The following is a 60,948-nucleotide window of genomic DNA, read 5'->3' on the forward strand; positions in this document are numbered from 1 at the left end:
TAGGGGAGAGAAATGGCACCTGCCAGCTCCTTTATTCCTGGAATGGTCTCCCTGTAATCCTTGTGTCTCTAGGCCATGCTCTGAGATGAGCAAATCACTCTGCCTCCTGTATGTCCTCATCTCTTTTTCAGACTCCTGGTTCTACAAGGTATCTGCACAGGATATTTGTTGTGCTATCTCTTTAAGGGTAGGGTCTCCACTTCTTTAAAGCTATTGGGTTCTCCCAGAGCCAAACCCTCTGATTTTTAAAATTCCAAGCTTTAAGTTCTGCTGGCTTTAAGAACTCATGAAAATCCAGCCCTTCTCACTTTCAAAGGCAAATATTAGAGAGATTCGTCCTCCCTGTTCCTGGGCTCCCTGGTATTAAAGTTTGTTTTCTGTCCATCTCTGTAACCACCAACTGCCCTCCTACCTTGTTTGGCCCCAGTCAGTTTTGCTCCCAGATCATGCTTTCACCCTTCCTGTGTTCTTCAATGTGGCCTCTTCCCTGCCTTTAGCTATGGGATTTGTTCCATAAGTCTTTGAGTCACTTCCCAGGTTCTTTATTCTGATATGGATGTTATCTAGTTGTAACCATGGGACAAGGTGAGCTTAGGATCTTCCTACTTTGCCATCTCTCTTCTACTCTTCTTGTATCTATTACCTCATTGTTCTGTTTTAGCATTTTTAATCTTATAGTAATTGTTAAATCAAATAACTATTAAAATGTATTTTAAATAAGTGTTGTGGTTTCTTATTTCCTGACTGGACATGATACACATACACTTTTTATTCTAATCACTTTCACAGTTTTCTCTTTTCTTTGGTTTTGGCAGCATCACTATGATGTACCTAGTTGTGGTTTTCCTGATATTTATTTAGCTTAGGGTTTGTATCTTTTCTTCAATCTGTGACTTTTTAAATTTTCATTACTCACAGAAAATTCTAGGCCATTGTATCCTCAGATGTTGCTTTTGTCCAATTCTTTCTTCCTTTTTATATTATAACTCCTGTTTCACATTTGTTGGCCGTCTTCACTGTGTCCCATACATCTCATTTGCTCTTTGTTGTTGTTTTTTTTTTTTTAGTTTTTTCTCTTCTTGATTTATCTCTATACATTCTACCCTGACTTAACTTCCAGTTCATTTATATTTCCTGTGTTTATTCCATGTTTTACCCACTTAAAAAGTTCTAAATTTTATTAACGTTTGCTTTTAGTTCTAGAATTCCATTTGGAATTTGAGAATAATCTCTGTAGTTCTATCAAATTCATTTTACAGATTTAAAACTTAGGTACATTAATGTTTCATAATGAATACTTTTGTTTTATCATAATGAAATATCTTTCCAAGTTCCTTGGAAGGCTAATCTCTTTGCAAATGTGCTATTTTCTGGTGTTAAATTAGCTAACACTTGATTTATTTTTGTTCTCAAATGACAATTTATCTTTATCTGTTATCATTGCTTTTTGAATATTTGTAATTATTTTGCGAGGTAATTGTAAATTTACATATAGTTATAAGAAATTACATAGTAAGATCCCTGTAACCTTTGCTCAATTTCCCTCAATGGTAACAATTTGCACAACTGTAAAATAACATCACAACCAGGAAATTAACATTGATGCAGTCTATTAATTTATTCAAAATTCAAAAGTTTTTCATATATACATTTGTGTGTATTTAGTTTAATACAGTATATCACAGGTGTGGATTGACATATCTACCATCACAGTCAAGATACAGAAAAGTTTCATCACCATAAGGATCCCTGAAGCAGTTCTCTTATGGCTACATCTACTACCTTCATACCCCACCATTACCCTTAACCACTGACAACCACTAATCAGCTCTCCATTTCTAGAATTCTGTCATTTTGGAAATGTTTTCTTTTTTCTTTTTTTAAGGATTTATTTATTTATTTTAGAGAGAGAGCGTGAGCAGGACTGGCAGAGGGAGAGAGAGAACCCCAAGCAGACTGTGCTGAGCAGGACATGGGGCTCAATCCCACAAGCGTGAGATCATCACCTGAGCTGATACCAAGAATTGGATGCTTAACCAACTATGACACCCAGGTGCTCCTAAAGAATGTTTTCTAAATAGAACTCTATGTGTGTAACTTTTTAGGATTGGCATAATTTTCTGGAGATTCATCTAGATTGTTGCACATATCAATAATTGTTGCTATTTATTACTGGATAGTATCAGTTCATTTAACCATTTACCCACCAACGGACATCTGGGTTGATTCCAGTTTGGGGCTATTACAAATAAAGCTATAATGAACATTGATATAAAGTTTTTGTTTGTGTAAACTTAGGTTTCCATTTCTATGAAACAAATGCTTAGGAGTGCAATTGCTGGGTCATATGGCAGTTGCATATTTAGTTTTATAAGAAACTGCCAAATTGTTTTTCAGAGTGGCTGGACTATTTAACATTCGCACTAGTAATGTCTGATGACATTTCTATGATGTCACTATTTTTAAAATTTTAGCTATACTGATAAATGAGTAGTGATATTCATCATGGTTTTAATTTACATTTTCTTAATGGCCAGCTATGTTCAACATCTTTCCAAGTGCTTATTTGCCATCTGTACATCCCTTTTAGTGAAATGTCTTTTCACATCTTTTGCCCATTTTCTAATTGTATTTTTGTGTATTTGCTGTTTTGAAGGTTTTTTATGTAGTCTTGATACAAGTCTTTTGTTGAATATGAGGTTGCAAATAATTTATCCCTGTCTGTAGCTTGTATTTCATCTTCTCAACAGGGTCTTTTGCAGAGCAATAGTTTTAAATTTGTATTAGGTCCTGCTAATTAATTTTTCCTTTGCTCTTGGCACCTTGCATAAGACCTATTTGCCCAGTCTATATCCCCAAAAAAACATTCTCCTGGGTTTTTTTTAAAGATTTTATTTATTCATTCATGAGAGACACACAGAGAGAAAGGCAGTGACACAGGCAGAGGGAGAAGCAGGCTCCATGCAGGGAGCCTGATGTGGGATTCCGGTATCATGACCTGAGTCAAAAGCAGACACTCAACCACTGAGCCACCCAGGCATCCCCATTCTCCTGTTTTTTAAAGGTTTTGTAGCTTTGCATTTTACATTGGGTTAATTTGTGTGTAAGCTATGAATTTTAGTTTTAGGGGTTTTGTTTTGTTGTTGCATATATATATGTCCAATTGCTCCAGCATCATTTGTTGAGAAGATATCCTTCCATTGAAATATTTTTGCACCTTTGTCAGCAATCAGTTGGCATATTTGTATAAGGTTATTTCCAGGTCCTCTATTCTGTTCCACAGATCTCTCCACCAATATCATATTGTCTAGATTGCTGTACCTATATATTAATCCTTAATATTGTTACACAAATTATTCAAGATTAGGCTATTGGGAGCTCTTTCAGTTGGCTCCTGTGTCCTTTGACATATCCTCATAGGTTTGTTTTTGAGCACTTTTTAATTTTTTGGCACTACAAGATATTCCAGGCTCATCTTTGCATTCCCTAACACATCCCCTCAACCAGCCATTTCTCTAAGGACTCTTGATGTTTTTATTAAAGAGTTTCATTAGAAGTAAAAATATGAATGTTGGACGTGCTTATATTACTGGAGTGTCATTGCATCTAGGCCTTCTCAGCAGTCAGGGCTTAGAAATCTGTGTGTATATGCTAACCCAAGTATACACACATATCTATAGTTATTTCTATATTTATCCATCTGTATATTTAGCTAACCATGAGTTTGTACTGATGTTTCCAACTCTGATACATAATCAGAGAAAAGAACAGAACAGAAAAGAACAGTTTTCTTTCTTTCCAGTCTGCATAATTTTAATTATTTATCTTATTTTACTAGGACTTCCAATATGATTTTGCATATGAGGGATAAGAGAAGACATTCTTGTCTTGTTCCCAATCTTTAGGGAAAAGACTTCCATCTTGTCCTGTTAAATATAACATTAGCTATTGGAGTTTTTCTTAACATTTATTTATTTTTTTTAAAGATTTTATTATTTATTCATGAGAGACACACACAGAGAGAGGCAGAGACACAGGCAGAGGGAGAAGCAGGCTCCATGCAGGGAGCCCGACGTGGGACTCGATCCCGAGTCTCCAGGATCACACCCTGGGCAGAAGGCGGAGCTAAACCGCTGAGACACCCGGGCTGCCCATATTTATTTATTTTAGAGAGACATACAGGAGCACAGTGGGGAGGAGCAGAGGGAGGGGGAGAGAGAGTCTTAAGAGAGTCCATGCTGAGGACAGAGCCTGACTCGGGGCTCAATCTCATGACCTTGAGATTATAATCTGAGCTGAAACAAAGAGCTGGATGCTTAAACTGAGCCACTCAGGTACCCCTAAAATTTTTATTTTTTAATGAAAGGTATATTTTTTTAAAACTCCAGTAGTGGGGCACCTGGGTGGTGCGGTTGGTAAGCATCCAACTCTTGGTTTCAGCTTAGGTCATAATCTCAGGGTCAAGATCAAGCCCAATATCCAGCCCTGTGCTCAGCATGGAGTCTGCTTAAGATTCTTTCTCCCTCTCCCTCTCCCTCTCCCTCTCTCCCTCTGCCTCTCTCTCTCTCTCTCTCTCTCTCTCTCTCAAAAGAAAAAAAATACACACACATACATATGTGTGTGTGTATATATAAATATCACTACTAACATGAAGAAATATATATATATATATTACTAACATGAGGACATTCCCTCCATTCCTGAGTTTTGGAGTGTTGTGTTTTGTCAAATGCCTTTTCAGCAGCTATTAAAATAATCATATCCTTTTTTTTCTCAATCTATTAATGCATCACATTGACTGACTTACAAATCTCAAAACTGCTTTGCATTCCTGGAATGAATCCCCCTTGGTTAGGCATATTATCTGTTTAATACATTGCTAGATTTAAGTACTAATCTGTTGTTAGTTATTTTTGTGTCTATCTCATGAGATACTGGTCTGTGGTATTTTTCTTTAAATATCTTTATTTTCGGGCAGCCCGGGTGGCTCAGCGGTTTAGCGCTGCCTTCAGCCCAGGGTGTGATCCTGGAGACCCAGGATCGAGTCCCACATCGGGCTCCCTGCATGGAGCCTGCTTCTCCCTCTGCTTCTCTCTCTTTCCTCTCTGTGTTTCTCATAAATAAATAAATAAATAAATAAATAAATAAATAAATAAATAAATAAAATCTAAAAAAAATCTTTATTTTTGGTATTAAGGTGAAACTCAACTCATAAGATATGTTGGAAAGTGTTCCTTCTTCTATTTTCTGGAATTGATTGAGAAAAATCAGTATTATTTCTTTCTTAAAGGTTTGGCAGAATTTCCCAGTAAAACCATCTGAGTTAAGAATGGTGATTTCTCTTTTTAAAATGTTTTTATCTAGTAATTCAATTTTAATAGTTACAAGGCTTTTAGGGTTATCCATTTATCTTTAAGTGAATTTTGGTAGTTTGTGTCTTTTAAAAGTATTGCTTTGATGGCAGGGCATTGGGGAAGGGAAGTATAATCTTCTGATAAAGTCTGATTCTCTAAGTGGGCCTGTGTCTCAGAGTCAGGGCTTTCAGAAATTTTTCTGTCTTTCCTCCAGGGGTATAGCTTTTTTTTCCCATTTGTTCCTACTATCTCCCTTGGCTCAGTGGCCCCGATCTATATCCTTAAAACCCTGTCTTCTATTGACTATATTTTTCTCCCTCTTAGGTGAAACACGAAGACAGGAAGCCTGAAGAGGGCCAGAGTGGAGAGTTCCCTTCCTCCGGGTAGGATAAGTTTTCAGTTCACTCTGGTGAGTCTTTCTTTTTTTTTTAAATCTTTTTATTGGAGTTCAATTTGCCAACATATGGCATAACATCCAGTGCTCATCCCAAGTGCCCCCCTCAGTGCCCACCACCCAGTCACCCCAACCCCCCACCCACCTCCTCTTCCACTACCCCTTGTTCATTTCCCAGAGTTAGGTGTCTCTCATGTTTTGTGGTGAGTCTTTCTGCTGGAAAATAGGCTTATGTTATGGAGAAGAGCCTGGGATGTTTTACAATTCTTACTTTTCCCTTCTGCCTGGTAGGGATAAGGCTCCACACATGAGAACATGATAGGAAACCTGGTAGGTTCCTGAAAGAAAAGTCCATGAAAATGTGTGGAATCTTCTATGAACGCAGCCTCATGGAGTTCCTTACTCTCACATTAACCCACATTCAGCCTCCAGCAATTCATTAAATTTGCTGGTAAATAAGTGGTTTTACTGCTTATGGCATCCAGCTACTTCTTCTCCAAGTAAGCATATCTCAGATGCTATATATCTCAGAATGTACCTTTCTCCCAGATCTCAGTGTGGTGTCTTGCCCTATGACACCAGTTATCTGATGAGTCAAGGAAAATGATTGATTTCAGTTTGTCCACTGTTTTCCTATTGTGAAAATGGGAGTGATGACTTCCAAGCTCTTTACTTGTTAGGGTTAAAAACAGAAGTCCTCTTATTATCCTTTTTATGGCTTCAGACTCCATAATTATATGCACAATTTCATTCCTGATATTGATGATTTGTATTTTTATCATCTCTTAAGAAATAACCTTTAATTTCATATATATAACATAAATGACTTATGAAAATTTGCAATATTATATAATAATAATGTTCCAGTTCACTGCTTTCATCCATTCTAGTCCTCAACTGCCTTTATTTGTAACTCTTTCATTAGATTTGTGCATACTCTTCTATACATGTATTTGCAGTTATATCTTAATATCATTTGCTACATAAAAGGGGATGTTAAATTATATTATTACAAAAATTTTGTAATTTTTCTTTAAAGATTATTTTTTCCCAATCTATTATAATACATTTGGATCTGACTCATTCTTTTTGATAGATGCATACTATTCTATTTTGGCAATAGACCATACATTTATTCATTTCCTTTCAATGGATTTCTTGTTTCTTTCTAGATTTTTTTAAATGACAAAAGATAATGGAAAAGTTCCCTGGAAACATGGGCAGTCCCTTGTTTTTGAGCACAATTGAGGGATCACTATAAGTGAAAAAACAATTGCCTAGTACCTTTACCTGAAATTTGATAATTATGAAAAATACTCACCATTTTAATCTGATACACCATTACTAAAATAATTACAGTGATATGGTCTTTATGGAAATCTCATCTTGAATTCTGGTTTTATGGATATTTAAGGGGTAAAGAAGCTTCTTTCAATAAAAGTTTACCTGCTGCAACTGTAGGCAGGAATATAAGTTCTGCTGAGGAAATGGTCTGTGAAAGGATGAGGATTCACATTGGAATTTTTAGAAATCCATCCAAATAAAAATTAGCGTATGAGGATTTTTATCAAGTACAAATGTTGTTTTGTACAACTTTTGTTATTTCTTGAGAAGTGCCCTGGAAAGTTTCTTTATGGATGCAAAAGTTCTGTAAATTATTTAATGTTCAGGGAAGAATTGAGAGATGGCCCTCCACATGGGAATAGGTTTTCATATTTTTGGACAAATAGTAAAATTGGACCAAGTAAAACAAGTCTAAAATTTTCCTTTTCCTTTAGAAACCTGTGGAAATTTCATGATTTAAAGGCACCCATTGCCATTTAATTATTATATATTTCTAACATTCCCAAAAGGCAAGACCTCTTTGAAGATAACGGTGTAATTTTGCTGAAGAACATAAGAGAAAACTTGTAGAGTTGTAAATTGCAAAATGTATAGTTATAAATTATATTATAAATTTGTATAGCTATAACTTGGATAGTTATAATTTAATCTGTAATTTAGTGTCATCTGAATAGATTTTGAAATATTTTTAAAAGATTTTATTCATTTATTTACACAGAAGAAAGAGAGCACAAGCAGGGGTATCAGCAGGCAGAGGCAGAGGGAGAAGCTGGCTCCCTACTGAGCAGGGATTCTGATGCAGGGCTTGATCCCAAGACCCTGGAGTCATGACCTGAGCTGAGGGCAGATGCTCAACCAGTTGAGGCACTCAGGTGAAATATTTTTAATCTAAGTTTAACAAAGCTGTTCATCCATCTAGAGAAGGAAAGTTGCAAAGTTATTATGTAGTTTTAAAAGAACATGAACTTAGACTTTCTTACAATATAGGTATTTGTTTATTCTTATTTTTATGAAATACTTGCCTTGAGGAAGACATTCCAAAGCTTATAGCTCACAAGAAGGTATGTTACTATTTAGCAAAAGATGATAAATACTGGTATCAATAGGGGCACCTGGGTGGCTCAGGGGTTGAGCATCTACCTTCGGTTCAGGTCGTGATCCCAGGGTCCTGTGATCGAGTTCCCACATCAGGCTTCCCACAGGGAGCCTGCTTCTCCCTCTGCCTGTCTCTGCCTCTCTCTGTCTCTCATGAATAAATAAATAAAATCTTTTAAAAATATATTGGTATCAATATCTGCTTATCTATCTATCTATCTATCTATCTATCTATCTATCTATCATCTATCTCTAGCATCTAAGTATCTATCCATAGTTTGAATAAAGAAAATGGTGTTCCTAGTGACATAGAATATAAGATGGAGGATATTTGGAAGACTGTAGGCAAATATGTGCTTCAAATGGAAGCAGTGATAGAGTGAGAAGACAGGATAATTCAGTCTTTTTATCTTACAGACATTTCTGATATTTTCTGCACATGTATTACTTTTGTAATCAGAAAAATAACTGAAATTAAAAATTTAAAATATGAACTAATTTACAAAGATTATTTAGACCCATATGAACAAGTGAAGATGTTTTAAAATGCTGTTTAGCTCACTAGAAGAACCATTTTTAAACAGTATGTGAATATGTATTTGAATAAAATAAAAATCTGCAAGTATATAAACCTGAATTTTAACACTGACCATCTCTCTGTCATGGAATTTTTAATGATACAGTGTATATTTCCTTGATAGTCTTCAATATCTTATTTGATTTTTAGTGAGCAATTGTACAATCAAAAAAAAGTTGAAGATAGCATGTCTTTTGTTAACCCACATATGCACTATGTAGCCATGTCTTTACATGAGGGTGAAATTTTTCATGGGCTGGAGAGTACTTCCTACTGTGACTGCTTTCCTGACCTACTGGGTTGTCAATACCTGGATGTTCAAGTCACAGAGCTACCTTCAATTAGGAGGTACCACTTATTCATATATCAATATTATCTCAGGAGAAAGAAAAAATAGAAAGGGGAATAGAGATAAATTTTTGTCAGTTTTCGAAGTGTAATTTATGTACAATAAACCATACAAATTCAAAGTATAGAGTTCATTGAGTTTTGAAAAATATATACCTCCATTTAACCACCACCAAATTTAAGATAGAGAACGTTTCCATCAACCTCAGAAGTTCCCTTTTGCCTCTATGCAGTCAATACTGCCTCTACACACCCTAGGCAAACAGTAATATGGTTTTGGTTATTATAGAGTAGTTTATATTTTCTAAAACTCTAAAAAAAGTCTAAAAATGTGGAATTAGTGAGTCATGTGGTAAAATTATGTTTACATTTCTAATGAAAAGCTCAAACATACAAACCACACCACTATATTTCATCCCTGGAAAACAATAGCAGCTAGAGAATGAACGTGTATATCTGCTTACTACTGATCCTTTTCTCAATTCAATTTGGCTACAGGTTTAATTCTAGTCTAGTCCAGACCTTCTCCTATGTATCACACTGGGTACAAGATAACTGCTTCTTCCTGTACATTTCCTGATTATAGATCCTGTTTCTACATCCTTTGCCTAATAACAGCAGAAGTTCCCACTGAAAGATAGACTATATTTTCTCATCCATTGATTATGAGTTTGTCCATTTTGTTGCATTGGCCAATGAGATGTGAGTGGTGGTGGCATGATCAGAGACCTGAAAAAGCACTTTGCATTTCAACCTTAATTCTTGCACTTTGGCATCACTGTGAGAATATGCCAAGACTAACATAACAGTGCATAAAAGACAAGTGCACCAGAGTCAGGCAATCCTAGGTTTCTGAAATGAGGCCTATCCAAATCAGCCAACAGCCAAACAACACACATCCATGCAAGTGAGCCCAGCCATAATTAGGAAAACTGCCCAGGTGAATCCAGACTAAAATGCACACCTGCAGACTCATATTCTAAATATTCTCATATTCTCATATTGATATATGTCACTGAGGTCTGTTGTTTTTTTTTAATATAGCATTATTATGGCAATAGATAAGGAATGTAATGCTAAAATTGATACACCCTAAAAAATGATACTAGAATTAGGTCTCTTAGGGTAATGTGAAGCTAAGATTAACAAAATGAATTTTAAATAAGGGAGATGAAGACCTCCCAACCACATCACTACATTCCATACTCAGATTAATAAAGTCAGAGAAAATTGGGCAGACCCGGTGGCCCAGCGGTTTAGCGCCGCCTTTGGCACAGGGTGTGATCCTGGGGACCCAGGATTGAGTCCCACGTCGGGCTCCCTGCATGGAGCCTACTTCTCCCTCTGCCTGTGTCTCTGCCTCTCTCTCTCCATGAATAAATAAATACAGTTTTTTTTACAATTTTTAATAATAATATAATAATAATAATAAAAGTCAGAGAAAATAGATGCAGTATAAAACACCTTATCTAGTGTTATGAGGAAACTAGTCTCATGACTGGGAAGTCCCAAAATGGGAACCCCGATTTTTCTGCATCCATAGCAGGTGAACGTATTCTATCAGTTATTACTCCTTTATGGACTAGGATTCTGGTCTTTCTTATAGAACACAGGTAGGAGGCCATAACCAGACTCAATATATTCCAATGAGAAGCATTTTAAACATTAAACCTCTCTCTCACAATTTAGCCCCCCAAAAAGTAGAAAATACAAACATGTGTTCAAGGCAGAACTGCAGCCAGCATTGCTAATTAGCAAGAAATTAGATCCTAGATCATCACTCAGCTACAACCACCATGCCTGTATGCAAACCTTCCTGAGTACACAGGAAGTTCCACCAGCCTTGGCTAAAGAGGAATATGTATTTAAGTTAAAGTATGATGTTGTTTTATGGTTGTGATTTTTGCCCAAAATATTTAATGTATATATTTCTGCAACTTAAAAAAATTTTACATAGGGGTACCTGGGTGGATAAGTGGTTGAGTGTCTGCCTTCAGCTCAGGTCATGATCCCAGGGTCCTGGGATCGAGTCTTGCATCAAGCTCCCCACAGGGAGTCTGCTTCTCCCTCTGCCTATGTCTCTGCATCTCTCTCTGTGTCTCTCATGAATAAATAAAATCTTTTAAAAAATTTTACAAGGACGCCTGGGTGGCTCAGTGGTTAAGCATCTGCTTTTGGCTCAGGGCATGATCCCGGATCCTGGGATCAAGTCCCACATCAGGCTCTCTGTGGAGAGCCTGCTTCTCCCTCTGCCTGTGTCTCTGACTCTCTGTGTCTCTCATGAATAAATAAATCCTAAACAAATAAAATAAATAAAAATAAATAAAAAATTTAACATAACATCACATGATTCTATATCACTTTATAGCATTCAACCTATATAGTTTTTATTATTCTTTTAATAGTTACTTGGTTATTATCATGTCACTACAATGCAGATCACCATAGAAAAATTATAAAATAGAGAACAGCTGGGGGGGAGGGGCAAGATGGCGGAAGAGCAGGGTCCCCAAATCGCCTGCCCCCACCAAATTACCTAGATAACCTTCAAACCATCCTGAAAATTTACGAATTCGGCCTGAGATGTAAAGAGAGACCAGCTGGAATGCTACAGTGAGAAGAGTTCGCGCTTCTATCAAGGTAGGAAGACGGGGAAAAGAAATAAAGGAACAAAAGGCCTCCAAGGGGGAGGGGCCCCGCGAGGAGCCGGGCTGAGGCCGGGGCGAGTGTCCCCAGGACAGGAGAGCCCCGTCCCGGAGGAGCAGGAGCTGCACCAACCTTCCCGGGGGAAAGGGGCCCGCAGGGAGTTGGAGCAGGACCCAGGAGGGCGGGGATGCCCTCGGGCTCCCGGGGACACTAACAGACACCTGCGAGCGCAGGGGAGTGCTCCGAGCTCCCTAAGGGCTGCAGCGCGCACGGCGGGACCCGGAGCAGCTCGGAGGGGCTCGGGCGGCGGCTCCGCGGAGGGGGCTGCGGGGCGGGAGCGCGAATCCAACAGCGCAGGCCCCGGAGCACAGGGCGCCGGGACACAGCCCAGGATCCGGGCTCCCCCTGGGACAGGCAGAGGCCGGGAGGGCCCAGGACAGCAAGGACGCTCCTGCCCCGAGCTGAGCACATCAGCGGCCCCGCCCCGGAGCCTCCAGGCCCTGCGGACAGAGAACCGAGAGCCCGAGCCCCGTAGTTCCTGCGGAGGCTGAATCCAGGCTTCCAGAGTTGCCATAGCAACTGCGGCTGATCCTCCTGGGGCCTCACGGGGTAAACAACCCCCGCTGAGCCCTGCAGCAGGCAGGGGCAGAGCAGCTCCCCCAAGTGCTAACACCTGAAAACCAGCACAGCAGGCCCCTCCCCCAGAAGACCAGCTAGACGGACCAGTGATACTCCCCCGTGTTCCAATACAACTTGTTTTTGGCCACTCTGCACTGAGCAAAATGACTAGAAGGAAAACCTCACCTCAAAAGAAAGAATCAGAAACAGCCCTCTCTCCCACACAGTTACAAAATCTGGATTACACTTCAATGTCAGAAAGCCAATTCAGAAGCACTATTCTACAGCTACTGGTGGCTCTAGAAAAAAGCATTAAGGACTCACGAGACTTCATGACTGCAGAATTTAGATCCAATCAGGCAGAAATTAAAAATCAATTGAATGAGATGCAATCCAAACTAGAAGTCCTAACGACGAGGGTTAACGAGGTGGAAGAACGAGTGAGTGACATAGAAGACAAGTTAATGGCAAAGAGGGAAACTGAGGAAAAAAGAGACAATCAATTAAGGGACCATGAAGACACATTAAGGCAAATAAATGACAGTCTAAGGAAGAAAAACCTACGTTTAATTGGGGTTCCCGAGGGCGCCGAAAGGGACAGAGGGCCAGAATATGTATTTGAACAAATCCTAGCTGAAAACTTTCCCAATCTGGGAAGGGAAACAGGCATTCAGATCCAGGAAATAGAGAGATCCCCCCCTAAAATCAATAAAAACCGTTCAACACCTCGACATTTAATAGTGAAGCTTGCAAATTCCAAAGATAAAGAGAAGATCCTTAAAGCAGCAAGAGACAAGAAGTCCCTGACTTTCATGGGGAGGAATATTAGGGTAACAGCAGACCTCTCCACAGAGACGTGGCAGGCCAGAAAGGGCTGGCAGGATATATTCAGGGTCCTAAATGAGAAGAACATGCAACCAAGAATACTTTATCCAGCAAGGCTCTCATTCAAAATGGAAGGAGAGATAAAGAGCTTCCAAGACAGGCAGGAACTGAAAGAATATGTGACCTCCAAACCAGCTCTGCAAGAAATTTTAAGGGGGACTCTTAAAACTCCCCTTTAAGAAGAAGTTCAGTGGAACAATCCACAAAAACAAGGACTAAATAGATATCATGATGACACTAAACTCATATCTGTCAATAGTAACTCTGAACGTGAATGGGCTTAATGACCCCATCAAAAGGCGCAGGGTTTCAGACTGGATAAAAAAGCAGGACCCATCTATTTGCTGTCTACAAGAGACTCATTTTAGACAGAAGGACACCTACAACCTGAAAATAAAAGGTTGGAGAACCATTTACCATTCAAATGGTTCTCAAAATATACCCTAAAAACTATAGAACACTTCTGAAAGAAATTGAGGAAGACACAAAGAGATGGAAAAATATTCCATGCTCATGGACTGGCAGAATTAATATTGTGAAAATGTCAATGTTACCCAGGGCAATTTACACGTATAATGCAATCCCTATCAAAATACCATGGACTTTTTTCAGAGACTAAGAACAAATTATTTTAAGATTTGTGTGGAATCAGAAAAGACCCCAAACAGCCAGGGGAATTTTAAAAAAGAAAACCATATCTGGGGGCATCACAATGCCAGATTTCAGGTTGTACTACAAAGCTGTGTTCATCAAGACAGTGTGGTACTGGCACAAAAACAGACATATAGATCAATGGAACAGAACAGAGAACCCAGAAGTGGACCCTGAACTTTATGCTCAACTAATATACGATAAAGGAGGAAAGACGATCCACTAGAAGAAAGACAGTCTCTTCAATAAATGGTGCTGGGAAAATTGGACATCCACATGCAGAAGAATGAAACTGGACCACTCTCTTGCACCATACACAAAGATAAACTCAAAATAGATGAAAGATCTAAATGTGAGACAAGATTCCATCAAAATCCCAGAGGAGAACTCAGGCAACACCCTTTTTGAACTTGGCCACAGTAACCGGAGAAGGACAAACAGTGTATGTTCTCATTCATTTGGGGAATATGAATAATAGTGAAAGGGAATATAAGGGAAGGGAGAAGAAATGTGTGAGAAATATCAGAAAGGGAGACAGAACATAAAGACTTCTAACTCTGGGAAATGAACTAGGGGTGGTGGAGGGGGAGGAGGGTGGGGGGTGGGGGTGAATGGGTGACGGGCACTGAGGGGTACACTTGACGGGATGAGCACTGGGTGTTATTCTGTATGTTGGTAAATTGAACACCAATAAAAATTAATTTATAAAAAAATAAAAATAAAATAAATAAATGAAAAAAAAAGAAAAGAAACAGAGTTCACAGGGTCAAATCAGAAATGTAAGAGCTGAAAGATTTAAACAGGCATTATACCAACTGCTTACTAAAGCATAGATAATACAAAGGAAACAACAATAAGTACTTTGAATAGCATGCCTTTCTTAATAAATAGGAAAAAACACAATAAATAGGAAACATAATTCATAAATAGGAAAGAAAACTATTACATTGACAAAATCACAATAAAAATGCAACCACTGAAACTAAAAGCTTTAAGGCACTTGTACTTTATGCATACAGTAATGAAGAGCCATTCACAGATTTTAATTAGTTATGTAATAAGTTGAAATTTTTCCTTTATAGCTATAATTTTCCCAAGTGGTGTTCAGATAACTAGGAGGTGTGCAAATGATCCACTGGAGTCCAGGGGGGGAAATGCATTAGTATTTCTATTATATTCATTGTGTCTCACAATTCATTTCCTTCAAAATTTGCACATTCATAACTTCCCCAAATGTCCTTAATATATGAAGATATATTATAAACGAAGATACATCTTTTAGAGGTACTGCAAAATATTTGATGGAGAGCAATGCATAGTCAAACCATTTTACTACTTTGGCTTTACAGAATCTGAGATGGCAGAGCCCTCAACACTACGGGGTGTCATCTGAGGACACAGAAACAAGGGAGGAAATGGACTAACTAGTGACTCAGCCTCTTTAGCCTGTTCTCAGCAGTGGCAGTACACCTGGGAGAAATCAGCCTTTATATTTGCAAGCATATATTTGTTCTCCCCCCCCCAATACTGTTACTTATACACACACACTCATGGTGATGGGAGACACCCAAATTATCTTATTTTGATGCAAGTATCACATACTTTCTGCCTGTAAACATCCAAGTTAAATGTTTTTTCTCCCAGGGTAAGATAACATAGTTCAGGTGTCATAGAAACCAAAAAGTGCATTATGTTTCTGTGGTTGACATTAGTTTTCTATGGCAACTGGATAGGGCAAATTCATCTTCAGAATGAAGGCTCAGACACTTGAGCCTCCCAATCCAATAAATGAATGACTAAATATTAGAGGAAACACCAGAAACTTATTCCTGGGATATGCATTGGAGGGAAAATATTTCTATACAATGGTTTAGGGAATCAGATTAAATAGAAAAGTTGACAAGCTTTCCTAACAAGCACATATCTGTGTTCCGGCCCTAACTCAGCGTAATTTTACTAGATGTTTATAATATATGCTGGGTCTAAAGGAGATCTCAGAGGTGACCCAGTCCTAATCCCGCTCGCATTTTTACATGGCACCTAATGATGCAAATTCTCAATAAGAGGGGAAATCTAGGCATATCAGAGACATTTTCATATCCCTAAATTAAGTGCCTCAGGTGTGAATTACTTGGCAGAAGAGATCAGAATACTTCTACCTGCAACTAAAACCCTCACTCATAAACACACAATCAAGGGTTACTTGGAACTCCAAATACCAAAAGCTGTTTTACAGATGTTCCTGTCAGCACATACCTTTGCCAAAGATCTCTGCCTCTGGGGAATTTGTAGTGCATCTCAGTCATCATAGAAATTAGATTGTCACATAAATCATAAGATTAACTTCTCCATCCTCTGGCACCCTAAATTATCTTTAGAGCCAGAGCCTAAAACCATAATCCTGTCACTCAAAATATCCATATGCTTAGGGGCACTTGGGTGGCTTAGTCGGTACAGCAGCCAATTCTTGATTTCAGCTCAGGTCATGATCTCAGGGTCCTGGGATTGAGCCCCGTGTCAGGCTCCCTATTCAGCAGGGAGTCTACTTGAGGATTCTCCATCTCCCTCTGCCCTGCTACTGCTCATGCTCTCTCTCTAAAATAAATAAATTTTTAAAATATCCATATGCTTTAAAGAAAAGAAATATTTACAGGATTTGTCATTATATTAAGTTAGGTCATGACAAAAAAACCTGACAAATCAAAGCTGCCACAAAAGGAGGAATAACAAGGATGTCTGGATGGCTCAGTTGCTTAGGCATCTGACATGATTCTGGCTCAGGTCATGATCTCAGAATCATGGGGTTGAGCCCCACTTTGGGCTCTGTGCTCAGCACGGAGTCTACTTGAGATTCTCTTCCTCTCCCTCCACCCCTTCCCCTGCTCCTGTATTGTCTGTCTGTCTGTCTCTCTCTCTCTCAAATAAATAAATATTTTAAAGGAGGAACAACAATAAACAATGGTATATTCAGAAATTAAATTCTATGTATCTATTATAAAATGAGGGCAATTTATTAATCATGAGAAACACAGAGAGAGAGGCTGAGACACAGGCAGAGGGAGAAGCAAGCTCCACACAGGGACCCCAATGTGGGACTCAATCCTGAGACTCCGGATCACGCCCTGAGCCAAAGGCAGACACTCAACTGCTGAGCCACCCAGGCGTCCCAAAAAATGAGGGCAATTTAAATGTGCTAACATAGAAAAATAAAATCAAGTTACAGTTACTGTTGAAAACAGTATGGAGATTCCTCAAAAAATCAAAAATAGAAATAACGTATGATCCAATAGTTCCACTACTGGGTAGTTACCCAAAGAAAATGAAAACATTAATTTGAAAAGATAAATGAACCTATATGTTGATTGCAGCATTATTTACAATAGCCAAAATATGGAGGTAAGCTCAGTGTCTATTAATAGATGAATGGATTAAAATTTGGTATATATATTGGAATGGAATAGTATGGAATTGAGTGGAATATTACACAACCATAAAAATGATTAGATCATGCCTTTTGCAACAAACATGGAGGGACCTACAGGGCATTACACTAAGTGCAGTAAGTCGTATTGAGAAAAAATACCCTATGATTTCACTCATATGTGGAATCAAAAACAAACAAATAAACAAACAAGCAACAGCAAACAAAAAGCCAAAGGGGTGGAAGGGAGCAAAATGGGGGAAAGGGAGCGGGAGGTACAGACTTCCACTTATGGAATGAATGAGTCATGGGAATAAAAGGTACAACATAGATAATATAGTCAATAGTATTGTGGTAGCATTGTATGGTGACATAGACATATGGTAGCCACACTTGGGAGCACAGCATAATTATAGAGAAGTTGAATCACTATGTTGTACACCTGAAACTAATGTAACATTGTGTGACTATACTCAAATAGAAATTTTTTTAAAAATCAAGTTACAGTCTCCACACCTGGATGGCTGAGATGATTAAGCATCTGCCTTTGGCTCAGGTCATGATCCCAGGGTCCTGGGATTGAGCCCTGCGTCCAGCTCCTTGCTCATCAGAGAGTATGCTTCTCCCTCTCCCTTTACTTCTGCCCCTGCCATCAGGCACACACACACACACACACTCTCTCTCTCTCAAATAAATAAATAAAATATTTTAAATTTTTTGAGAAATTGAATTACAGAAATAAGTTATAAAATGCATGAAGCATTATAAAACACATTGTAAAAGATGCTGTACATTTCTTCTTAAAACATAATTATTGGTAAATGCACAGATAAAAGCATTTAAAGGGTATATACTAAACTATTGAAATAGTTGCATATGAAGGCAGGAGAGTAGCACTATAGGAGGTTTAGTGCAATGAAACTTGAGAATTCCTTTAATTTTAAATATTTCACAAGGAAAACCAATTGATGTTTTATGAATGCTACTAAATATTACAGGCATACCTCATTTTATTGCGTTTGGCTCTATTGCATTTTACAGATTCTATATTTTATATAAAGTGAAGATTTGTGGCAACTCTGTATCAAGCAAATCTATTGTTGCCACTTATCCAAGAGTATTGGCTCACTTTGTGTCTTTGTCACATTTTGGTAATTCTCACAATATTTCAAGCTTATTCATTATTATATTTGTTATGGTGATCTGTGATCAGTGATTATGACTCACTGAAAGCTCAGATGATTAGCATTTTTAGCAGTATTGTTTAATTAAGGCATGTACAGGCAGCCTGGGTGGCTCAGCGGTTTAGCACCACCTTCAGCCCAGGACCTGATCCTGGAGACCTGGAATCGAGTCCCGCATCAGGCTCCCTGCATGGAGCCTGCTTCTCCCTCTGCCCATGTCTCTCTCTCTCTCTCTTTCTCTCTGTGTGTGTCTCTCATGAATAAATAAATAAAATCTTAAAAGGCATGTACATTTTTTAGACATAATGCTAATGCACACAATAGAGTGCAGTATAGTGTAAACAACTTTTATAAGCACTGAGAAAAAATTCATTTGACTTGCTTTATTGTAATATTTGCTTTATTGCAATGATCTGAAACTGAACCTCCAATATCTCCAAGGTATGCCTGTACTCTTTTGTCTTTTTTATAAACAACAGAAATTTACTTCTCACAGTGTTGGAGGCTGGGAAGCCAAGATCATGGCACTAGCAGCTTTAGTGTCTGAGGAGAGCCTGCTGCTTCATTGACAGCCATCTTCTCACTGTAACTTCACATGGCAGAAGGGGTATGCCTGTACTTTTAAAAGCACTATACGAAGACCAGAAAAAATAAATCTGGCATCTGTGAAAGAAAGAACCAAACAAGTGTAGTGATTTTAATATCAGATAAAATAACATTCAAGGGGAATAGATTTAAATGGACTTACAGGACTATTTTAAAATATAAAAGGAACTACTCATAACAAATTTTTATGCACCCCCCAAAATTTTACTTTATACACAGAATCTGCTAGAACTACAACAAATTAAAAATCCATGCATATGTAAGAAAGTAAAACACCACTCTTAAAAGTGAATTGGTTAATACATACATTTTGGAGAGCCAGATAGTGGACTGAGGTTGAACTGTGTCCCCCAAAATGATAACCCATGCTGCCTGCAAGTGTAACTTTACTTAAAAGTGGGGTCTTTGCAGATATAATCAAGTTAATCAAGTTGAGATGATTAGAGTGGGCCATAGTCTAATATAACTGGTGTTCTCATAAGAGGAGGAGGATCACCTGGGTGGCACAGTTAGATAAGCATCCAACTCTTAGTTTCAGCTTGAGTATTGGTCTCAGGGTCATGAAATTGGGTGCTGCTTTGGGCTCTGTGCTCAGTGCGGAGTCTGCTTGAGTCTCTCTCCCTCTCCCTCCCCCCTACTCATGTGCTCTTGCTCTCTCTCTCTCTCTCTCTATCTCTCTATCTCTCAAAAATAGATACATAAATCTTTAAAAAAGAGGAGGAGTTAGAGAACAGAGAAACATTCAGGAAGAATGCCAGGTGACCATGGAGGCAGAAATGAGAGTTGTGCTGCACAAACCAAAGAATGCCTGGTGCTGTCAGAAGCCAGAAAAAGCAAGAAAGGATTTTCCTCTGGAGCCTTGAGAAGGAGCATAGCCCTACTAACACATTAATTTCAGACTTCTAGCCACTAGAGCTGAGAGACAATAAATTTCTGGTTTTAACCCACTCAGTTTGTGGTTTCAGTGGTTCTGGAAAACAAATACAATGCTCTCTACCAAAGTGAGAAAGTTCCTTCTATTTCACTTTTTCTGAGAGTTTTATTTCTCATCATGAAAATTTTTTGTTTCTTTCATCATTGATTGATAGGATCACATAATCTTCACTTTTTAGCCTGTTAGTATGATGGATTAAAATGGCAAATTTTTAAATATCAAACCAACATTGCATCTCTGGAATAAACCCCATCGTGTATGATTATTTTTCTACATTGCTAAATTACATATGCTAACATTTTATAAAGAATTTTCATCAGTATTCATATTGGATATTGGTATATAGTTTTCTTTTTTGCATGCTGTCATTGGCTTTCCTATTAGTATAATATTAGCTTCATAAAATAAATTGAGAAGTGTTCCCTCCACTTCTATTTTTTGGAAGAGATTGTATATAATTTGTATTAATTCTTCTTTAAACATTTAGCAGAATTCTCCAATGAAATTGTCTTGGCCTGGAGGTTTCTTTTTTGGGAGGCTTTTATTTTTTTTAAATATTTATTTACTTACTTATGATAGACATAGACATAGACAGAGAGAGAGGCAGAGACACATGAGGAGGGAGAAGCAGGCTCGGTGCCAGGAGCCCGACGTGGGACTCAATCCCGGGATTTCAAGATCGCGCCCTGGGCCAAAGGCAGGCGCCAAACCGCTGAGCCACCCAGGGATCCCCTGGGAGGCGTTTAAAATAGACTCTATTTGTTGTGATGAGCACTGGGTGTTAAATGGAACTGTTGAATCACCATATTGTACATCTGAAACTAATATTACACTGAATGTTAACTAACTGGAATTGAAATAAAAATTGGGAAAAATAAAAAAAATAGTAAAGTTATTTCAATTCCAGTTAGCTAACATACAGTGTAATATTAGTTTCAGATGCACAATATAGTGATTCAATACTTCCATACAACACCCTGTGCTCATCACAAGTGCACTCCTTCATACTCACCACCTATTTAACCCATTTCCCCCACCCACCTCCATTCCTGTAACACTCAGTTTGTTCTCTATAGTTTTTTTTAATAAATTAATTTTTATTGGTGTTCAATTTACCAACATACAGAATAACACCCAGTGCTCATCCTGTCAAGTGTCCCGTCAGTGCCCGTCACCCATTCACCCCCACCCCCCGCCCTCCTCGCCTTCCACCACCCCTAGTTCGTTTCCCAGAGTTAGGAGTCTTTATGTTCTGTCTCCCTTTCTGATATTTCCCACACATTTCTTCTCCCTTCCCTTATATTCCCTTTCACTATTATTCATATTCCCCAAATGAATGAGAACATACACTGTCCTTCCCCGATTGACTTACTTCACTCAGCATAATACCCTCCAGTTCCATCCACGTTGAAGCAAATGGTGGGTATTTGTCGTTTCTAATGGCTGAGTAATATTCCATTGTATACATAAACCACATCTTCTTTATCCATTCATCTTTCGATGGACACCGAGGCTCCTTCCACAGTTTGGCTATTGTGGACATGGCTGCTAGAAACATCGGGGTGCAGGTGTCCCGGCATTTCATTGCATCTGAATCTTTGGGATAAATCCCCAACAGTGCAATTGCTGGGTCGTAGGGCAGGTCTATTTTTAACTCTTTGAGGAACCTCCACACAGTTTTCCAGAGTAGCTGCACCAGTTCCCATTCCCACCAACACTGCAAGAGGGTTCCCTTTTCTCCACATCCTCTCCAACATTTGTGGTTTTCTGCCTTGTTAATTTTCCCCATTCTCACTGGGGTGAGGTGGTATCTCATTGTGGTTTTGATTTGTATTTCCCTGATGGCAAGTGATGCAGAGCATTTTCTCATGTGCATGTTGGCCATGTCTATGTCTTCCTCTGTGAGATTTCTCTTCATGTCTTTTGCCCATTTCGTGATTGGATTGTTTGTTTCTTTGGTGTTGAGTTTAAGAAGTTCTTTATAGATCTTGGAAACTAGCCCTTTATCTGATACGTCATTTGCAAATATCTTCTCCCATTCTGTAGGTTGTCTTTTAGTTTTGTTGACTGTATCCTTTGCTGTGCAAAAGCTTCTTATCTTGATGAAGTCCCAATAGTTCATTTTTCCTTTTGTTTCTTTTGCCTTTGTGGATGTATCTTGCAAGAAGTTACTGTGGCTGAGTTCAAAAAGGGTGTTGCCTGTGTTCTCCTCTAGGATTTTGATGGAATCTTGTCTCACATTTAGATCTTTCATCACTTTGAGTTTATCTTTGTGTATTGTGAAAGTGAGTGGTCTAGTTTCATTCTTCTGCATGTGGATGTCCAATTTTCCCAGCACCATTTATTGAAGAGACTGTCTTTCTTCCAGTGGATAGCCTTTCCTCCTTTATCAAATATTAGTAGACCATAAAGTTCAGGGTCCACTTCTGGGTTCTCTATTCTGTTCCCTTGATCTATGTGTCTGTTTTTGTGCCAGTACCACACTGTCTTGATGACCAGAGCTTTGTAGTACAACCTGAAATCTGGCATTGAGATGCCCCCAGCTATGGTTTTCTTTTTTAAAATTCCCCTGGCTATTCGGGGTCTTTTCTGATTCCACACAAATCTTAAAATAATCTGTTCTAACTCTCCGAAGAAAGTCCATGGTATTTTGATAGGGATTGCATTAAACGTGTAAATTGCCCTGGGTAACATTGACATTTTCACAATATTAATTCTGCCAATCCATGAGCATGGAATATTTTTCCATCTCTTTGTGTCTTCCTCAATTTCTTTCAGAAGTGTTCTATAGGTTTTAGGGTATAGATCCTTTACCTCTTTGGTTAGGTTTATTCCTATGTATCTTATGCTTTTGGGTGCCATTGTAAATGGGATTGACTCCTTAATTTCTCTTTCTTCAGTCTCATTGTGAGTGTATAGAAATGCCATTGATTTCTGGGCATTGATTTTGTATCCTGCCACGCTGCCAAATTGCTGTATGAGTTCTAGCAATCTTGGGGTGGAGGCTTTTGGGTTTTCTACGTAGAGTATCATGTCATCGGCGAAGAGGGACAGTTTGACTTCTTCTTTGCCAATTTGAATGCCTTTAATGTCTTTTTGTTGTCTGATTGCTGAGGCTAGGACTTCCAGTACTATGTTGAATAGCAGTGGTGAGAGTGGACATCCCTGTCTTCTTCCTGATCTTAGGAGAAAGGCTCCCAGTGCTTCCCCGTTTAGAATGATATTTGCTGTGGGCTTTTCGTAGGTGGCTTTTAAGATGTCAAGGAATGTTCCCTTTATCCCTACCCTCTGAAGAGTGTTGATCAGGAATGGATGCTGTATTTTGTCAAATGCTTTCTCTGCATCTAATGAGAGGATCATATGGTTCTTGGTTTTTCTCTTGCTGATATGATGAATCATATTGATTGTTTTATGAGTGTTGAACCAGCCATGTGTCCCGGATAAATCCTACTTGGTCATGGTGAATAATTTTCTTAATGTACTGTTGGATCCTATTGGCCAGTATCTTGTTGAGAATTTTTGCATCCATGTTCATCAGGGATATTGGAGCTTTCTCCAGAATAGACCACATACTGGGTCACAAATCGGATCTGAACCAATACCAAAAGATTGGTATCGTCCCCTGCATATTCTCAGACCATAATGCCTTGAAATTAGAACTAAATCACAACAAGAATTTTGGAAGGACCTCAAACACGTGGAGCTTAAGGACCATCCTGCTAGAAGATGAAAGGGTCAACCAGGAAATTAAGGAAGAATTAAAAAGATTCATGGAAACTAATGAGAATGAAGATACAACTGTTCAAAATCTTTGGGATGCAGCAAAAGGAGTCCTAAGGGGGAAATACATCGCAATACAAGCATCCATTCAAAAACTGGAAAGAACTAAAATACAAAAGCTAACCTTACACCTAAAGGAACTAGAGAAAAAACAGCAGATAGATCCTACACCCAGCAGAAGAAGAGAGTTAATAAAGATTCGAGCAGAACTCAACGAAATTGAGACCAGAAGAACTGTGGAACAGATCAACAAAACCAGGAGTTGGTTCTTTGAAAGAATTAATAAGATAGATAAACCATTAGCCAGCCTTATTAAAAAGAAGAGAGAGAAGACTCAAATTAATAAAATCATGAATGAGAAAGGAGAGATCACTACCAACACCAAGGAAATACAAACGATTTTAAAAACATATTATGAACAGCTCTACGCCAATAAATTAGGCAATCTAGAAGAAAAGGACGCATTCCTAGAAAAGGCCACAAACTACCAAAACTGGAACAGGAAGAAATAGAAAACCTGAACAGGCCAATAACCACGGAGGAAATTGAAGCAGTCATCAAAAACCTCCCAAGACACAAAAGTCCAGAGCCAGTTGGCTTCCCAGGGGAATTCTATCAAATGTTTAACGAAGAAACCATACCTATTCTACTAAAGGTGTTTGGAAAGATAGAAAGAGATGGAGTATTTCCAAATTCATTCTATGAGGCCAGCATCACCTTAATTCCAAAACCAGACAAAGACCCCACCAAAAAGGAGAATTACAGACCAATATCCCTGTAGTTTTTATTTTTATTTCCCTGCTGATGAGTAATGTTGAGCACCTTTCCATGTGTCTGTTAGCCATTTATGTCTTTCTTGAAAGAATGTCTCCTCTCATTTTTAACTGGATTGTTTTTTTGGATGTTCAGTTGTTGTATAAGTTCTTTATGTATTTTGAATACTAACCCTTTATCAGAAATGTCATTTGCAAATATCTTCTTCCATTCAATAGATTGCCTTTTAGTTTTGTTGATTGCTTCCTTCACTGTGCAAAAGCTTTTTATCTTGCTGAAGTCTTAATAGTGTGTTTTTCCTTTTGTTTCCTTGCCTCAGGAAATATATCTAGAAAGAAGTCGTTACAGCCGATGTAGAGGGTCTGCCTGTGTTCTCCTCTAGGATTTTAATGACTTCAGGTCTCTCATTTAGTTTTTTAACCCATTTTAAAGTTATTTTTGTGTATGGTGCAAGAAAGTGGTCCATTTTCATTATTTTGCATGTTGCTGCCCAGTTTTCCCAACAGCACTTGTTGAAGAGTTGGCTTTTTTCCATTGAATATTCTTTCCTGTTTTGCCAAAGTTTAGTTGACCCTATAGTTGTGGATCCATTTCTGGGTTTTCTATTATGTTCTATTGATCTATGTGTCTCTTTTTGTGCCTGTACCATACTATCTTGATGACTACAGCTTTATAATATAACTTGAAGTCTGGAATTGTGATGCATCCAGCTTTGCTTTGCTTTTTCAGGAATGCTTTTTCTATTCAAGGTCTTTCATGGTTCCATACAAATTTTAGGGTTGTTTGTTCTAGCTCTGGGAAAAATGCTGGTGGTATTTCGATAGGGATTGCATTAAATGTGTAGATTGCTTTGGATAGTATAGACATTTTAACAATGTTTATTCTTCCAATCCATGAGCATTGAATGTTTTTTCCATTTATTTGTGTCTTCTTCAATTTCTTTCATGAGTGTTCTGTAGTTCTCAGAGTACAGATCATTTACCTCTTTGATTAGGTTTATCTCTAGGTATTATATGGTTTTTGGTGCAATTGTAAAAGGGATCAATTCTTTGATTTCTCTTTCTGCTGCTTCATTATTGTATAGAAATGCAAGAGATTTCTGTATGTTGATTTTGTATCCTGTACTTTGCTGGATTTGTGTATCAGTTCTAACAATTTTGGTGGAGTCTTTTGGGTTTTCTAAGTAGAGTATCATGTCTTCTGCATATAGTGAAAGCTTGACTTCTTTCTGCCAATTTGGTTGCCTTTTGTTTCTTTTTGTTTTCTGATTGCCAACGCTGGGATTTCTAGTACTAAGATAAATAACAATGGTGAGAGTTGACATCACTGTCTTATTCCTGACTGTAGAGGTAAAGCTCTCAGTTTTTCCCCTACTGAGAATATCAGCTGTGGATTTTTCATATATGGCCTTTATGATGTTGAGGTATGTTCTAACTGTACTTTGTTGAAGGTTTTTATCATGAATGGATGTTGTACTTTGTCAAATGTTTTTTCTGCATCTATTGAAAGGATCATATGGTTCTTATCCTTTCTATTATTAATGTGGCATATATCACATTGATTGATTTGCAAATATTGAACCACCCTTACAACCCAGGAATAAATCCTACTTGATTGTAGTAAGTGATTCTTTTAAAATGTTGTTGGATTCAATTTGCTAGTACTTGGTGGAGAATTTTTGCCTCCATGTTCATCAGGGATATTGGCCTATGGTGCTCTTTTTTAGTGGCGTCTTTGTCTTGCTTGGAATCAAGGTAATGCTGACCTCATAGAATGAATTTGGAAGTTTTCCTTCCATTTCTATTTTTCTGGAATAATTTGTGAACAATAGGTATTAATTCTTTTTTAATGATTTGGTAGAATTCACCTGTGAAGACATCTGGACCTGGACTTTTGTTTGTTAGGAGTTTTTGGATTACTGATTCAATTTCTCTGCTGATTATTGGACTATTTAAATTTTCTATTTCTTCTGGTTTCAGTTTTGGTAGTTCATTTATTTCTAGGAATGTATCCATTTCTTCCAGTTTGCCAAATTTGTTGGCATATAATTTTTCATAATATTCTTTTATAAATGTTAATTTTTCTGTGGCGTTGGTTGTTATTTCTCCTCTTTCATTTGCAGTTTTACTTATTTGGGTCCTTTATTCTTTTTTTAATAAGTCTAACTAGACTTATTGACTAGAGGTTTATCAGGGCTTTGTCCCAAAGTACCAGCTCCTGGTTTCATTGATCTGTTCTACTGTTTTTAGTTTCTATATCATTTATTTCTTCTCCAATCTTTATTATTCCCTTTCTTCTGCTCCTTTAGGCTTCATTTGTTGTTATTTTTCTAGCTCCCTATTTTTGACTTTTTTTAAATTTTTTTTTATTGGAGTTCAATTTGCCAACATATAGCATAACAATAGCTCCCTAGTTGTAAGTTTTGGTTGTTTATTTGATTTTTCTTGCTTCCTGAGGTAGGCCTGTATTGCTATATACTTCCCTCTTAGGGCTGGTTTTGCTGCATCCTAAAGTTTTTGACCATCGTGTTTTCAAAAATACAGAATGCTTCACAAATTTTCATGTGATCCTTGCACAGGGACTATGCTAATCTTATCTGTATTGTTAAAGAAAAAAAGGAAAATAGACTTTAAGAATGGCTGTACATTTACTTTAAAGTTGTGAAGGGTTGTGCAGAGTTCCCATGTATCCCTTCACATGGTTTCTCTGATCATTAACAGCTTATGTTATTAACGTACATTCTTTGTAATTAATGAACTAATATTAATACTTTTTTAACTAAAGTACACAGCTTATTAAAATTTCCTTGATTTTTACCTGATGTGTTTCTGCTCCAGGACCCCATCCAGGATACTACATCACATTTATTGTTTTGTCTCCTTAGGCTCCTCTTGGCAGTGAAAATTCCTCAGACTTTTCATATTGATGGTGAGCTTGGCAGTTTTAATGCATATTGGTAAAGTAATTTTTGGAATACCATTCTATTGGAATTTTTATAATTCTTAAACCATGAATAAACTAGGATTACAGTTTGTTTTTCTTTTTTGAGGGATAAAACATAGATAAATTGCCATTTTAATCACTTTGTATCAACGATAAATACTCTCAACACTGACTTATCACTATTGGTACTGACATTGATCTATTAGCTTAGGTAGAATTTGTCAGATTTCTCCACTGGGAAGTTGATCTTTTCCCCACCTTCCTTAACATATTGTATTTTGGAAAAGGAATTCACTTCACTCAGCAACCTATGCTTAAGGTGTAAGGATTTATGCTCTACTTCTTTTAGTGCAAAGTATCTATACAAATCATTTAGAATTTTTATGCAAGAAAAATTATGTTCATTGAACGTACTTATTATGACAGTTATTTTGAATTCTTTGTCTGGTAACTCATATATCTCCATTTCTTTAGTATGAGTTTCTGGAGATTTATTCTGTTTCTTTGTATGTCTTGTTATCTTTTGTTGGGACTTGGGCATTTGAAAAAACAGTCACTTCACCCAGTCTTTATAGTCTGGCTTTATATAAGGATGACCTTCACCAATAAGCCCACCTTGACATTCTGGAGACCTCTCAAGCCTTATCTGAGGATGCATCTCTTCTGCGTTTATATGTGTAATCTCATAGTTGAAGAGGTTTCTCTGTTTCTACTAAGAAACTTCCCCTGATGTCTCTTCGTAGTCCTAGAGCTTTGCTAGTGTTTAGCAAGCTGTAGCACATGAGCTCTACCTAGTGTCTATCTTCAGTACTGTAGATTATTTGGCATTATTTTTTTTATATATAAATTAATTTTTATTGGTGTTCAATTTACCAACATACAGAATAACACCCAGTGCTCATCCCGTCAAGTGTCCCCCTCCGTGCCCGTCACCCATTCACCCCCACCCCCCGCCCTCCTCCCCTTCCACCACCCCTAGTTCATTTCCCAGAGTTAGAAGTCTTTATGTTCTGTCTCCCTTTCTGATATCTCCCACACATTAGACCATGAAGTGATCTTCTTTGCAGCAGCCCTTAGCCTGGTACCAATTTCTGTCAGTGTTTTGACTCATTTAAGAGAATCCCAGTCCCTGATGCAACCTCCTGAAGACCCAGAATGTTGGATATACATTCCACTCTTCTCTTTCCCCTCCCTGGAAAGAAGCCAGGTGTTGGAAGTTTTCTCACTATCACACTGTGCTATACTAGAGGTGGAAGCTTTGGTAACTACCACCAGTTTTCTGACTATCTTCAATGTGTTTCTTCTTAGACATTTGCTGGCCTGTAGTACAGGAACTTCTTAACTGGTTTTCATGAAAGCAATTGGTCTGTGCAATGATATGTTCATGTCTCCATGGGGTAAGAAGGATCTGGTGCTTTCTATTCCGCCATCTTGGTGACAGTACTCCACTAAAATTCCTTTTAACATAGATTTGGGGATATTTATTGGGATTTCACTGAATTTTATAGATCATTTTGAGGAGAATACATAACCTCATAAGCTTTTTCTCATCTCATACATCAGGTATTCATGGTTTATTCATAATACTTAAATGGCAATAATTACAACCTTGAAAATTATGAAACTGCCCTCTCATTTCTTAAAGAAATGGAAAAGTTTAGACTTTTCCCTTATATTCTAAATATAAATCTGTGAACAAATTCAAGTAACTATTCCAGTTAACAAGTTTTTCACAATAAGAGCTCAGTTTTGCCATTCTTTCATTAAAAACAAACCACTGCAGAGAATATCAGTTCTACCAAAGTGAAATTGCCCCACTCCACCCAGGACCTGCCCATAAAAGAAAATATCTCTGGACAAACACAACAGAAAAAGCATAGGGAGACTCTGAAAGGAATTAAAAATAAGGCAGACTGCAAAGGTACCTCTAGATTTGAGGAACAACACCGTAGTAAGTTCCTTGGATTTCCTTGTTGCCTTTCATATATCCCAGACAGGGCATTTCATAAGCCTGGAAAGCCCACCAAAAGGCAGATTTTTAAAAAACCTCCAAAAATACCTATTCTCCTTAGTGAAAGGACTGCATAAAGAGTGACATAAAAATAGAAAACCTTTTTGGCAAGATCTGCCCTATTCCAGCCAAACACCAATGGTAAAACAGAACCCCTCCCACCATGGTTTTAGTAAGTCAGAGTAGCCCAGTAGGTCCCATCCTGCCCTCGCCCCACAGAAGTAGAAATCAGCACTCAACTTTCCCCACCTGTCTCTGGCAGTATCAGAGGGGCACAGCAGGGAACTAATCTTCCATTCCCCATTTGGCAGAAGCTGGCAGTGTCCCAGCAATGGTAGTATTAGCAGGTTCCAGAAGCCATTTGATTCTCTACCCTACAGAGTATTAGTGAGACTGAACAAAGTGATACAAGTTGAAGCCATTTGGCAGTCCACTGTACCCCAGTAGGAAGCTGAGCCTCCCCCCTTAATCCAGCAGTCTCATCCAGCATTAGCAAGACTACAGAAGGTCATGTAACATGAGGTGGAGCTAGTCAGTATTCTGCCCGTCCTCTGCCAAGATCAGTTTGGAACTGTTCCCTCTTTTTTAATTTTTTAGAAGCATTTAAGAAAGATTGGTATTAATTCTCTAACAGTTTGGGAGAACACCAATGAAGCTACCTGATTCTGGGTTTGTCTTTGTTTTTGATTACTCAATCAGTCTCCTTGTTCATTGTTGCTTTCTTCAGATTTTCCCTTTATTCATGATTCAGTCCTGGATAGGTTGTATGTTCCTATGATTTTATACATTTCTAAGATATTATCCAATTTGTTGGCATTTAATTGTTCACAATAACCTTTAATGATCCTCTTCATTTCTGTGGCATCAGTTGTTATGTCCTCTTTTGCATTTCTGATATTATTTACTTGAATCATCTCTTTTTTTGTTAGTCAAACTAAAAGTTTGTCAATTTTGTTTTATCTTTCCAAAAAAACTTAGTTGGTTGATTTTTTTCTATTGTTTTTCTATTTCATTTATTTCTGTTCTGATCTTTATTATTTACTTTCTCCTGATAATTTGGGCTTAGTTTGTTCTTTTTTTTTCTAGTTCCTTGAGGTGTGAAGTTGTGTTGCTTATTTGAGAGCTTTTCCCTTTTTTTAATGTAGATATTTATTATTATACAATTCCTTTTTGGTGGGGTCTTTGTCTGGTTTTACAATTCCCTCTTAGTATTGCTTTTGCTGCATCCCAGAAATTTGGCTGAGTGAAAAGGCAATTTAAAGAATGTGAGAAAGATGAATGGATAAAGAAGATGTGGTTTATGTATACAATGGAATATTACTCAGCCATTAGAAATGACAAATACCCACCATTTGCTTCAGTGTGGATGGAACTGGAGGGTATTATGCTGAGTGAAATAATCAGTCGGAGAAGGACAAACATTATATGGTCTCATTCATTTGGGGAATATAAATAATAGTGGAAGGGAATAGAAGGGAAGGGAGAAGAAATGGGTAGGAATTATCAGAAAGGGAGACAGAACATGAAGACTCCTAACTCTGGGAAACGAACTAGGGGTGGTGGAAGGGGAGGAGGGCGGGGGGTGGGGGTGAATGGATGACGGGCACTGAGGGGGGCACTTGACAGGATGAGCACTGGGTGTTATTCTGTATGTTGGCAAATTGAACACCAATAAAAAATAAATTTATTATTAAAAAATAAAGAATGTGAGATATTTGCAAACAATATATCTGATAAAAGTTTAATATCCAGAATATATAGGGAGCTCTTACAACTCAATAGGAAAAAAATACAGTAGTTTCCCCTTACCTACAGTTTCACTTTCAGTTACCTGTAATCAACTGCTGTCCAGAAGCAGATGATGTCCCTTCTAACATATTATCAAAAGACCAACAGTAGCCTAATACTGCATCACAAGGCCTACACCATTCACCTCACTTTATTTTATCACATAGGCCTTTTATCATTTCACATCATCACAAGAAGATATTTTGAGACAGAGTACATTCCCTTCATATTTATTACAGTATATTGGTATCATTGTTCTAGTTTATTATTAGTGGCTAGTCTCTTACCTTGCTTAATTTATAAGTTAAACTTTATATAAGTATGTATGTATGTATGGGAAAAACATAGTATATATAGGGTTCAGTACTATCTCAAGTTTCAGGTATCCACTGGGAGTCTTGGAATATATAAGGGGAGATATGGTAACACAATTTAGAAATGGAAAAAGGACTCAAATAGACATCTCTTTAAAGAAGAAATCCAAATGATCAACAGGTATATGAAAAAAGTCCTCATCATCACTAATAATGAGGGAAAAGTAAATCAAAACCACAATTAATTATCATCTTACTCCTGTTAGGATTACTATCTTAAAAAAGAGATAATAAGTGTTGGCAAGGATATAAAGAAACTCTTGTACAATGATGTCAATGCTATATAAAACAGTATGAAGGTTTCTCAAAAATCAAAAATAGAACTACCATATGGTCCAGAAATCCCACTTCTGTGTATTTATCTGAAAAAAATGAAATCAGGATTTTGAAAAGTTATCTGCACTCACATGTTCATTGCAGTATAATTCACAATAGTCAAGAAGTGGAAACAATATAAATGTCCACTGACAGAAGAATAAATCAAGAAAATGTGGTGTATACATACATAAAATGAAATTATATTTATCCTTAAAAGAAAAGGAAGGAAATCCTACCATTTGGGACAACATGGATGGACCTCGAGGACATTAAGGTGAAATAGCCAATCACAGAGGCACCTGGGTAGTTCAGTCAGTTTAGCATCTGCCTTAGGCTCAGGTCATGATCCCAGGGTCCTGGGATCGAGCCCTGCATCAGGCTTCCTGCTCAATAGAGAGCCTACTTCTCCCTCTCCCTCTGCTACTCCCCCTGCCTGTGCTCTCTTGCGCTTGCTCTCTCTCTCTCACTCTCTCTCTCTCAAATAAATAAATATTGTTTAAAAAGAGAAATATCCAGTCACAGAAGGACAATTCCACATGATTCCACTTATATGAAGTATCTGAAATCATCAATTTATAGAAACAGAAAGTAAAATGGTTGTTTTCAGAGTTTGGGGGAAGGAGAAATGGGGTGTTGCTGTACAACAAGTATGAAGTTTTAATTAAGCAAGATGAATTAATTCTACAGATCTGCTGTACAACATTGTACGGACAGTTAACAATACTGTATTGTGTACTTAAGTTCATAAGAGAGTAGATATCATGTTATGCTCTTAACACAATAAAAAAAAACCTGGAGAGGAATTCTTTGCTGTCAGTAATTAGTTTAAATGTAAATAGATTAAGCTCTTAAATAAAAGGTTGAAATTAGCCGTTGGGTTTTTAAAGAACATGATCCAATTATATTCAGTTTAGAAGACACACACTATGGATATCTTTAAAATAAAAAGATAGGGATCCCTGGGTGGCGCAGCGGTTTAGCGCCTGCCTTTGGCCCAGGGCACGATCCTGGAGACCCAGGATCGAATCCCACGTCGGGCTCCCGGTGCATGGAGCCTGCTTCTCCCTCTGCCGGTGTCTCTGTCTCTCTCTCTCTACCTGTGTGACTATCATAAATAAATAAAAGCTTAAAAAAATTCTCGGAAACAAAACATACTAAAATTTATGAGGTATAGTGAAAGCAGTGCTCAGCCGAAAATTTATGGCTATAAATGTCTATATGTAAAAATAAGAAAAATCCCAAATCAATAGCCCAACTTGACAACTTAATGAGATAGAAAATGGAGAGTAAATAAACCCAAAGCTAGAAGGAAATAATAAATATTAAAGCAGAGATAAATTCTAGATAATGTAAAAACAATAAAGAGAATCAACAAAACCAATAGTTGGTTCTTTGAAAAGATAAACAAAATTAATAAATCATTATCTAGACTGACCAAGAAAAAAGAGAGGACTTAAGGACTAAAACCAGAAGGTGAAGCTGAATTGTCATACCAAAATTTATATGTTTTAGTTCTAGCCCCTATTACCTCAAAATGTTGACTGTATTTTGAGACACAGTCTTTAAAGAGTTAATTAATTTAAATGAAATCATTGGAGTGGGCCTTAATCCAGTATTATTGGTGTCCTTATAAGAAGGGAAAATTAGAGTGCAGCTGCACATGCACAGGAGACCATATGAAGACAAAAGGAGAAGGTGGCCATTTACAAGCCAGAAATAGAGGGCTTGGAATGAAAGTAATCTTGCCAACAACCTGATGTTGGATTTCTAGCCTCCAGAACAGCGAGGAAATACGTTTCTGTTTAACCCACACAGTCTGTGTTATGGCAGACCTAGCAAACTAATAAAGAGCATTGCTACAAACCTTACAGAAATAAAAAAGTATCATAACAGAAGAGTATGAACAATTATATGCCAACATATTTGAAAAGCTAGAAGAATGGACAAATGTCTAGAAACACAAAAATTACCAAAACTGCTTCAAGAAGAAATAGAAAATCTGAATAGATCTATAACAGATAAAGAGATTGAATCTATAATCAAAAGCCTCCCAACAAAGAAAACCCCAAGATAAGATCGGCTTCATTGGTTAAGTTCTACCAAACATTTAAAGAAGAGTTAATACATTCTCAAACTCCATCAAAATATCGAAGAAGAAGGAATACAACCTAATATTCTATGGTTCCAGCATTACCCTGTTACAAAAGCAAGATCAAATCATCACATTATGGGGCACCTGGGTGGCTCAGTGGTTGAGTGTCCACCTTTGGCCCAGGTCGTGATCCCGGGGTCCTAGGATCGAATCCCACATCAGGCTCCCCACAGGGAGTCTGCTTCTCCCTCTGCCTATGTCTCTGCCTCTCTTTCTATGTCTCTCATGAATAAATAAATAAAATCTTTTGAAAAATCATATTAAAAGAAAAATATAAAGCAATATCCTTTATAAAGATAGATGCAAAAATCATCAACAATATACTAGCAAATCAAATCCAGGAGCATATTAAGAGTATTATACAAATGATCAAGTGGGATTTGTACCAGGAATGAAATAGTAGTTCAACATAAGAAAATAAATCAATGTAATATATCATGTTAATAAAAGGAATGGGAAAAACATAGGATCAATTCAATTAATTCAGAAAAAGGATTTGACAAAACCTAACACCATTTCATGATAAAAGCACTCAACAAACTAGAAATAGAATGTAAGTACCTCAACATGAAAAAAGAAATTTAATTTACAAAAACCCACAACATTATACTCATTGGTGAAAGAATGAAGGAGTTCCAGTTGTGATAGGAACAACACGAGAATGACCACATTCACTGCTTCTATTCAACACTGTGCAGGAGATTCTAGCCAGAGAAATTCGGCAATAAGCAGAAATAAGCAACTAAGTTTAAAAGGAAGAATAAAAATTATCTCTATTCCATATCTCTATTTTATTTCAAATGATCTTTTACACAGAAAATACCAGAGTCAACAAAAAACTCAGAGCAATAAACACATAGAGCAAAGTTGCAGGATGTGAGATCAATACACAATTATCAGCTGTATTTCTATACACTAGCGAAGAACCACAGAAAAAGGAAATTGACAAAACAGTTCTTTCCAAAGAAGATATACAAATGGCCAACAAGTACATGAAAAGATGTTCAATGTCATTAGTCATTAAAGAAATGAAAATCAAGATTGTAGTGAGTTACCACTTTATAACCACTAGGATGACTATAATGAAAAAATGGAAAATAATAAGTGTTGGAGAGAATATGAAGGATTTGAAATATGTGTAATTGCTGGTCAGAATGTAAAATGGTTTAGTATCCATGGAAAAAAAGTTTAGTGTTCCTCAAAAATATAAAATTACCATGTGACTCAGCAATTCCACTCCTGAGTATACACCAAGAGAATTGAAAACAGGTATTCAGACAAACCTTGTACATAAATGCTCATGACAGCACTATTCACAATAGGCAAAAGGTGGATATTAACAACCCAAATGTCTATCAATGGATTAATGACCAAACAAAACATGGTGCAGCCATATTGTGGAATGTTATTCAGCCATAAAAATAATGGAGTACTGATAATTGCTACAACATAGATAAGCCCCAAAAACATTATGCTAAGTGAAAAAAGGCAGACACAAAAGGCTACATATTGGATGATTCCATTTATATGAAATATCTGTAATAGGTAAACCTATAAAGACAGAAATCTGATCATTAGTTGCCAGGGGTTGGAGGGAGAAGAAAATGTGGAGTGACTGCTAATATGTATGTGGTTTTCTTTTGTGATGATGAAATTATATTGAAACTAGGTAGAGGTGATGGTTGCACAGACTGTGGATGTACTAAGTGCCACTGAACTGTATACTTTAAAATGGTTAATTCTATGTTATAAGAATTTAACCTCGGGATGCCTGGGTGGTCCCGCAGTTGAGCATCTGCCTTTGGCTCAAGGCATGATCCCAGGGTCTGGGGATCGAGTCCCACCTTGGGCTCCTGCAGGAGACCTGCTTCTCCCTCTGCCTATGTCTCTGCCTCTCTCTGTGTGTCTCTCATGAATAAATAAATAAAATCTTTAAAAAAAAGAATTTCACCTCAATAAAAACAAAAAAAATCAGCCAATCAGATTAGGATCTTTATTAAGAAATTTGTATTAACAAATTTGAGACTAAATGGGAGCCATTTAAAGGTTATAATAAGTGGTGTGACAGACAAAATTCATACTTTAAAGTAGCAGTTTCCAAAGTAGAGTGAGAATGGTCCAGGACATGCACAAGGAGATCCACTAAAGCTAAAGAAGAAGATGTTAACATTTTTAATTATATTTATCTTTATTCCTTTATAATCTTCACATTTGGTGTGCTTCAAATGTGAGAATATTATTTCCTTAGTGTGTGTGTGTGTGTGTGTGTGTGTGTGCATGTATGTGTGTGTGTATATTTCAGGGCTGCATGATGAGAAATGTTTGGAGACCACAACCTAATTGTCATCTGAAGACACAGAAAGTGAAAAATAATGATTACTCAGCCACTTCATTCTCCTCCATTCAACAGGTTCTAAAAGCCTCTCTCACAAAACAGGACTATGCAGACATCTTTTTTTACCAGTTAAATCCTTTGTCCCCCAACCACACAGATGCATATACATAAACACATATACACACAAAATAAAAATCAAAAGTTAAGGTAGATACCAAAAAGACCTGATATTGGTACAGGTGTTCCTACCATGTTGCATTGAAATACTGTTCCTACTTTCAAGACATACTGGCATATCCCAAATGATATAGAAACCAGAATGTTATCATAATGTTTTGTTGGATTTCAACTGTGTATTGCAATCAGAAAATACTAATTCATCCTCAAAGACCAGGACTTAATCTATACTTTAGCCACACAAATCCATCCCAATATAATGAATGAATGAAAAAATAAAATCTAAGAGACCATGGCAATCGCTCACCAATGAATATGCATTGGAGAGAGAGAGGACATTTTAAACACTGGGATATGGAGGTAGTAAAGGATGGTTAACAGGTTGGTGTTTTTAATGTGAGACAGAGATATTGAGTCCAGTCCTATTTAGGAACACCTTACAACCTAACATAATAGACTGCCAGACTGTGATGCATCTCAAATTCTAAGCAGCCATCACCATTTAGGTGGCACAGATTACTTTGAAATACAAAGATGGAGAGAATAAGAACATGTATGAGATATGCCTAATATCTTCAATTGAGTGCCTCAAGTTCGAATCTCTGCCTAGAAGGTTCTGGTCCCCTGAATCTACCCTACAACAAACACACACACACTCAATTCTATGAAGATTGGGTCACTTGATGTTTCTTTTTTTTTTTAATTTATCTATTCATGAGAGACACACACACAGAGAGAGAGAGAGAGAGAGAGAGAGAGAGAGAGAGAGAGAGAGAGGCAGGGACACAGGCAGAGGGAGAAGCAGGCTCCATGCTGGGAGCCCCATGCGGAATTCGATCCTGGATCTCCAGGATCACGTCCTGGACTGAAGGCCGTGCTAAACCCCTGAGCCTCCCAGGCTGCCTGGGTCACTTGATATTTCTGATATCATCCTGGTATACAGTGGGTCCTGTCAGTGCATAACTCTGCTCAGTATTTCTACTGCAAGACAAAAAATACTGCGACTACACTTAATACAGTTGTTAGTCACCTGGAGCCTTTTGCTGGGGCCCTAAATTTATTCTCAGAGGTATAACCTTAGGAACACCTCAATTGCTCACATGTTTCACAATGCCAAAACTGAATGAATTAGTGAGTGAGTTATGACAGAAAATGTCAAAATGTGCATGCAGTAGTTTCTTTTTTTAAAATATTTTATTTAGGGCAGCCCTGGTGGCGCAGTGGTTTGGCGCCGCCTGCAGCCTGGGGTGTGATCCTGGAGACGTGGGATCAAGTCCCACGTCAGGCTCCCTGCATGGAGCCTGCTTCTCCCTCTCCCTGTGTCTCTGCCTCTCTCTCTAAATAATAAAATTATTTATTTATTCATGAGAGACACAGAGAGAGAGGCAGAGACACAGGCAGAGGGAGAAGCAGGCTCCAAGCAGGGAGCCTGACATAGGACTTGATCCTGGGACTCCAGGATCACTCTCTGGGCCGAAGGTAGGCACTAAACCACTGAGCCACCCAAGGATCTCCTGCATGCAGTAGTTTCTTGTGGCTGGCATAATAAATTATCTCAAACTTGGTGGCTTAAAACAGTAGCAATTTATTCTCTCAGGATTCTATAGGCCAGAAGTCCAAAATAAAGGTGTCAATAGGGCTATTTTCTCCAAAGTGTCTAGAGGGGAATCCTTCCTTATCTCTTCCAGCTTCTGGTAGTACCAGGCATTACTTGGCTTACGGCTGCCTAACTTCAATCTTTGCTTCCATTTTCACAAGGCCTTCTCCTCTTATGTTTTTCATAAGGCTATCATTCGATTTAAGACCCACATAGGTAACCCAGGATAATCTCTTCTCAAGACTCTATTATGTCTACAAAACCTTTTTCCAAATATGGTAATATTCACAAGATGCAGGTATTAAGATATGAATACATTTTTTGGGGGGACTACCACCAAACACACAACATTGTGTATAGAAATTAATCTGCTAAGAAAGCTAAACCAGAGTAATACATGGGAATCAGAGTTTCTTGTCATAAAGAAAGTGGAGATTAAAACAAGAAAAGAGGGAAGGAAGGAAAAAAGGAAGGGAAGGGGAAAATGAAGGAAAGATGGGAAGGAGGGGAGATTTTCTGATCCCAACAGTCCCCAAGTCTGTCATGAGGCCAGGTAGGTTGGTTCAAGTGGAATATCCAAGGACTCTTGACCACTTTGGAATAATATAAGGAGCAGAGAACATAGTGAGAATGAGTCCCTTGGGTTCAGAGAAAGGCAATCCAGACACTCAAGCACTGACATAGCCCATTTTTTGTGGCAATCAGAAATTACTAATCCATCCTCAGTGGCAGTTGGAAAATAATATAGATCATATGCAGAAAAGTCTGACCTTTACTATTTCCGAATAGACTACACTAGACCAGTGTATGTGAAAATGGTTTTGAGAGAAAAATAATTCCTTTAGATAGAAGAGATGAGATGTGATGTGTCTCATTGGGGAAATTGAATTCCACAGGAAATGCTGAAACTTACACCTTAACAATGGCTAATGATGTCAGAGACTATAGTAAAAAAAAAGTTTTTTAATAAAATTAAGTAGATGGGATGCCTGGGAGGCTCAGTGTTTGAGCATCTGCCTTCAGCTCTGGGCACAATCCCAGAGTCCAGGGATCGAATCCTACATCAAGCTCCCTGCGTGGAGCCTGATTCTCCCTCTACCTATGTCTCTGCCTCTCTCTCTGTGTCTCTCTTTAATAAATAAATAAATCTTTAAAAAAAACTATTTCCGAAAACCTGTAAGTACAATGATCCAAATAGACCAGTCGGAAATTAATGAGAAGGATATAGAGGTAAGGTGTTGTAGCAAAAGGTAAATACACAAAATTCAATAGGTCTCTTATCCACAAACAAAACTCACTCAGCACATATGATGAAAATACAAACATAGTAAAAACAGGAGCAATAATAAGATTGCTAGGCATAACCTCATTGTATCTTTTCCAGACATCTAAGAAGAGGCAGCATTTCCTAAAGAACAACAATCTGGACTGCATAATTTATTAGGTACCTATACTAAGGGATGAGCAAAGTCTTATCAGGCAGCATACATCATACAGACCTGTGGAATATTTTATTTAATTCTCATAGTCCCTTATTGTGTAAAGTTATTATGCATTTGCAGCACGTGGTTGTTTTCTGTTTGAACGAAGCTGTATATTTAAAATACTTTTGTTACCTGAAAAGTGAAAAATACACATAAGTGATTATATTGTCACCACAATTATTTCCATACCCACCAACCCAAATTCATTATTGACAGTGATATCCTATTCAGAAATTACTTAAAAATATTTTTTGAAAAGTTCTTATTATTAGTGAAGATTAACACCCACGTTGCATCTCCAATGTTTAGTGCTTCTATCTCTCTATTGTGTCTGGAGTCCATGTGGCTACCATGGCCCAAATGTATCAACTAAAAGCAAAATTGTTCCCATTGCTGACAACCAGACTACATATCTAATAAAAAGTGATTATTAAATGTGTTCTTATTTTTAGTAATCAAGGTAGTAGTAGTAATATCTTTTGTACTACCATTAATACTATGAAGAGAAGAAAGAAAAAGAGTAGTTATATTGCAGAACTGGTGGCTTACCAAGCATACAGTGTTTTAGGAGCTTTTAGGTGGATTATCTCTTAACCCTCAATAAACCTGTATCACTGAATCTTGTACTAACTGAAAAACACAGGTTTATCATGAGGATTAGGCAACATGAGTAGATACTTTTGAAACTTGAAAAGTAACAGATAAATTAATAAACAGATTAATTATTTAAACAGATAAATTATATTATCACAATGCAAAATTCTGTACCTAAAAAAATTATTCTGAATGTTCATTTCCTATTTACAACCTACTTAATCACCAGGATGTATGCTTTCTTTTCTGTTTCTATTAGCGATAGTTCACCACCATTACTTAGTTGTTTTCCTTTAAACCAAAAAGTCTCCAGTATTGATGCTTTAGTTGGAGGATTAGAAAAACTTACAGGGGATGGCAGGAGAGCACTTTCAATCCATTATGGGAAAGGAGAGTCTTCAGAATTGAGATGATCCCTTGCAACTCACTGATTATTATGATATAGAATGAGGCTTTATTTACTATAACTCACAAAATATAAAGCTATAATTCTCTACCTAGAAATATGTGAAATACAGTGACAACCATGCACAGTTAAAGCCTGGGTGGCGCAGCGGTTTGGCGCCTGCCTTTGGCCCAGGGCACGATCCTGGAGACCCAGGATCGAATCCCACGTCGGGCTCCCGGTGCATGGAGCCTGCTTCTCCCTCTGCCTGTGTCTCTGCCTCTGTGTGTGTGTGTGTGTGTGTGACTATCATAAATAACTAAATAAAAAATTAAAAAAAAGCTGAGAGGAAATTAGAGAACATTTGAATATTGGAGAATGATAATCCTGATTTTGACTAAGAGAGAGCAATGGAATATATAGTGTTTTTTCTTGCATTTGCCTAGGCTGACTAATGATGTGGGTGAACAATAGTTTTCTTTAAAAACTCTATTAGGGACGGGATGAGCACTGGGTGTTATTCTGTATGTTGGTAAATTGAACACCAATAAAAAATTAATTTATTAAAAAAAACTCTATTAGGGAAATTAATTCTTTCCTTAAATTATAAATGAGTTAACACTACTCATTGTGGGACCATGAAAAATATCAATTAATCTCTAAAAATCACCATTGATTCCCTTTTCCAAATATATTATCACTTTGACAACTATGATTTAATGTCTTTGTTTGATATTAACCAAGTGATATCCAACTAGACTATGCATGAAAAGGATACACTAGTTTGAGACACATAAGATGCACTGAGAACAATAATGCAATTCTGAAAACAATAGGTTGAAGACCAACTTAATGATAAAATGTTCAATAGAACATGTAATGGAGCAATCTGGAAGTATTCTAAATTCTAACTAAAAAGCACCATTTAATTATCTCATATACTATATATAGAGAGGTTGAAATATACGACCTGTACATAAACCTTGCCATTTCATGGGTATTTGTGGATGGTCCAAGGAGAAAAGATGTTGCATAATCATGGAGCATAGTATGCACCATCAAGATGTAAAACTGAATATTGGCCTGTATATGTTTGCATGCATGTGAACGAAGATATTAAAAGATAATCAGAATCTTTTTTTTAGATAATCAGAATCTTAAAATTAACACGTAGAGTAAAAGGCCTATAGGAGAGATTACTAAATATTTCCTTATTGGTCAATAATTATGCTGAAATATTATTGCATTTAATATGGAAATTAAATAGAACACCATGCACATATTTAACCAACTTGTTACAAGGTGTTCAATAAATCATTTAGTCCATGAGAATTTCTCACATGTTAACAGGTGATCAAAGGACTTACTATCATCATGAGTAACATAGGTTGTATTAAGAGCAATAGTAACAAGGATGATAATTATAAAAAGGGCAAAAAGGATGTTAAATATCTAAAAAGGATAAACATTTGCTAAATGCTTCCTTAGTATTTTTTGCATGCAGTATGCTTTGGGACTTCCTGTAGATAAATTCATTTCATCATCACAACAAATGCGTGGCATGGAAACCACTATTAATCTGTAACATAAGTTTGTTGTGAAGATCAAATGAGGTAACAAATTAAAATATTTTAGAAATCCAAAATGGGAAATCAGCAAGAACCATTATGTCATAATTGCATAGCATCCCATATCTAACAAAATAGTTATGTGTGCATTTATTGTTTACAAACTACCTATTTGAAAGGAAGTAAGTTCTGTAAGTGCTTCTTGTTAAAATTAACACCCACCTGTTCATAACTAGACACAGAAATGCACAAACATACACATGCACTGACATATCTACACAAAATATTTTAGCTTCTTCTATTAATGGTTTATATATGTTTGTTGGATCATAGGGAAGGTTTTAAAATTTGGGTACATGGCACTTAATTTTGTTAATTCAATGCTCTGCAGTGTAGGACATTCTCCACATTTTATGTAAGACAATGAGTTATATAATGAGAACAATAGAGTCTTCGCTAAAAGTTTGATTAGGATATGGAAAAAAATGGAAACAAATTTATTCCGTTCACCTTATGTAGGATGTTTAAAAGGAATTCTGTATTTTTCAAGGTTCTCATTCTTTAAAAAGATTAGAAATATTTAATATTATATTAATATTAAATTATTACTATCAACATTTATTTAATGATTAGTTAGGCTGAAGACTTTGGTAACCAATTGTGTATTATTCCATTGAATCTTCAGAAATCCCCAATAATGTAAAGTTTTTGTTAATTTTAATTCATAATCTTCTTTTGAAGATTGAATGAGGTAAAATATGTAATATATTCCTTTTTTTAAAGATTTGATTTATTCATGAGATACTCAGAGAGAGAGAGAGAGAGAGAGAGAGAGGCAGAAACACAGGCAGAGGGAGAAGCAGGCCCCATGCAGGGAGCCTGACGTGGGACTCAATCCCGGGACTCCAGGATCACACCCTGGGCTGAAGGCAGCGCTAAACCACTGAGCCACCCTGGCTGCCCTATGTAATACATTCCTGATACTATATTTGTTTCTGTACCAATTAAATCAAAATTATTAGTGAAATGATTATTTCCTTTTCAAAAACCACTAATATATACACTCAATACTCTTTTCTATGACTGGAAATAAATACTGCTATTTCGTAGCCCTAGCTTAATAGCCAATGGCTGACTGGAATTCAGGTGGCTTCCAGGGCCAGTTGTATGGTAGCAAAGTTGCTCCAGTCACTGCAACTGGTATTAGTTACTAGGGTGTCTTAGTCAGCTTGGGCTGCCATAACAAATATCATAGTCTGGATAGATTAAATGACAGAATTCATTTCTCACAGTTCTGTACTCCGGGGAGTCTAAAATCATGATAGATTTTTCATTCTGAGGCCTCTTCTCTTGGCTTGCAGATAACTGCCATCTCACTGTGTGCTCACATGACCTCTTCTCATGTGCAAAGAGAGAGGATGGAGGAGAGAGCAAGATCTCTGATATATCTTCTTATAAGGGGACTAATCCCATCAGACCAGAGACTTGTCCTCATGAGTTTATCTCATTGTACCTCTGAAAGGCCCATCTTCAAATATCATCACATTGGAGGTTAGTGCTTCAACATACGAATTTTCAGAGGACACAAACGTAACACCAGCAATATGTAAGTAGGCTCCACGTGAAGTCTTTACTTAATGACAGCCTCCTATGGAACTGGAGGGTATTATGCTGAGTGAAGTAAGTCAATCGGAGGACAAACTGTATGTTCTCATTCATTTGGGGAATATGAATAATAGTGAAAGGGAATATAAGGGAAGGGAGAAGAAATGTGTGGGAAATATCAGAAAGGGAGACAGAACATAAAGACTTCTAACTCTGGGAAATGAACTAGGGGTGGTGGAGGGGGAGGAGGGCGGGGGGTGGGGGTGAATGGGTGACGGGCACTGAGGGGGACACTTGACCGGATGAGCACTGGGTGTTATTCTGTATGTTGGTAAATCGAACACCAATAAAAATTAATTTATTAAAAAAAATGACAGCCTCCTAGATTAACCACTAAAAGAAGCCTGACAAGTAGCATTGGCAATATTAGGCACCAAAGTATAGAATGGACTGGGTGTGCATTCTTTTAAAATGACTAAGAACACAATGGAACAAAATGACCAAGTAATTTGGATCTCAAATTTAAAAATCAAGATTTCTTCCCACAAGTCATTGTTTATGGTTTCCAAAAGTTTATTTTAAAATTAACTGCCTATATCTATATATTTACTTACCTGTCTAGTGATATATTCATCTTGGCATGGCTCATATTCAGGTTTGGTAGAACCCGTAAAGTGTCCCCTGGTGGAAGCGTTTCCTCTTAAGAAACAAAACGTCTAAACTAGCAGAGCCTGAGCATGTAGAAGCAAGAAACACAAATTCTGGAAGTGAATGATTGTGTTGGCCCCAATACATATGTATTCTAGCTATTAGGAACCTTATACCACATGAGGCACCTGGCTGGTTCAGTTGGAAGAACATGTGACTCTTGATCTAAGGGTCATGAGTTCAAGCACCACGTTGGGTGTGGAGATTACTAAAATAAAATAAAAACAAACTTAAAATAAAGGAATACAGTACCACATATAAGTTGTTGAGATATGAGTATATATTCCACATTCTGGAGGACAGTATTCCAACTGTACCGCTGTTCTCCTTTTGGTGTCCTACCTGAGACTTTCACAGGCCATTCAATGTATTGGGCCAGCTGATGCTGGATTTGTGTTATATTATCAAACCAGTGATCATGTATCTGTTGCCACACCTTCTTCACTATAAAATAGTCCCTTGAATCAGGCATTTTGTATGCTTTAAATTGTGATATCAGCAGAAATACTGAGGGCAGAGAAAGCAAGCTAAACCCATATCTGGAGAAGGTGTCAATTTTGTTAAAGACAAATCATACCCTCCTCTATGGTAAAGTGGTCTGAAATAATTAACTAGCCACAGAGATTCTGGCTGTTCTCAGTGAGTACTCCATGCTTTTTGAAACCATGTATTTCCTCCTTCTCTACCATCGTAACTATTCCACTCCATACATACATTGTGCAGATATTGGGGTGGACCAAGGAGAGAAGCTGGCTGACATGCACAGAACAAGTCAAAGATAAGGTTGTGCAAATGTAATTTGGAGATCCAAATGTGTCTGCCACACCTGGACTCAAAGGTGGTCTTTGCTAAATGGAGTTGCCATTCTCTCATCCATGACCTTGCCAGAAGCAACAGCAGCAGGAAGATGTCCTCCATCTCACTTCTACCTCACAAGTAATCTAACAAGTCTGTCTAATTGATAGAACCTAATTCACAATCAGAGCTCTAACTGTAATTGGGAAGGTAGAACAGAGGTTCAGTTAATCAATCCACAATATCTACTCTTTATTAGAAATTTATGTACTTTTCCACAAAATGAAATTAGTCTATCATTCTTAGTTATCTTTACTAGGTTTGTGTTAATATTTTTCTAGCTTCTTAAAATTAATTTAATATCTATGCATGTTTGTGTATGCCTGGATTGATTTGTATAGCATAAGAGATGTCTATTCTTTGAAGATGTTTGGGAGATATTTAGCAATCTTTCTAATTTCTTTTTATACTTAATATTTTTATAATAATAAAAATTGTTTCATATCTGTTGAGAGGAATAGTATAGGCCATGCCATGATAACAAATAAACCAAACAACTCAATATGATCAAATGGTTGCATAGGGCATTTCTCCTTCATGTGGTAACTCTTAAGTTGCTTTGAGTTGTAGCACTGCTATCTCCACCTAAGACCTCCTCTTTTACCACAAAAAAAGGAAGCAAATACATAAAAACAATTAAATGTTCCTGTCACTTGTTCTCACCACCCATTGGCCAGCATTAGTCATATGGCTCTATTTACATCTGGAGATGGTAAATGTGATCTTCTATATGACTGAGGGGTAGAGGAGAAATTGATAATGGTGAACACTAATAATCTCCATCATAGTCTCCCAAATGTTTGCTTCATTCTTCTTTCCAAAGGGAAAACATACTTACCTCCTCCCCAAAGAAGACTGTTAAGAAAGCCAAGAAGTCCCTCAATCTGCCATCTACAAGCTTGGAAACCAGGAAAATCAGTGGTGTAATTCAAATAGTCTGAAGGCTTAAGAACTGGGGGCTGATGGTGTAATTCCCAGTCTGAATCTGAGAGCCCGAGAACCAGAGTATTGATATACAAAGGCAGGAGAAAATAAATGTTTCAGCCTAAGCAGAGAGAATGAATCGCCCTTCACCTTTTTGCTCTGTTAATGCTCTCAATAGATTGATGGATGCCCACCCACATTGGTGAGAGCAATCTACTCAGTCTACTTATGCAAATGCTGATCTCTTCTGGAGACATCCTCACAGACACATCCAAAAACAATGTTTAAAAAAAAAAAACAATGTTTTACCAGCTATCTGGGCATCTCTTAGCCCAGTCCAGCTGACACATAAAGTGAACCATCATACCAATCAAAAACAGCAGCAATCAACAAACACTACTATCACTCCCCTGAGCAGTACTAACATTTTTTTTAGTCTCTTCATCTATATTTCCCTACTAGCATTATTATCCAAACTCTTCCCTTATACTTGCAAATTCCCTAATCATTTGTGCTAAGTCTATTATAAGTTACAGCTTCATCTTGCCATTAAAAATTCCTACCATGGGATCCCTGGGTGGCGCAGCGGTTTGGCGCCTGCCTTTGGCCCAGGGCGCGATCCTGGAGACCCAGGATCGAATCCCACATCGGGCTCCCGGTGAATGGAGCCTGCTTCTCCCTCTGCCTATGTCTCTGCGCCTCTCTCTCTCTCTCTGTAACTATCATAAATAAATAAAAAAATTTTAAAAAAATTCCTACCATGAAACCACTTAGCCAACGTCACACTTCACGTTTTTGTTATTTCAATACCACACTTTCAGTACCAGTTTCTGCATTAATCAGGTAGGTTAAGCTAGCCTGTGGTAACAGTCCTACAGTTTCAGTAGTTTAACACAACAAAAGCATACTTCTGATTCACACAAATTACATTGTGGATTCAGGAACTTCTCCAGAATATCTTCTCTCTGTATGGTAACTGAGTGATCAAGGTACTTTATTTTATTTTTTTTATTTTTATTTTTTATTATTTTTTTAGATCAAGGTACTTTAAACTTGAAGCTCAAGGCCTCCTCAGTTGCTGCAGCTAGAGAAGAGAGGTGGCAAGAGAGTTGCACATTAGCAATTAAATATTTCTTTTTTTAAGATTTTATTTATTTATTCATGAGAGACACAGACAGAGTGAGAAGCAGGCTCCATGCAGGGAACCTGACATGGGACCCGATCCTGGGTCTCCAGGATCACACCCTAGGCTGAAGGTGGTGCTAAATCACTGAGCCACCCAGGCTGCCCTAGATATTTCTTTTTTAAATTCTTAACTTTAATTCCAATTAGTTAACATACAGGATTATATTAGTTTCAGGTGTACAATATAGTGATTGAACAATTCCATACATCACCGTGTGCTCATTATGACAAGTGTCTTCCATAGTCCCCATCACCTATTTAACCTATCTTCCCATCCCCCTCCATTCTGGTAACCATCAATCATCAGGTTGTTCTTTATAGTTGAGTCTATTTTTTTTATTTTTCTCTCTCTTTCTCACTGTTTCCTTTTGCTTGTTTGCTTTGTTTCTTGAATTCCACATGAGTGAAATCACATGGTATTTGTCTTTCTCCGAATGCTTAATTTTGCTTAGCCTTACACTCTCTAGCTCCATCTATGTCATTGCAAATGGCAATATTTCATTCTTTTTTATGAATGAATAATATTCCATCACACACACACACACACACACACACACACCACCTCTTCTTTATTCATCCATCAATCAGTGGACACTTGGTCAGCTTCCATAATTTGACTATTGTAGATAACACTGCTAGAGACATAGGGGTTCATGTATCACTTTTAATTAGTGTTTTTGTATTCTTTGGATAAATACCCAGTAGTGTGATTGCTGGATCAAAGGTAGTTCTATTTTTAACTTTCTGAGGAAGTTCCATACTGTTTTCCACAATGGTTGCACCAGTTTGCATTCCTACCAACCATATAATAGGGTTCCTTATTCTCCACATCCTTACCTGTTTCTTTTTTTGTTGATTTTAGCCAATCTAACAGGTGTGAGGTGATATCTCACTGTTTTAATTTGCATTTCCCTGATTGTAAGTGCTGATGAACATCTTAACAATTAAATATTTCAACCTGAAAACAAAAAATATAATTTCTGTTCATAGCCTATTGTCCAGAATTAGTTACTGGCCCTAATTACGAGAGGGCTAGGAAGAATACCCTTCCAATGCGCATAAAATGGAGAAGGACCAGGTACTGTTGAACTCCAGTAATGTATATCTCAGATACTATTGGAAATAAGAGTACAACTGGAGTTCACAAGCCCTAAATTTAAGCCCTAGCTTTGCTATTTGCTACCTAACAACTGGCTTAAGCCTCGAGCCTCGGTTTGAAGTACAGATAATAATAGCTATCTAATTGGATAATTATTTGTTTTAAATGATATTATGTGTGTATACATTGCTTAGCACAGCTCCTGGCACACAGGAAGCATTCAACTTATTGTTCTACAAACTGCATGGTGCATAAAGACATTGTGATCCACTAAGCTGTGATCATGACCAGTAAAATTTGCTACAGATAATCTCAGGGACATCATGGCAGTACCACTTGTAATACACACATTATGACAGTTTTCAGTTATTTGCCAGTCTTTAGCAGACTTGGAAAATACTGACACTGTTACACTCCCCACAATAAATTAGAGTGAAGACCATGATGACAGCAAAGTATTGACAAGAAGAAAATTAATGTGACAGAGGCTATTTCATTTTGCTAAAATATCAAATTTTGTAGAACAATGGTCATTTACTATAATCAGGAGCTACTCCAAAATTACATGGTGAAATAGAAATTCGAAAAAGAAACACATAGCAAAAGGAAGTAAATGACCCTGAAGAGCCTCTCAAAAGAGCTATTTGTAACATCCTTTTTATCTGGCTTCTGCAAATGCTATTACAACACCTCCTGAGTAATTTTATATAACTTCATCAGTCATCGGTGAGGATTTTTTAATAAATAAAATTTCATAATTCCTATTACTGGAATGATATTTTGGCCCTTCTAGGGAAATAAGTGTGTATTACAAATATAGATTGTCTGCGAAATGACTCATAAGTTAAACACATTTTGTTTGTTCATGGCACTAAATACTCAGGATTTATTAAGCAGTATGTTATTTTTTCTACTTTTAGATACTAAATTTATTGTAAGTTTTAAGCTTATAATAAATGATATATTCATATCAGACAAAAGCTTTTCAAATATGTATATTTTTTTCAATCTGTGATCAAATGTTCTTTAAGAATTATAAAATTTTTAAAAAAGAGTTATAAAATTGGCATGTGTTCACTGAAAACAGTGGAAAAAATAATGATCTTATCATAAATATGTATACTTATACACACACACACCCCTTTTCCTTCCAAACTCCAGAAATCTACTATGAATTATTCTATACTTTTATCAATATTATGTGTGTATGTATTTTACTTGGTATATCATGAACACCTCTCTAAGTCATTGATATAGATATAACTTATTCTCCTCTGGTAGCTGAATACTATATTATGAATACACAACAATTTGTTCAGGCTTCCACCCAGTGAATATTAGTTTCCAATATATTCCGTTATAGACAATGCTTCACTAAGCATTCTTGTATGATCCAGCAATTCCACTTTTGGGTATTTATCTGAAGAAAACTAAAACATTAATTTGAAAAGTTATGTGTATTCATATGTTCATTGCAGCATTATTTACAATAGCCAAGATATAGAAGCAACCTAAGTGTCCATTGGTAGAAGAATGGCTAAAGAAGATGTGGTATGTATCTACAATGGAATATGGCTCAGTCATAAAAAAAACTGAAATCTTACCATTTGCAACAACATGGATGGAGCTACAGTGTATTATGCTAAGTTAAATAAATGAAAGAAAGGCAAATACCATATGATTTCACTTATATGTGGAATCTAAAAGTTGAAACAAATGAACCAACAAAACAAAACAGAAACAGACTCATAGATACAGAGAACAATCTGGTGGTTGCCAGACGGGAGGTGGTGAGGGTTAGGCAAAATAGAAGAAGGGGATTAAAATGTATAGACTTCCAGTTACAAAACAAATAAGACCAAAAAAAAAAGACAAAAAAAAACAAATAAGACGCGAGGTTGTAATGTACAGCATAGGAAATAAAGTTATTAATACTGTGATAGGGGATCCCTGGGTGGCTCAGCGGTTTAGCCCCTGCCTTTGGCCCATGGCGCGATCCTGGAGTCCCGGGATCGAGTTCCACGTTGGGCTCCCGGCATGGAGCCTGCTTCTCCCTCTGCCTGTGTCTCTACCTCTCTCTCTCTCTCTCTCTCTCTCTCTCTCTCTCTCTCTCTCTCATAAATAATAAATAAATCTTAAAAAAATAATACTGTGATAACTTTGTATGGTGACAGATGGTAGCTAGATTTATTTTGGTGATCACTTTGTAATGTGTAGAGATGTTGAATCACTGTGTTGTATATGTGAAACTAACAATATTGTGTATCAACTACACTTCAATAAAATAAAAGCGTTCTTATGCTTATATCCTGTATCAATAAAAATACGCATTTCACAGTGACAGAGTAGAAGAGAGGAAAAGAGAGTTACATTTCTCTTGGTACAGAATCTGAAGTGAAAAATATCTGGGATAATATATACCCAAGCTATTTATGGATAATATCTTGAAAAAGGGCCTAGGAGTGGGGTCACAGGGAAATTAAATATTATTTTACAGCTGTTCCCTGATATTTGCTTGTCTAAAACATACACTACCTTTATACTCAGAAAAGTAAATGAAATGAAAAATTTAGAGATTTGCAGAAATTATTCCTTTTGCAACTAATTATTAAAGTAATGATATAGGCAGTATGAAGGTAGAAGGATGTTAAGTATGCTGTGGAGGGTTTTTAAGAATTATTTTCAAATAGTTTATTTTAAAAATGTATCAACAGGGACACCTGGGTGGCTCAGTGGTTGAGCATCTGTCTTTGGCTCAGGTCATGATCCCAGGGTCCTGGGATCAATTCCTGTATCAGTCTCCCCAGTGGGAGCCTGCTTCTTCCTCTGCCTATGTCCCTGTCTCTTTCTGTGTGTCTCTCATAAATAAATAAAATCTTTTTTTAAAGTGTATCAACAGTATATTAGTTCTTGGGACTGCCATAACAAAATACCACAAACAAGGTGGCTTGAAACACAAGAAATTTATTCACAATCTTGAAGGCTAGAACTCCAAGATCAAGGTGTCAGCAGATCCATACTCTCTCTGAAGGCTGTAGGGAAGAAACCCTTGCTTGCCTCTTCTAGCCTCTGGTAGTTATTGGCAACTAATGAATTCCTTTGCTTGTAAATGCATCATTCCAATCCCTGCTTCTATCTTCACGTGGCTTCTCCCCTTTGTGGCTTTGTCTTAACATGGTATTTCTCTTTCTGTATCTATATCTCTCCTCTTCTCTCCTTATAAGGACACTAGTCATATTCAATTAGGATCCTAATCCAGTATGATCTCATCTTAACTTGATTATATCAGCTAAGGTCCTATTGCCACATAAGGTCACATTGATAGGTAACAGAGTTCAGGACTTCAACATGTCTTTTGGGGAGATACAATTCAGGCCACAGCAATAGAATAATAATGTGGAAGTTTATAGACCTAAATGTTAATACCAAAGGTTTCTGGGTGATAAGATTATGGATTATGCATATTTCATTCTTTGTAATTTTCAGCATATTTTAAGATTATTCAATGAACATTTATAAAAACTAACATTTATAAAGCTGAAATGGCCTATTACATTTTGTTACACACACACACACGCACACAGCCTTATCCTTAGGTGAAGATGGAATTTTCCATGGAGCTAGTTTGGTTATAGAGTGCTGCCTATGTACTTGATATCAAGAGTTGTCTGACTCCTTGGAGTGTGTTTCTCTTAACATCTCTCTCTTCAGATAACAGTATTATAATCAGAGTAAAAGGAACTGAAAATGTTACATCCCATTTCGTTAGACACACCACATCTCACACATGAACACATATACATCTTTGTCTTTAGTTAAGAACACAATTTTCCATGGCTGAGCAGTGCAGCCTATACATCTTTTGTCTCTAGTTGCCCGACTAACCTGGGGGTGTCTTCCTTGTCATCTACTTATGTAGATGACTAGCTCTGGACAACCAGTGCTTTTATGCTTTCTAAGGGGAGAAGAGAGATTGCGGAGGGGAGAAAGAGAATGAGGAAGAGAGAAAAGACATAAAATTTTATTTTCTCACTGGTTATGATACTGTAAGAATTTTTTTAAAAGATTTTATTTATTTATTCATGAGAGACACACACAGAGAGAGGCAGAGACACAGAGGGAGAAGCAGGTTCCATGCAGGGAGCCCGATGTGCGCCTCGATCCCAGGACTCTGGGATCATGCCCTGAGCCGAAGGCAGACACTCAACCACTGAGCCACCCAGGTGTCTTGATACTGTGTGAATTCTTTACCTGTATACATATATACATACATACAATGGAATACTAAAGTAGCCTTATAAAATGATTGAAGTTGAACTCCTTGAAGTGATGTGGAGTGATACCAAATTATATGAAAGAAAGAAATTTAAAAATAGCATGGTTCAATGATTCCTCTTTCGGAAAAAAGAAATGATGCGAAAAACTGACCCCATTGTGTTACACACCCCTCTCCTTATTTTACACTTATGGTAGAGAAACCATTCTTGAATCCAAGAAGACTGCATTATAGACATAGTGGTTCAGTTGAATGGTGGTTTAGACTCTGATTCCTTGCTAGTTAGCAATGCAAGCTGCAGTTGTGACTTCAACACTTTTGTAATTTCTACTTTTCTAATAGATTTGGAGGAAGAGTGAGAATTAGTGATTTGAAATGTGACTTATGACACAATTCATAGCATGGTTAGGACTACCTTCAAAGATTCTACCACAAAGATGGTAGACCAGGTGTGAGCAATGAGTGATAGGAAGAGAAGGCCCACCTGCTGTAAATATAGATCGACGTGGGTTCTGATTTGGTTGTCCCCACTTCCCAGCTGTGTGACCTGGGGTGTGAGCCCAATAGTATTCAGTTTCTTGCCCCCTTGCAACATTGTGCTAGGTCTTTTTTCTAATTTATATATCCAAATAGATGAAAAATGAAATCTCTTTATTATTTATATTTGGATTTAATTAATTGTTAATGAGGTTGAGTGTTTTTGAGTAGGGCAGGGGAGGGCTGTTTGGTTTTTACATAACCAATAGTCATTTTTATTTTGTTTGTGGGAGTGTCACTTCCACTCGAATTTCATTGGCCAAAGTCAATCTATGGCAATGCCTAAATCCAAGGAAGTTGAGAACAATCAAACCACATACCTAGAGTGAGAATCAGAAATACTAGGCAAACAAAGATATTGACAACTATAGATAGATTTCCAGAAGTGGAATTGCTTGGTCAATGACAGGCATATTTGAAATTTACATAAATATAACTTTCAGTGTTCAAAAAGGATACAGCAATCAAATTTCAATAAAAATGTGCAAGAGTACCTATTTCCACACAACCTTTCCAGCTCTGGATACTATCAATTTTTTTAAATATTTTTAGTGAAATACAACATACATACAGTATATGTATGTTCAATGTACAGCTTGATATTTTGCTTACAAAATAAACACACCCATGGAACCAACTCCCAGATCAAGATATAAAACATCACCTGCACTCCTCCATGTCCCTCTCAGTCATTATTAGCTCCACAATGTAAACTACTATTTTGACTTCTATCACCATAGATGAGTTTTGCCTATTTCTGAACTTTATATAAAATGGAATCATACATGCATAGTCCTTTATATCTAACTTCCTTTGTTCAATATTATATTTGTGAAGTGTATCCCATGTTGTTTGTGATAGTACTTCATTCATTTCTAATGATGCTATGATTTTGTTGGATCAATATATAACATCATTAGTTTATTGCTGATAGGCATTTGGGTGATCTACTATTTTGGACTATTACAAGTAACATTGCTATGAACATTCTCATACTTTTATTTTGGTTCACATATATATGCATTTCTGTTGTGCTTATGTACCTGACTGGAATTACTGGGTAATATGGTAAGCTCTAATATGTATAGCCCATCAGTTTTCCAGAGTAATTCTATCAATTTATGTTTCCACCAGCAATGTATTAGTTCCCACATCCTTGCTAACATGTCTACTTTTTTTTATTTTAGCATTCATCAATGAATGTAGACTATTATCTGATTGTGATTTTAATTTGCATTTACTTGATAACTAACAAAATTGAATGCTTATTTATTGTCTTATTGTCCATTTGGAGATTGGATTTTTGATACAGGTCTTCAAAATTTGTCATTAAAAATAATTGGGTTGCCTCCTTCTGTCACTCCTGGTGTTGCTGTGTGTTCATTAGGTATGGACCTAGTACCTCTTTTGTGAAGCAACAGCTAGGGAGACTGGCGCTCACCGTGGCTGCTGAAAAGACCAAGGAAGGAGTCAAAACTGAGAACAGCAACCATATTAATTTTGAAGGTGGCAGGTCAGGATGGTTCTGTGGTACAGTTTAAGAGGCATACACCACTTAGTAAACTAATGAAAGCCTATTGTGAATAATAGGGTTTGTCAGTGAGGCAGATCAGATTCCTATTTGATGGGCAGCCAATCAATGAAACAGACACACCTGCACAGTTGGAAATGGAGGCTGAAGATATAACTGGTATGTTCCAGAAGCAGACAGGATGTGTATATTACAAAGGGAACCTGCTACCTTACTCTAGAACTGTTTCTCCAGACCGAGAAGACATTCTAAATTAGAAAACTGCAATTCGGGAGGCACCTGAGTGGCTCAGTCAGTTGAGCATCTGACCCTTGAATTTGGCTCAGGTCATGATCTCAGGGTCATGAGACCCTGCATCTGGCTCCATGCTGGGTGTGGAGCCCACCTGAGATTCTCTCTCCCTCTCCCCATGTCCCTATCCCCTCTCTTTCTCTATCCCTCTCTTAAAAAAAAAAAAAGAAAGAAAACCACAATTTGGTTCCACTACATCCTGCCTACTGCAGTATAGTTTTCTCTATTCTTTCATGTTCCCCTTCCCTATTCCTTTATTGTACATATAGTGACTGCACGTGTACAAGCATATTGCATTTTTTAACTAAATGGCCAGTGGTATGTTTTGATCAACATCAAATGGAAATGGGATGGAGAAAAATACTAGTTCTGCAAAAATACACTTTGTCCATTAAGTGACATTCTCATTTGGCTCTCATCTTTATATTCCAGTAAGTTGTTTTGTTCTCACTATTTAACAAAAAAGAACAACATAAAATCCTTGCATACTTGTTCAGTTGGAGAATTTTAATGTTTTTCATTTACCACTGGGAAACCAAGGACAATTTTATAACTTTTTTGTATGTAGCTATTACATACAGGGCAATCTGTCCTTTTATAAAAAAAATAAATCCTAGATAGTTTTCCCTTCAAGTCAAGCATCTTGTTGTTTAAATAAACTTGTTTAAAATAAAAATAATAGTAATTAGGTTGCCTTTATCCTTATTGATTTGTTGTTCTGTAATTCTGAATATAAGTCCTTTCTCAGATATAACTATTGAAAATATTTTTCCCATTCTGTGACTTGTCTTTCACTCTGTTAATAATGTCTTAATTTTAATAAAGTAGAATTTATTTCTTTTGTTTAGAGTTAGTGCTTTTTGTGTCCTTTTTATTTTTTGTGTCTTTTTTAAAAGATTTTATTTACTTATTCATGAGAGACACAGAGAGAGAGGCAGAGACACAGGCAGAGGGAGAATCAAGCTCCATGCAGAGAGCCCGACGTGGGACTCAATCCGGGGTCTCCATGATCATGCCCTGGACTGAAGGCAGCGCTAGACTGCTGAGCCACCCGGGCTGCCCTTTTTGTGTCCTTTTTAAAGGATACTTGACTGTACCGAAGTTGCTAAGACATTACCCTATATTACCTTCAATAACTTTCATTTGTTTCACCTTTCACTTTTGATGTATGGTCCATTTGGAATTAAATTTTGTATATAGTTTGAAATAGATGCAAAGAATCATTTGGATTTAATTGGTAACCCAATTGGTCCAGATTCACTTACCAAAGAAAACGGTTTCTCCCCTACTACATCACAATGGATTTTTAAAATCATAACTTGAATGACAGTAGACAGGTAGATCTCTTTTCAGACTCTACTATACCATTGTTCAATTTTTCTATATTTGAAACAATAGAACGCTCGTTAAATTATTATAGCTCTGTAAAATAATTTGATTTCTATAAATCAAACTTTTTTCTAGAAGGTTTTTAATACTATTGTCACTTGCAATTCTATGTAAAATTTAGAATTCATCTGTCAATTTCCATTTTAAAAAGCTTACTGGAGGGGGGAGGGGCAAGATGGCGGAAGAGCAGGGTCCCCAAGTCACCTGTCCCCAAAAAATTACCTAGATAACCTTCAAATCATCCTGAAAATCTACGAATTCGGCCTGAGATGTAAAGAGAGACCAGCTGGAATGCTACAGTGAGAAGAGTTCGCGCTTCTATCAAGGGAGGAAGACGGGGAAAAAGAAATAAAGAAACAAAAGGCCTCCGAGGGGGAGGGGCCCCGCGAGGAGCCGGGCTGAGGCCGGGGCGAGTGTCCCCAGGACAGGAGAGCCCCGTCCCGGAGGAGCAGGAGCTGCACCAACCTTCCCGGGCGGGCGGAAAGGGGCTCGCAGGGAGTTGGAGCAGGACCCAGGAGGGCGGGGATGCCCTCGGGCTCCCTGGGACACTAACAGACACCTGCGAGCGCAGGAGAGTGCGCCGAGCTCCCTAAGGGCTGCAGCGCGCACGGTGGGACCCGGAGCAGCTCGGAGGGGCTCGGGCGGCGGCTCCAGGGAGGGAGCTGCAGGGCGGGAGCGCGAATCCAACAGCGCAGGCCCCGGAGCACAGGGCGCCGGGACACAGCCCAGGATCCGGCCTCCCCCGGGACAGGCAGAGGCCGGGAGGGCCCAGGACAGCGAGGACGCTCCTGCCCCGAACTGAGCAGATCAGCGGCCCCGCCCCGGAGCCTCCAGGCCCTGCAGACGAGACGGGGCTCTCGTAGTTCCTGCGGAGGCTGAATCCAGGCTTCCAGAGCTGCCATAGCAACTGCGGCTGTTCCTCCTGGGGCCCAACGGGGTAAACAACCCCCGCTGAGCCCTGCAGTAGGCAGGGGCAGAGCAGCTCCCCCAAGTGCTAACACCTGAAAATCAGCACAACAGGCCCCTCCCCCAGAAGACCAGCTAGACGGACCAGTGATACTCCCCCGTGTTCCAATACAACTTGTTTTTGGCCACTCTGCACTGAGCAAAATGACTAGAAGGAAAACCTCACCTCAAAAGAAAGAATCAGAAACAGCCCTCTCTCCCACAGAGTTACAAAATCTGGATTACACTTCAATGTCAGAAAGCCAATTTAGAAGCACTATTATACAGCTACTGGTGGCTCTAGAAAAAAGCATTAAGGACTCACGAGACTTCATGACTGCAGAATTTAGATCCAATCAGGCAGAAATTAAAAATCAATTGAATGAGATGCAATCCAAACTAGAAGTCCTAATGACCAGGGTTAACGAGGTGGAAGAACGAGTGAGTGACATAGAAGACAAGTTAATGGCAAAGAGGGAAACTGAGGAAAAAAGAGATAAACAATTGAAGGACCATGAAGACAGATTAAGGGAAATAAACGACAGCCTGAGGAAGAAAAACCTACGTTTAATTGGGGTTCCCGAGGGCGCCGAAAGGGACAGAGGGCCAGAATATGTATTTGAACAAATCCTAGCTGAAAACTTTCCCAATCTGGGAAGGGAAACAGGCATTCAGATCCAGGAAATAGAGAGATCCCCCCCTAAAATCAATAAAAACCGTTCAACACCTCGACATCTAATAGTGAAGCTTGCAAATTCCAAAGATAAAGAGAAGATCCTTAAAGCAGCAAGAGACAAGAAGTCCCTGACTTTCATGGGGAGGAATATTAGGGTAACAGCAGACCTCTCCACAGAGACCTGGCAGGCCAGAAAGGGCTGGCAGGATATATTCAGGGTCCTAAATGAGAAGAACATGCAACCAAGAATACTTTATCCAGCAAGGCTCTCATTCAAAATGGAAGGAGAGATAAAGAGCTTCCAAGACAGGCAGGAACTGAAAGAATATGTGACCTCCAAACCAGCTCTGCAAGAAATTTTAAGGGGGACTCTTAAAATTCCCCTTTAAGAAGAAGTTCAGTGGAACAATCCACAAAAACAAGGACTAAATAGATATCATGATGACACTAAACTCATATCTGTCAATAGTAACTCTGAACGTGAATGGGCTTAATGACCCCATCAAAAGGCGCAGGGTTTCGGACTGGATAAAAAAACAGGACCCATCTATTTGCTGTCTACAAGAGACTCATTTTAGACAGAAGGACACCTACAACCTGAAAATAAAAGGTTGGAGAACCATTTACCATTCAAATGGTTCTCAAAATATACCCTAAAAACTATAGAACACTTCTGAAAGAAATTGAGGAAGACACAAAGAGATGGAAAAATATTCCATGCTCATGGATTGGCAGAATTAATATTGTGAAAATGTCAATGTTACCCAGGGCAATTTACACGTATAATGCAATCCCTATCAAAATACCATGGACTTTCTTCAGAGACTTAGAACAAATTATTTTAAGATTTGTGTGGAATCAGAAAAGACCCCAAACAGCCAGGGGAATTTTAAAAAAGAAAACCATATCTGGGGGAATCACAATGCCAGATTTCAGGTTGTACTACAAAGCTGTGTTCATCACGACAGTGTGGTACTGGCACAAAAACAGACATATAGATCAATGGAACAGAATAGAGAACCCAGAAGTGGACCCTGAACTTTATGGTCAACTAATATACGATAAAGGAGGAAAGACGATCCACTGGAAGAAAGACAGTCTCTTCAATAAATGGTGCTGGGAAAATTGGACATCCACATGCAGAAGAATGAAACTGGACCACTCTCTTGCACCATACACAAAGATAAACTCAAAATAGATGAAAGATCTAAATGTGAGACAAGATTCCATCAAAATCCCAGAGGAGAACTCAGGCAACACCCTTTTTGAACTTGGCCACAGCAACCGGAGAAGGACAAACAGTGTATGTTCTCATTCATCTGGGGAATATGAATAATAGTGAAAGGGAATATAAGGGAAGGGAGAAGAAATGTGTGAGAAATATCAGAAAGGGAGACAGAACATAAAGACTTCTAACTCTGGGAAATGAACTAGGGGTGGTGGAGGGGGAGGAGGGCGGGGGGTGGGGGTGAATGGGTGACGGGCACTGAGGGGGACACTTGACGGGATGAGCACTGGGTGTTATTCTGTATGTTGGTAAATTGAACACCAATAAAAATTAATTTATAAAAAAATCAAAAAAAAAGCTTACTGGAATTATTATTTTGAATAAGTAATCATATTAGGGAAAATTAACATCTTTAGAATATAGTCTTCCAGTCTATGGCCAGTGTGCAATTCTCTTTTTACTTGGGTCTTTGTTAATTTCTCTCAATGTCTTTGTGTTTTTTTTTGTAAAAGTATTGCACATCTTTTGTTAATTTTAATCCTCAATATTTGACAATTTTTTAAACTAATGCCAATGATATTGTTTTTCATTTTATATTCTGCTTGTCACTAACATATAGTAACCATTTTTGTATGCTGTGATGGTTAATTTTATGTGTCAGGTTGACTGGATTACAGGGTGCTGAGATATTTGGCCAAACATTATTTCTGGGTGTGTCTGTGAGGGAATTTCTGAATGAAATTAGCATTTAAATAGGTGGACCCATGAAGTAGTTTGCCCTCCCTCTCCCTCCTGTGGCTTGGCATCATCCAGTCTGTTGAGGGCCTGAATACAACAACAAAAAGACAGAGGAAGAATCTAGCCCTTCCTGCCTGATTGCTTGAGCTGGGATATCAGTCCTCTCCTGCTGTCCTGGATCTTCATTCTCAGGCCTTCAGACTGACTGAATTACACCACTGGCTTTCCTGGATCTCTAGCCTGCAGATGGCAGATTGTGGAACATCACAACCTCCCTAATTGTGTAAGCCAAGTCCTTATAATAAATCTCCTCCTATGTATATCCTATCGGTTCTGTTTCTTTAAAAAACCCTATCCAATACATATAATGATCTTATATCTGGCAAACTTGCTAAATATATTTATGAATTCTGATAAGTTTTTTGTAAATTCTTTTAGAATTTCCAAACACACAACCATGTCATCTCTAAATAATGAGACACTTATTTTTTCCTTTCCAATCTTTGTAAGCTCCATTTCTTTCTTATTTTCTAAAATATCCAGTTCAAGGTTGATTAGAAATGGTAATACAACCAGGTCTCGTTTCTGATCTTAAAGGGAAAGCTTTCAATATTTTACTATTAA

General features: G+C 37.7%; 2 pseudogenes; one reads left to right on the forward strand and one right to left on the reverse strand.

The window, feature by feature from the left end:
• Positions 1-27,144: 27,144 nt before the first annotated feature.
• Positions 27,145-27,242, reverse strand: LOC129518950 (U6 spliceosomal RNA; annotated as a pseudogene).
• A 26,562-nt stretch (positions 27,243-53,804) lies between these two features.
• LOC129518017 (small ubiquitin-related modifier 2-like) lies at positions 53,805-55,314 on the forward strand (annotated as a pseudogene).
• Positions 55,315-60,948: the final 5,634 nt, after the last annotated feature.

The sequence above is a fragment of the Nyctereutes procyonoides genome, unplaced genomic scaffold (assembly GCF_905146905.1).
Source record: "Nyctereutes procyonoides isolate TBG_1078 unplaced genomic scaffold, NYPRO_anot_genome, whole genome shotgun sequence".
In the NCBI taxonomy this organism is placed as follows: domain Eukaryota; kingdom Metazoa; phylum Chordata; class Mammalia; order Carnivora; family Canidae; genus Nyctereutes; species Nyctereutes procyonoides.